We start from the raw sequence: 70912 nt of genomic DNA, 5'->3' as shown, positions 1-70912 counted from the left end.
TGGACCGCAGATAGCCTTGATTTGCTTTGATGGCCAAAAAAACGTTAATCTTTCGAAACGACACATTTTCATCACAAGGTTGGACGACAACGTACGATCCGAGAGGATCCAGGATTGGCTCAGAGGGCTGGCGAACACTGGTCGTTGTCGAGCGAGGGTCAGCATCATGGCGAGCGGGCACCGGAGTGGTCAAAGACGAGCGAGGGTCGGAACTGGGGGCGTTGGACGGGGACGAAGTCTGCTGTCCACCCACCGCGGTGGAAGTGTGCGTATCAACGGTCATGGCCTGGGGCGCGCGAGGGTCATCAGGTGAAGCGGCAGCAAAAGCGGGGCTGACGACGCTTCCGTCGTCTACGTCCAGAGCGTTGTCGAGGTCAGAGGCCGAGTTCGAGTCCGTGTCAGTATCATCCTTCTTACGTTTGGTTCGCTTCCCCATATTGGCGGAGCGAGAAGAGAACAACAAAAACTAAGCGAAGAGGTGTGTTTGGAGCTAGTGCGAACGGAAAAGTGACGAAATCGACGATGCGAAAAAGGACTCCTTGGGTTGAGCCGCAAAAGGAGCAAACCACTTGCCGATGTCGTGTCGGATGGGTATTCGGTCACCGAACCGACTGACGAAAGCCTCCTGCGTTTCGATGATTTCGCCGCTCACCTTCGTTAGGTATCTCCCAGTACGGTTCTGTCTGTCCACGCTCGCGATGCCGATGTTTGCTTTCGCGCGTTTTAGAATGCCGCTCCATACTGTACTCTGACGTTAACTATTTCGCTGACGTTCTGTAGTGTAGGAAACCTTGTCGCATTACGCAAAAAGGACAAAAATGCGATCACGCGAGTCCGGCGGGGAGTTTGCATAGAATGTACTGCCACCTCGCGGCAGCTAAGTGCCTTAGTGTTTGATGGTGGCGCCGCGCGTAGATGGATGACGAGCGGTTGGTCTCGCCCCCTTCGTTGCGTTTGAACATACTTGTCACGCACGTCCTGATCGCGAACGACACAACTCAACTTTCTGAAAGACGCTTCCACGTTGGGAAGACTCATAGCCGCGAACCCGCGGCGTGATGTTCCTGAATGGGTAAATGAGATACTGGCCATTCATGTCTCGAGCGGGCACACACCTAACCGGATGGAGGTTCGTTCTGATATGCGGCAACTTCCGCTGCAGCGTCGCAAGTGATCCGCATGTTCACATTGGGTAACCGTGCCTGCTCCTCCCCCCTCTTCCCCCACCCAACTGAGATCAATCGAGATGGAATGGGAAAAGGATAGTCAAGTTGGGTACTGGTAAGGGTGCATCAAGTGAGACGGTTACAAACATATAAGTAGGCATATTAGTATATCCCTCGCATAGGCAGATCCTGGGGGGGGGGGGGGCCACGGCCCCCCGGGCATGGTCCCCCAAAAACTCTGAGAGTATGTTTTGGCCCCCCAAAACCTTTTCAGAACTTCATAAAAGCTTCGCCTACTTACCGTCTGCTTTAGCTTCGATGGTGCGGTATCAAACATTTCTTTCCGTTCCGGAAAAAAACTTCATGAAGAAAAGTCGGCAGCGATTTGAATATCAAAACAAAACGTATGTTGACGCGGCTTAGTCATATTCGGTGCAAACATCGTGTTTGATAAGTGCACTGGACCTCGGAACCCACCCCAGCCAGCTGGCGACGGACGGTTGCCCCCCCCCCCCCCAAAAAAAGAACCCCAGGCTAGATCCGCCACTGATCACTTGTGGCATTAAAACATGTAAAAACTGCTGCATAGCAGGAAACGTAAATTACTCGCTTGCCATCTTCACAAACAAGTGCCCATCCAGCTCTGACCTCCCGCTGGGTCCGGGGATCCGTCTGCAAATATATGTGATGCGTAGGCATGCCGAGAAGAGTAATGACTGTCATGGAACAACACATACGCCAAGTTCATAAACCAACAAAAAACAAATCAAGTGTTTCGTTTATCCTATCAATCCAAAGCTGATATTGACGCCAGTTTCAGCACATCTCGTCGTGGTCCAAACGCCCGACACGGAGAAGAGGTCATGCTCCATGTGGCCGTTCAGAGGAAGGCAGATAAATTCGTGCGCGAGAAAGGCTAAGCGAGCGGGACGTGCGCCACCGTGAGGGAACCCGCCAAACATGCCTTACCCACTTATAGCAACACGTAATCGGCGAAGTGACGAGTTGGAAAGCGTTAGTGCCGGGCCAAGGCATAAGACGCCAGTACCGTTTTAACCTCCTGTCACGTTGCGTGTCAACAGGTAAGTCTACTGAAAACCCCTGCAGAAAATCCACTGCTTAAGTTGTTATTCAGAGGGAGTCGCAAAAATGAATCAGAGTGTTCCTGAATCTGCGGCCCATGATGCTTTTGGTGGTCCTATTTGCCACTCCACTCTGAATGCAAGTAGTTTGCTTTCAGAATGTAAGAGACGGCAATTCCTGTATCGCCCGTTTTAGCGAAGGTCGCTAGATAGCAGAGGGAAATGACCCAGTGTCTCCGTTCCAACACATAGCCAGTTCATTTCATTGGAGTCCCAACATGCGTCTACTCGGGCTCAACCACGAAAGTTATGGGATGAGACCGACTGACCTGGAGGGACCCGAGCCGGTACGCACTGATGGGATGTAGCCGTACTCCAACATCAGCCAGCGGGTAGGCTTACCCTGCGCGCTGCCGCTTCGTCTACATTTCTGCTCGGTATGATCCTGCGAACATGTCTTCCTGCGTCCACGCATATGTTAACTTTTCCTGTAGACAGATGTCCTTGAGCGGTCCTGGGTACACATTGTGCAGATGAGCGCGAATATCGGTCGCGCAACGGGTGAGTCCACGTGCGCCATATGGAACCCGGTGGGAAGTGGTCTGGGGCGGCGCAATACTATTCTGCTACGACTTCCATAGTCATATGTACCCTTGCATTTCGCTGCTAAAATGGAGTGTATAGTACCGGTCCGTTCAATTCATCTCACATAAATATATGCGTGCTTGTCCCCCTGTTCACGACTGTGTAGGACGTCAAAGGTCTTACGTTTATTTTATTCGCCCAGCTCCAATTCCTCATCACATCAACATCGTTATCTCCGTCATGATCATCCCACGCATCATTATCTTGCCACGCACCCCCGGCAATGACAGCTGTACGCTCCCACTAACGATGGTGAGGGGTGAGGTAGGTGTTGCGAGAGAGAGAGAGAGAGAGAGAGAGAGAGAGAGAGAGAGAGGAGAGAGAGAGAGAGAGAGAGAGAGAGAGAGAGAGAGAGAGAGAGAGAGAGAGAGAGAGAGAGAGAGAGAGAGAGAGAGAGAGATAGAGAGAGAGAGAGAGAGAGAGAGAGAGAGAGAGAGAGAGAGAGGAGAGAGAGAGAGAGAGAGAGAGAGAGAGAGAGAGAGAGAGAGAGAGAGAGAGAGAGAGAGAGAGAGAGAGGAGAGAGAGAGAGGAGAGAGAGAGAGGAGAGAGAGAGAGAGAGAGAGAGAGAGAGAGAGAGGAGAGAGAGAGAGAGAGAGAGAGAGAGAGAGAGAGAGAGAGAGAGAGAGAGAGAGAGAGAGAGAGAGAGAGAGAGAGAGAGAGAGAGAGAGAGAGAGAGAGAGAGAGAGAGAGAGAGAGAGAGAGAGAGAAGGAGAGGAGAGAGAGAGAGAGAGAGAGAGAGAGAGAGGAGAGAGAGAGAGAGAGAGAGAGAGAGAGAGAGAGAGAGAGAGAGAGGAGAGAGAGAGAGAGAGAGAGAGAGAGAGAGGAGAGAGAGAGAGAGAGAGAGAGAGAGAGAGAGAGAGAGAGAGAGAGAGAGAGAAGAGAGAGAGAGAGAGAGAGAGAGAGAGAGGAGAGAGAGAGGAGTAGATGAGAGAGAGAGAGAGAGAGAGAGAGAGAGAGAGAGAGAGAGAGAGAGAGAGAGAGAGAGAGAGAGAGAGAGAGAGAGAGAGAGAGAGAGAGAGAGAGAGAGAGAGAGAGAGAGAGAGAGAGAGAGAGAGAGAGAGAGAGAGAGAGAGAGAGAGAGAGAGAGAGAGAGAGAGAGAGAGAGAGAAGGAGAGAGAGAGAAGAGAGAGAGAGAGAGGGAGAGGAGAGAGAGAGAGAGAGAGAGAGAGAGAGAGAGAGGAGAGAGAGAGAGAGAGAGAGAGAGAGCGAGAGAGAGGAGAGAGAGAGAGAGAGAGAGAGAGAGAGAGAGAGAGAGAGAGAGAGAGAGAGAGAATCACAACGTGGATATCGTGCTTCCTGCATCCGATTCCTGTTTTGTAAACGCAACACCCTGCTGCTTGTAACAGTCAGGGCCATGATCCTCACTGTTTCCTTCGCGAATATTGATTCCTGGTTCTCACTGGTTAATTTACAAACACCAGAACCTAGCTCCTGGTTGCCATTGATCTTTCACAGACACCAGACCTTGGTTTTTTACGAGTTCTCATACAAACACCAGGCCCTGGTTCATTGTTCTTGCCTCCCGCTCATGAAGGGTTTTCCAACCTTCTTTCCCTGTCGACTTGTATCACTTTTGACTTCTATACTGAAAACAGGAAAGCCTATCGAGAGTTCTCAAAGCATATCGAGTGGTCGACCTTGCCTGCGCAGAGAGCCACACTTCACGAGAACTTCAGGGGGGTCTTCTTGTCTATTGTCGTTTCTTTTTTTCTAGGTTCTCGGCGTCGACGCAAATTGCCTCGCATAAGAATGCTTTATTATTTTCGTGACCGGTCAATTGGAACATGGAGACAAACGAGCATTCTCGAGCGAGATAACCTGCACTGATGCCGAGAACCGTGCAACACAAAAAACGCTCCCATACAAAACAGACCCCCGGATGGTCTCTGAGCACTCTCGAGTGTCTCACCTCCGTTTCAGCCATCGTGTTGATAAACTCGCAACTTGCGATCATGCAATATATTTCTGTTTGTGATCACAATCGTCTATATTTTTGCTTATGATCATATTCAGATCAACGTAACAACACATTATCAAGAAGTCAATACGCAGCCCAACAGAAGGGCGAATCTGCTCAAGAACAACCGGTCGACGTACCCCAGCAGCTTTTACTCATCCCACAGCAAGATGGCGCATCTCCATCGACATACGCCTGAGTCACGTCACAGCGCAAGTCGTGTCGTCGGAACACAGCATAGCAGAGCGACGCACCACATAACGGAATGACGCATCCCATAGCATAGCGACGTATCCTACAGCAGAGCAACGCATTCCATAGTAGACCGGCGCATCTCCATTTATATAGGCTGATGACAAAACCCAAAATTTCCAAATCAGTATTGCAAGTAACCTTGTGCAGTCATAACACAGCACAACAGCACGACGCATCGCAGTCAGAACGATGGGTTATATTCCACAGCAAAACGACACATTCCACAGCGGTACGGCGCGTCTCCATCGGCATACGCATGAGATCAGATTTCCAAATCAGCCACAATACAAACTCGCGTCAACTTTCAACGCTGGTTCAGCGCCGCACGCACTTACTGAACCTGCGTGTCACCACCACCGATCGGGAAACTCCTTTGTGCTTCCCTCCTTTATGTGCTGCCTTTTGGTAGGGCATGCCCAGCACGAACTGGGCACAACGCCGCAATCGCGCACCTGCAGCACGAAGTGTTGCAGGAAGAAGGGTAGTGGGTGGCGCTCGACCAATCCCAGTGGTTGAACAAAGACTGTGTATGACACCGAAGCGCCATGTCACTTCAGCGATGCATAAGGAATGCGGGTTTCACAGGCTTAACAACCAGGGGATACTAGGTATTCTGTACCGCCCGCAGGTAAAAATATCGAGCATTCCGGTGTGAAACACGAAGGAATACGCATCTTGTATATCCGCGAAGTTTTTCATTCGCATTTGTTTGGTCACCCCAGTCTCCAACCAAATAGTTCAAGGGAAGCACGCAGATTTGTTGTGGAAAAGACTCACATTCACTGCTATTCCCCAAATTATCACACAATGTTCCGCGCGTGTGAAAAATGCAAGTTAAATGCCGCGATACCGACTGGGTGCATGAGTGTGTTTATTGTTCAGGTTTACATCCGAAGGCCGTTAGAGTGTAAACATGATCCCCATTTCGATGAACAGTTCTGCCCCGCCACGCCGAAGCGGAACGACTTGTTTGCACTTAGTATTTTGTGCACACATAATCAGTTACATAGGTGTGTGCGTATTAGCGGCAACTGTACCTGGTTCGCACTCTAGCCTTGTCCCTATCGTTTGTATTTGTTCGATTACGGAAATATTCAACTGTTACTGCCGTTGCCTTATACAGATGTCTGCTCACTGGCAACGGATCTCGTTTTAGGTATTGTCTGACATAATGTGCACACTGAACTCCAGCTTCAGCGCAAAAAAAAGCACGCCGAACCACGTGGCCAGACTTGTGACTGGGATGCAGCACTTGGAGCACATCTCGCCAGCGCTACAAGCGCTTTGCTGGGCAAGGGTGGAAGAGATGGTGCGCCGCCACGACTTGGCGCAGGCGCAGAAAACCTTTTTTTCGGCCAGTGTCCCCCAGGAAGATCGAACATGCGTGTTCGTCGCGCCCACGTGTCGTTGCGCGATACTCCCGCCGCGGGGGCCGGGATGCTGCGGCTCCCTAGGTGTCGACCGGCCAAAACTCAGCGAAAGGTCGCATACAGAGCCGCATCATTCCGGAACGTCAGGTCTACGGGGCCGACGGCCAGGGACAGCAGCGCGTGATGTTGCTCCGCCGCACTGAGTTCGGTTTTGTTATTGTGTGTGTTCATGTGGAGCCTTTTACGTGGCACCTGCGTTTTTCTCTTCCTGTTTCATTTTATGGTGCTTTGTTTTGTGTTTTGCAGCGTTGTGTTTGTACTTCAACTGAATTCATAACAACCACCGCGTGGAAAATTCTAAGAAATGATCATGACTATGATATTTTTACATTTCTGGCAAGAGCCATCTGCAGTGCTAAATTGCCTTTTTGAATGCGGGTTTAAGCGGATACCCGCTCCACATGGGCCGTGCTGGCGTGGACCAATCTTAATCTCCGGGAATTCGTCTAGGGCATGTGGCGTGATGATCTCCGATCTCCGGGCATGTCAAGGGCGCAGATGACGTGGCCAGAGGCACAGGCAGTGTCACAGTAAGAAAGGGGCACCGCTGTTAACGAAGGGCCTGCTGGTGGAAAGGCACCGGGAATCCGTTCCCCACAATCACCCAAAAATGGTCCGCCGGGCTTTGTCAACTTTACTTTAAGATATCAGTTTTCATCCTTTTAGCTGTTCTAAGCAAAACTTCTTTGACTGAAAGAAAATTTACCAGTGACAGGGAATTTCGCAGTATTTTACAAAGATCGTGGATTTCCATTGGCACGTCCAGCCCTTGCTCGCGTTGGAAACCTATTCCTTTCTATGGAATCCACCGGCGAAGAAATACACTTAAGTTTTAAGCACGTGTGCTCGCAGTCCAGGGAGAAAAAACACCGACACCCGGCGTTGTAGAATGGAAGTATAATCTTGGGAAGCTGGATAGCCTTCTTTGCCGAATGTCATAGATGAGTCGAATAGACAAGATTGTGCACCAGTGAGAAACAGCTCTAGATGGATATCTAGCATAGTGGCCATAGCACTTGAATAAAGAGAGATAACAACCACCATTTTCACCTCCCCCCGCTTCCGGTCACCGGGATTGTCTTCCAGAAAATGTTCCTGAAGTACGCCGAACTTGGCCCCGCACTTGTTGAAACGTTCCTACGCCTATGTGTACAAGTCATTACATCTGCCGCAAAAATATTATATAGTCTTCACCTATACGTGACATTACTTCTACTGCAAATACTCATATACGACATCAGTGCAACAAAACAAAACTGATTACCGCAAAAACATATACCAGTCATTACTTCCACGGCAAAGACTTGGCCATAAGCCTCTGCTGTAGCACTGATGTTACGTATAAGTCTTTGCAGCAGAAGTAATGTCGTATATAGGTAATCACTGCTTATGTTTTGGTAGAAGTAATGACGAGCATCAATTTTTGATGCACAAGTTATGATGTTGCAATAATGTTGTGTAAGCATTGGTACTGGAAGGAATGTCGTTGCACTCCTGTCCGTAGGAGCTTTTGTTGTAGCACTAATGGCGTGAAGCACATGCGAACGTTCCATCACGCAATCAAACAGTGACGCGTTGAGGAGCATATATACCAAATAGTGAAGTTCTGTTGTCTGGAGCAGTCGTTTTCACTTATGTATAGATATATAATATAAGTATATGTATATATATATATATATATATATACATATATATGTAGTAAAATATAAGTGTAGTATGATATAAGTAAGTATGATATAGTATAAGTATCAAGATAGTGCTAATATATATATATATATATATATATATATATATATATATATATATATACATATACATATATATAATAAGCACCCCAGTGGTAGGTGAGCTTATTCTGTCATGTCTGATGCTTGCTTCGATATCTTTCAATGTGGAACAGTTCCTTCAAGGGAATGTCCCACCTTTGGGAATATTCCAAAACACGCACTCTAGTAAAACCTCAGAATCAGTTACGTTTAATAGTAGCGCTGGGTACTGCCACTGCGGCATCGTCAAGGCATAAGGATAATTATTTTAAATGTTTTCGAGTTCAAATTACGCTGTCAATTATTTGTAACAGCATTAGTACGCTTTTTGCCTGCAGTCGCAAACATTGTCGTCATGACAACCATTGTGCACACCTCTATGTGTGTTAATGAACTAACATTGTGATTGACCCAGCGGCCAAGGGCCTGTCACCGTGAAGTTGTTTCGTTGAAGTTTAAACCAGTGCGTCACATGGATTATGTGATACTCCCATTCCCAGTCAAAGTGCGCCTAAAAAAGTGACTTTGATAAACGTCATAGGGAGAAATCAAAGTCATAGTACAGCGTTTCGTTGAATTCGCGGGAAAATATGTTAACATTCGCATAATTGGCGTTGGTGGGGGCCTCTGATAATGAAAATAAACTTAATAACACATGATGAGTGTTCACAATGAGACAATGGAAGGGTCCTACGCTAGTCATGGTCTCTTGTGCCGAGCGGTGAACCCTCCAAACCATTTCTAGGATTGTCTCGTTAAGACAAACTGGAGTCTATGCGCCAATTATTGGACCACCTGCCGCGATCAGGGATGATGTTGAGTCAGTGAGAATCCCTGCGTCGATCCGGGGCCAACTGCAAGGGTCACAAGGCCTCCCACGTCAGGAAGGGATCCAACATGATATGACGTATCCCTCTAAGGGTCTCCGGATCGACCAGGGGATCACACCTCGTGTCGTTGAAATGGCAGCTGGAAGACAACACCCAGCAGTGGAACGGAACGGCCCTTCAGCTCCTGACGGGAACAATGATGTGCCCCATAATGTTCTACTGAAGAGGCCCCCTTGCCGGAAATAAGGGTTCTTACTAGTGTTGAAAAGAGGGCGTCGAAATGAGTTCCGTAATCGATTTTGCAAAAGAATGAACATTCAGAGGGAAGCATGGGATGGCCTCGTTTATTTTGGACTATTGCAAATAGTTCAAAAAGGAACGAGGCTTCTAACAAAATTATATTTAAAGCTTTGAGCCTGCGCGCCCGAAATCTCGGGAGCAAGGCAGCGATGGCTGGGCTGCAGTTTCTGTAAAACCAAACGTCGTTAGCCACTGCAAGTAACACGAGGTCCCTGCGCGAGAACGACAGTCGTAAAGTCATAGTTTCGAGTTCTCTCAATATTTATTCGGATCATTCAAACAGGACTCTGGGCCATCTTTTTGCAACTTTGATGCTCTCCTCTGGACAGATAGACAGTTACAGCAGCCCCCCCCCAAAAAAAGAGATTTTACTTTAATCCTTCCAGTTTCACCACCAGATTTCAGCCAGCACCACTTCGCGGTGCTGTAAATGCAAATCCGTTCTTAACATCAACCTGAAAATCGCATCGGTGAAATATACGCCCGGACTTCCTTCTAGATGTACCATTTGGTGTCCTGAAGTGTCCAAAGGTACTTCTTTCAGATGCGTCATCATTGTTGCCCATCTGTTAACCACAGTTTAATGCTAACCACGAGACCGCCGCTGCGCGGCCTTTGGAGTCTGCAGTGCCTTGTGTCGAGGATTTTGTTTCTAAGATTTGCGAGCGCGTATGCCCAAAACTACGTTCATAATTTGCATCACTGGAGGATTCTGGCTTAATGCTGAATATTCCCAGGCAAGCATGGCTTGGCCAAGTTACTACAACCTGTTGACCCATTTTGATCTGCAATCAACATTCGCGGGGTCCTTATATCTCTGTAGAATCCAGATACAAATTCCACCCAAGCCTCTGCGTTCTATCGGTTTATAAAGTGTCCACTGAACCATTGCAAAAGGGAAAGAGCACCGGCGATTTGTTTCATGCGGTCGTCAAGAGCATCATTTCTTCAGTTTGGTTACTCTAAAAGTCAGTCAGCCAGGATTCATTTCGCAGTGGCCTTTGGCTTCCTTTCCATTAAAAAAGCGGGAAATTAAAAAAAAACAAGAATGAAAAGTGTGCCCTTATTAACAAATTGGCCGTGTCTGGCGGCTTTTTTGGCTGAGGGGGAGGGAGGCTTTTCACTGTCAAGGGGCCCTTTTTCGACTATGCGCCCGCCCACCTCTTGCAGGGGCACAGCCAGAGCCTTGGCAAAGGGGCATAGAGTTGACAAAGTGCCCCGTGACAGTGAAAGGCCCCCCCCCCCAAAAAAAACACCTGATATGACCCATTTGTTACTGAGGACATGTTTTCTTATATATATATATATATATATATATATATATATATACATATAAATATATACCTATTACATATTTTTACCTTCTACAACTGGAGTAAAGGCAAGACGCTTTCGGGAGATCAATTTTGCCTCAAGTTTATAGTGAACTGAAAAAATCACGCGTTAAATGACTGCATGGAATAAATCGCCAACGCTCTTCATTTTTCAATGGTCTAAAAGACTCTTTTGAAACAATAGACCCCTGAAAATTTGCTGAATTAAAAAGAAGTAAGAATTTTTATCTTGGTCTTATAAAATAGCAAGGATTCCGTGAATGCAATTTGAAGATAAAATGGGTCAACTTTGTATTAACATGGCCAGCCATGTTTGCCTAGAAATGTTCAACATCAAGTCAGAATCGATAGCTGATGTAAATTATTAACGTGGTTTTTGACATGCGCGCTCGCAAATATTGGAACCAAAAGCCTCGACACAAGGCGCTGCAGTTCCCAAAGGCCGCGCAACGGCGGCCCTGTGGTTAACATTAAATTGAAGCCAACAGGTAGGCGAAAATGATGACGCATCTGAAACAAGCACCTTTGAACGCTTTTAGACACCAAATCTTGCATTTAGAGATATTCTGGGTGTATATTTCACCTGTGCGGTCTTTAGATTGATGACAACAAAGTAGTGGCCTTTACAGCACCACGAAGTATCGCCGGAATCTGGCGGTGCGACTGGAAGGGTAGGTTGGAATCTCCATTTTCCGTGTTGCTGTAACTCTTAATCTGTCCAGAGAACAACCCCAAAGTTGTAACAAAAGATTCGCCCTCCGTCATCTTTAAACCCCACGAATTGATTTTGAAAAGCATTCAAAAAACATTATTTTACGATGGCCATTGTTGCGCGCTCGACACCCGCCCCCGGCGCTACTTGCATTGGCCAACGCCGTTCAGCCTTGCGAAAACTGTGACCCAAGCTATTGTTACCCTTGCTGCCAGATATTACGGGCGTGTCATTGGGGCTTTGCGACGCACTCAGCTGCTGGGTCTATATGGCGCCGCCAGCCTCTCACCCTGGTGGTTATGGTAGGCACCGCGGGGAATCGAACCACGTACCTGTGGTTTCCCAGACGTGCAGTGGTTAACGCGGGCATGTTAACCGCTAGAATAGTGGCCCTCGGCACGCAGGCTCAAAACCTTTTGATGGTATTTGTTTCGCTGATCGATTCTGAAAAAAACTGAGCGTTCTCAAGGTAACATGGGATGGTCACATTCGTTTTCACTAATTTCGACTCACTCCATTCAACACTAATGAGGCCCCTTATTTCCGGTAAGCGGCCCCTTGAGTACAACACTACGGGGCACATTGCTGTTCCCAGTTAAGGGATGCAGGGCCATTCTGTCCCACCGAGGTGTGTTTTCCGGCCGTCATTCTGGCGACATGTGGCGGCATCCTCTGGCCGATCCAGAGACCCTTAGAGCGATACGTCACATCTCATTGGTCTGCTCCCTGACGCGGGAGGCCTTCTGACCCGCGCAGGTGGTCCCGGATCGACATACGAACCGTCATTAACGCAACAACATTCCTGCTCGCCGCAGGTGGTCAAATAACTGGCACACAGAATCTAGTTGGACTTAACGGACCCCACGCTGGAACAGGGATGGGGGCCCTACCGTTCGGTGCTGGGGGCCCTAACTGGCACAGCACTCTTGTGTTACATCAATGTGAGCGCTCATCATATGCTGTTATGTTTCCTTCCTTGTCAGAGAGCTCCGACCAACGCAAAAACCCTCTGCGATTCGGGCTCCCGTCCTCGCCCCTTTTGGGCAATCTTCCTCTGGCTGCATCAAGGACCCTTGCGGGAGCAGAATGCCCTGTTAGACACTGTAGGCCCCTGAACGATGCAGGAGCCCAACAACGTAAATCGCGGGACCGGCCTTGTCCTTGCTTGGAAAATGGGCCCCCAGAGCTCAGACCAACACGGGGCCGGCTGTTCGTTGTTTGTGATCTCTGGTCGAAGCAAGAGGAGCGCTCAGTCTCATCGGTCCCTGTCGGTGCAGGATATCATCTCACTGACATTTGAGATCGCGGACGTGTGGGTGGGGGTCCTTTATGATACATACAGTCAGCCCTTCGGACCCTACATTCATCCCATGATCTTTGGTCTCGATCCGGCCATTGATGTCTGGTGTCGAGAGACCCTTCAGCCAGCTCTTCGGGACCCCTCAAACACCGCTCCGATGCGTAGCCACTTGCCGCCACAGGATCCCTGTTCGGCACTGCGGCCCCTAACCTACACAGGAGCCCCTCATTGTGCCAGAGACCCGAACATTACAAAAAGCGGACCCCGGCCTTGTTTCTGCTTGGGTAATGGGTCTCAGAGGCTCAGAAGGACATGGAGCCGACTGCTAGCGAGCAAACGGGCCGTCGCTGCCGGCGCGGCGGCGGCGGCTCCGCCAGGGTGTGAGCGGCCCCTGCCGATTGGTTCCCACCATCTGGAGCCCATAAACCCACATGGGTTTACGGGGACACGCGGGCGGGGACGCACGGTCCGTGCCGAGCAGGCCACGTTCAGACTCCGCCGGCGCGGTTCGACGCGAGCCGCGACAGCGTTTACGATGACGACGACGACTTTGGAGTGTGCGACGCCGCCCTTCCACCCCCTCTCCCACCTTTGCCTTGCAACTCGTTGGCTAATAGAGACTCTTTCCTTTCAGCGTCTCAAGTCGATGGTCCTCCGGAAAACTGACGAACTCTTTCGCACGAACACCGACTGTTCGGTTTTCGTGGTCTCTAACCGACTTCGACACCCGCATTGTCTCAGGGGTTCCTCAAACGGTGCAAGAGAACCTCTGACAATTATTCCAGGTCACTATCCTACGGGCCACAATTATTTACGTGATGCACAGCCAGTCCTTCGGGTCGGTATGCTCTCCAACCGGGGCCTTCATCGCCGGTCCGGGTAGCCCGCTCGGTCCCCTCTTCAGGTCTCACCGAACACTTCTCTTGTTCGGCTCGGGACCCTTGCAAGCGCAGGGCTCTCTGTTAAGCGCTGTGGGTCACTGACAGATACAAGACCCCGACCGGTGTAAGTCATTGGCCCCGGCTTTATGGCTGATTGGGAAGTGGGTCTTCAGGCCCATACCGACACGGGGCCGACTATGTGGTACAGTGGTACCTGACCGACATATAGGCCCATATGGACTCAGGTGGTCCCCGATCGGCGCAAAGGGCCCTTTGAACGTTATTTGAGGGTCCGCCTTCGCAGGTCTGGGCCACTGAGTAAGACTCCGACCAGCCCTTCATGCCTTTAGATCCTCCGACCGGGCCCTTGATTGTCGGACCTGTTGGGCCCTCTAGGCTGTTCAGGTCTCCTCAAACACTGCCTCTGGCCGACACGGGGCCCCTTGACAACACAGGGCCCCAGTCAGGAGCTGGGCTGTCCCAAGCAATGCAAATCGCTGGCTCCGGCTTCATCCCTGCTTGGAAAATGGGCCCTTAGGCACATGCCGCCATGGAACCGACTGTGCGTTACTGGTGGTGTCTGACCAAAATATAGGCCCTTATCTATTCAGTGAGCCCCTGATCAGCTCACAGGGCCCCCTGACTGTCATTTGAGTGCCCCCCGATTGAGACCCCTGGTTGGCCTTTCGGGCCCTTCGGGCCCTCAAATGGGGCCTTTGATGGTAGGTTCCCAGGGATTCTTCGGGTCCCCCGGAACCTACCATTAAAGCCGTCTCGTAGACCCGATAAGGGCCTACGAGACGGCTATCCCGCCCGGGTGCCTAGGGTGCACAGAATGCCTCTGGGAGATGAGTTATCGTGGTGAATTAAGTGTTTGGATTTTTAGGACGTTTTACCATAATATATACCAATCTGCTGCTACTATAAGCTAATGTGCCATGGTTAACTGACTCGTGCAGGCTTCAAAGTGACGAATTAGCTGGGTTTTAATTTCAGCTTGTCTATCAGCCATGCCCGTATTTTAAGCCCAACTATCAACCGCTTATTCGTCGCTAGAGCGTCAGAAATGCGTCACATATTGTATCCAAAACACAGGACGCGCGAATTCGCACGAGTGTTCGGGCTTGCGAGGGGTGTTTGGGTGCGGACTTTCCTGAGCCCACACTGATGTAGTTGTTTTGCACATGGTCATTGCTGCATGCCCTTTTAATGTGTTGAATTTCGTCTTAAAAACTTGGTCATCCCCGTCTTTAGAAGTATTAGCCCAATCGTAGTGCAGCCGGTGGTACCTACCCCAACAGTACCATATGGGACATAATTTGCAGTTCTTTGGTGACCTGTGAGCTCCAAATGTAATATTCCCTGGCTCTAAGGGAATTTTAAAGTCTTTGGGGGAACAAGTTGTGCTCCTTTCCTGTTTCATTTCAATGAAGGGCATAAAGGTAAAGACAAACATGCATGTTGAGTAAGTAGCGGTTGTTCCATTTGCAAAACAGTGCTTGGTTGTATGCTTCTGGTCATATACGTTGAAAAGTTGGGCCATAGTGCACATTGTATAGCATTCAGATGCCCTCAATCATTGGCAGATATTGTGTGGTGGCTGCACTGAGGACATCAAAATTGGGAGCAATCAACAGTATTTGGTTTCAAGCTCTCATTTAAGGTCCTTTGGTTATCGTAAGTAATGAGTGAGTGCTGAAGACTACAGATGATGGTCACCGTTTGAGGTACAGTGCTATTGGAGGTGAAATGATAAAGCCAAGTGTTATATCCTGTGATTGTTTCCAATGGCATAGATGATTGACTGGCTTCTGGTGTTTCTGCCTGACAATTTTTCCATTTGTTTTAATTCTGTGTAACTACATCTAAAATGTTAACTTTTTCTGATCAAACAGTTCAACAAATCAATTTGACAAGCCAGGCATGCATCAGCATAAAAGCTGACGGGCAGTGCTAGTTGGTCCTGAGAAGTCTGCAGCAATGCTTGGCACGTAGCGATCCATATATCACTGCCTCCAACGCTTCTAAACCTTTGAGGTTTAGATGCACACTGCTTGGACTAGAGGGCTGGTCTCCAACCACCTTATTATCAAGATTGCTGGGCATAGAGTTTCTGCTTTCCATGCATAAATGGTGGCTGATTGGATCATCTTTTTTAATGCCCTCAAGCTACTGTTTCTGACATAGGGTATCCTTAGCAGTTAAGCTGCAGGATTTCTACTGTGTAGACTTTTTGGGTATTACCATTGGGGTGGCAGCTCAGCATCCATATTCTTTAAGGCATAGATGCATGCCATGGCCAGTTATGGTTAGCTCTGTCAGGAGGATAGGGCTTAGACACAGATAATTAGTTCCTAGCTAAAATCTTGGTCAGGGTGTACTTTCCTACCTAACGTTAGAAAAAATCATTGTATACCATTTGTCGTGTTTAAGGCAGGACATATTGTAAATAATCTCAAAACAGGTAGAATCATGCTCCTACCTTCGAATTTCAATAACTTCGATGGCGGGCTCCCGAGCGCCGCGCGCACCGCACCGCCTGGACTCCCTAGCGCCGTTTCTGCGTTGCCGTTGCGTAAATACAGTATTTCTGCTTACCAAGAACTCTACAAAATGTATGGGACGAAAGTAAACCATTCGTCGTGTTTAAGGCAGGACATATCGTAAATAATCACAAAACAGGTAGATTCATGATCTTACCTTCAATTTTTGTAATTACGATGGCGAGCTCCCGAGCGCCGCACACACACAGCACCTGCGACACCGGCGCTGTTACTGCGCGGGTCACAACATTACTGCGCATCAAGCAGCATCAAGAACCATAAAAATGTACCGGGCCAAGGTAATAAGAATCGTTAGGTTAGGCCAGTTTAGGATATGTTCTGGACTATTCTGACCTGTGTGTTTCATAAATGTACCTGAACTCGATAAGAAACGGTTTTGGTTGCTATATTATTGTTGCCTTGGTCCCGTACATGTTTTATGGTTCTTGATAAGCAGAAATATTGTTCTTTCGCAACAACGCAGAAACGGCGCTTGGGAGTCGAGGCGGTGCGGTGCGTTGCGTGCGGCGCTCGGGAGCTCGGTATCGTATTTATTAAAATTCGAGGGTAGGAGCATGATTCTATCTGTTTTGAAATTATTTACGATTTGTTCCGCCTTAAACACGACGAATGGTTTACCTTGGTCCCGTACATTTTGTAGAGGTCTTGGTAAGCAGAAATATTGTATTTACGCAACGGCAACGCAGAAACGGCGCTGGGGAGTCCAGGCGGTGCGGTGCGCGCGGCGCTCGGGAGCCCGCCATCGAAGTTATTGGAATTCGAAGGTAGGAGCATGATTCTACCTGTTTTCAGCTTATTTACGAGATGTGCCGGCTTAAACACGACGAATGGTGTGCAATGATTTTTTCTAACGTTAGGTAGGAAAGTACACCTACACCAAAATCTTAAACATTGGAGCAGCCCATGGTAGTATCTATTCAACATCCATGTATAGTATGGAATGAGAAATCATCCTGCTCACATCAACTTCCATTCCAAGCATGACCAATCTGCGTGGGATAAATTTGGTGCAACTGCATTAATTTTCCAGAAAATCACCACAATTCACTGTGGGGCCTCATATAAGTTGTTACTTATTAAGAACCCTGTTCCCTGACAGGCCTAGAGATTAGGAAGCTGTCAGGAATCTTGTGTCAGGGTACATTACAACAGGGAACAAGCTGTGCTTGGATCCTGCAGCTGTCTGTGCCAAGGCCTGACTGCATAACTCTTGTGCAAGGAGAGGTCATATATATATATATATATATATATATATATATATATATATATATATATATATATATATATATACACATACACATACTCACAGTACATACACATACATACACATACTCACAGTACACATACACATACTCACAGTACAGTAGGCCATCCAAATATATTGAGGAGTCTGGGATCAATAACATATATATATATATATATATATATATATATATATATATATATATATATATATATTATTGATACCAGATTTTTCATTATAATTAGATGGCCCTCTGTACTGTGAGGTGCAGCTGTGAGACTTTGGCAGGACAAATATGACAAGTGGTAGTTAGGTAGGTGGGCATGTAGGACAAGTGGTACCACCATATGTTCCTGTGTGCACAATGGCAGACCTTATGAAAAAGCCATTGGTAAGGAGACACCAAGAAATCTTAACATGCCTTAGGCCACCCTGTCAGCATCCTCTTGAAAATGTATCCTAGTCTCTGCTGGCATCAATCGACGCGTGCAAGTATACGCTGATGTCGAGCCAGCCGCGGGGCGGGCGGGCGGACACAGGCTCGCCGTTTTACCGACTAACTCCGGCTGTTCACTCTGCAACGGCTCGTCGCGGGCCCCAGAGTGTACCGAGCGCACGCTCCGCCCGCGCGTGGAGACGCGCTCGCAGCGAACGGACGCTGAGCCGTCCGCGTGCTCCACCGGTGCTCCACGTCAGGAGCACCGGTGCCGCGGGGAGCATGGCCGTTTGGCGGACGGCGTGCTGTGGCGGCGCAGCGAGCCAGCGGGCGTCGGCCCGTGTTGTTTACGGAGTGTTACGCAGTGCTGTGTGCGTGCAAGTCATGCTTGTTTGCACGTCGCGAGCTCAGTCGCGAAGCTGCTAAAGTACACATATTGAAGGCTGTCAGATATAGAGAGCTGGTTCTGAAGCATTGATGGTGCGTTCCTAATGCTAGGAGGCACGAATCGATATGTTGGTTTCAATTAATTTGATATTTCGCGCCCACCTTTTGTTTGCTATTTCTACCATTTTATGACAGGGCAACGCTGCTCACGATGCCGTTGCAAACAGGGATGTCTTGTGCCGTCTTATATGACGGTTCCAGTCCAAGGGCAATTTGATCGAGCCATTTATTGTTATTAGCCGAGCATTGTCTATGCCATTGTGAGGCATCACCGCGGCCCGTCATGACCATGTGGTGTCGAAACCACAGGCTGGTCTGAACTTGTGACGTTGCAACCCTGCCCGCTCTGACCGCGTTACCTTGACCCCCGTCCCGTGCCATGGGCATGTTCTGAGCGTGTGCCGGCGACCCCCAGCCTGCTCCGACCGTGTGCCGCGGCTGATCCCCGCCCTCTGCCGCGTCCGCAGCGTCACCGACGGCCGCCGAGCGTCGGCGGCGGGTCAGGCCGGGCGATACGCGCCTGGGGCGGCCGCGATAGCCGACGGCCGCTCGGCTCGGCTCGGCAGCCGCGGCCGACAGACGTGTGCCCGAGCCCGTCCGGCCTCCACGGCGTCGCACCATGGCGACCCGCGGCGGCGTGCTGGCGGCGCTGATGCGGCGCAAGGTCGTCTCGGAGGAGCACATGGGCGACACGGGCCTGGCGCGCGTGCTGGGCCTGGTCGACCTCTGCTGTCTGGCCATCGGCTCCACGCTCGGGCTGGGCATCTACGTGCTGGCCGGCGACGTGGCCAAGAAGGACGCCGGCCCGGCGGTGGTGATCTCGTTCCTGGTGGCCGCCGTCGCGTCGCTCTTCGCAGGTGGGTGCGGCGCCGCTCTGGCGAGACGCCTGGACTGGACGGCTGACGCTGGCCATCCGTCTGGGGGCGGTGGGGATGGGGTCATACTGCACGCGGGCGGGTCTGTTTCGCTGTTCCGGTCACCGGGTTGTTGAAGGGTCAGTCACCGCAGCGGGTGGCTGTACTCCACGCATCTCAATTCACTGCCGCGGTGTTCGGGCAGCAGTCGTCACTGGAACTCTTCGACACAATCAGTTCCTAAGGCTCCGTGACGTCGCCTGCACTCACCATGTCGGGAAGGGCGGGCACCGCGGGGAATCGAACCCCGTACTTTCGGTCTCCCAGACGCGCAGCCTAGCTATTACACTTCTGGTACCCGACTGGGGTTAGTGGAGAGTGTGCGCTTACTTGGTGGGTGGAGTGGTGGCGCGAATACGTGCTCAGATCACGTGTCTGGTGGCCCTCTTTTGACGCACCTCAAAGCTCATGTGGTGCCACAAATGGATTAAATATTTTAAAATGTAGGAGACGGAATACGGGGCTTGTCACCGTTTTGCTCCAGTGATGAGCGCGTGCTAAAAAGGTTCAACTGGGACAAAATTCGATGTCATTTGAAGGTGTCCACTATGCAGAGACGCGCTGAGGATATGTTCGACCACTGTCTGACCTGTACCAGTCATACTCGTCTTGTGTGTCAGTGTTTTTGATTGCCTCGCTGAAGACATTTGACACATCTGCGTGTACGAAACAGCGCCCTCCATAATCCGATCCGATTGATGCCGTAGCTGAAGTGTAACTGGCCCCGGTCGTTGCGCCACCTGGCACCTCCCGTTGCGCACACCTGTGAGTGCGGCCTGCAATGGCCTGCGGGAGACACTACACCTGCAGTGACCCGCGGGACACCTGCGGCGCCTGACGCGGTCCTGACCGTCGTCAGGCGCCGCAGGTGTCCCGGTCGCGGCGGCGTGGGGCCGGCCGGGCGCGCTCCCGGGCACGCTCCCGGGCACGCTCCCGAGCACGCTTCCGGGCACGCTCCCGGACGCGCTCCCGAGCACGCTCCCGGACGCGCTCCCGAGCACGCTCCCGGGCACGCTCCCGGACACGCTCCCGGGCACGCTCCCGGACACGCTTCCGGGCACGCTCCCGGACACGCTCCCGGGCACGCTCCCGGACGCGCTCCCGGGCACGCTCCCGGGCACGCTCCCGGACACGCTTCCGGGCACGCTCCCGGACACGCTCCCGGACCCGCTCCCGGACACGCTCCCGGACACGCTCCCGGACACGCTCCCGGACACGCTCCCGGACACGCTCCCGGGCACGCTCCCGGGTGCGCTCCCGGGCACGCCCCCGGGCACGCTCCCGGGCACGCTCCCGGACACGCTCCCGGACACGCTCCCGGACACGCTCCCGGCCACCAGGGCCGCTCTCCGCCGCGTGAGTCGGGCCCGCTGCGGACTGGGGGTGGGTCGAGGAGACGGCGATAGCGGGCCGGGCCGGGAGCAGCGGCGGTGATCCCGGCCTGCCCCGCTGCCGGGCCGATAGCGAGTCATCTGATGCCACCTCTGATACGGCCTGACGTCATCACCACTCAGTCAGCTGACCACGCCGGTCTCTGGGGTACCTGTCCCCCCCCCCCTCCTTCTCCCCCGTGCCTGCCCGTCTGCCGGTGACCTGACGGCGTACCGGTCCGCCTGCCCGGCTCTGAGGTACCTGTCCTGCACGTGTGACCGTCTGACTGCTCCCCCGGGCCTGCCCGTCTGCCGGTAACCTGACGGCGTGCCGGCCCGCCTGCCCGGCAGCGCTCTGTTACGCCGAGTTCGCGGCACGCGTGCCCAAGGCCGGCTCGGCCTACGTCTACAGCTACGTCTGCGTCGGGGAGCTGGTGGCGTTCGTTATCGGCTGGAACCTCATACTGGAGTACGTCATCGGTGAGTACGGCGGCCGCCGGCCGGGCGGGGGGCGCTGGCCCACGCTGGGAGACCGCGCGCTGGGAGACGTCGCCGCCGGGAGCCGCGTTAGCTGTCGGTGGCGCCCGCCGAGAGCGGCCTGGGAGCCGACCGGGAGATCCTTCCGACCCATGCGCCCGCGCCATCATCCCGGACAGCGCGGGCGTCAGCCACGGGACCCTCACCGCCGAGCGCCGTGTCTGCGGTGATGCTGGGAGGGCCGGCTCGCACCGTTCCTCCCCGGCACACAGCGTCACTAGCAGGGGCGGGACAGCCGGGCTGCCGCGCGCGCTGCCATTGCCCTCGCGACACTGGCCCTCGGCCTGTTTCAGTTATGCAACAGCCTGCGACTGTTGATCGCCTTTGTGCGTAATGCACGGACTGCACTGCGGTATCATTCGTGCGGATAACGGGCCGTCGTACTGGGCGGTACCTTTGCGGTGACGGGCCGTTTAATTGTGCGGTACCTGTGCGGTAACGGGCCGTCGCACTGTGCGGCACGTGTGCGGTAACTGGCCGTCGCACTGTGCGGTACCTGTGCGGTAACGGGCCGTCGTACTATGGCTTTAAGTGGTAGCGTAGACATGACCAGAGGGATGGAAACAATGCTCACAGCTGTGCTGAAAATACCTCGTGACTAGATGGTTGTGTGGTGGTCGTAAGATTCCTGTTCTGCGGTCTTGTTGAGTTGTTTGTGTGAAGGTTCTCGTCACCGTCTTCGCGCTTAACACCCCTTACATGATCGTCAGCCCGCGGAACTTATATAATGTAACAACCAGCTCAGGCCGCTTTTGTGATGGGGAAGTGTGGGAAGCACGGGGCTCTTCCGACATCTGTCGGCTACTAATGGCCGGAGGCCGTGAGGCTTATCCAGGTGTTTGCGTGTGGGAACAAGCCTACTGAACGAGGACGTCAGGCCTGGTGTAGGTGTACTTTCCTACCTAACGTTAGAAAAAATCATTGCACACCATTCGTCGCGTTTAAGGCGGCACATATCGTAAATAATCTCAAAACAGGTAGAATCATGCTCCTACCTTCAAATTTCAATAACTTCGATGGCGGGCTCCCGAGCGCCGCGCGCACCGCACCGCCTGGACTCCCTAGCGCCGTTTCTGCGTTGCCGTTGCGTAAATACAGTATTTCTGCTTACCAAGAACTCTACAAAATGTACGGGACCAAGGTAAACCATTCGTCGTGTTTAAGGCGGAACATATCGTAAATGATTTCAAAACAGATAGAATCATGCTCCTACCCTCGAATTTTAATAAATACGATAGCGAGCTCCCGAGCGCCGCACGCACCGCACCGCACCGCCTCGACTCCCAAGCGCCGTTTCTGCGTTGTTGCGAAAGCACAATATTTCTGCTTATCAATAACCATAAAACATGTGCGGGACCAAGGTAACAATAATAAAGCAACCAAAATCGTTTCTTATCGAGTTTCAGTACATTTATGAAACACACAGGCCAGAATAGTCCAGAACATATCCTAAACTAGCCTAACCTAACCTAACCTAACCTAACCTAACCTAACCTAACCTAACCTAACCTAACCTAACCTGACCTAACTAACCTAACCTAACTAACCTAACCTAACTAACCTAACCTAACCTAACCTAACCTAACCTAACCTAACCTAACCTAACCTAACCTAACCTAACCTAACCTAACCTAACCTAACCTAACCTATCCTCCCCACCCTATATCCCCTTCAACCCAGCATCCCATTGGCGTCCATGTTCCATGCCATATATAGGTGCCATATAGTGAGCTTTTATTTAGCTGCCATGTTCTCATTTTGCTTTACACTCCCCACTCAATCCCCCTGCAACCCATGGTCCCGTTGGCGTCGAGGATCAAATTTCATGGATTCTTGTTACCTTGGCCCGGTACATTTTTATGGTTCTTGATGCTGCTTGATGCGCAGTAATGTTGTGACCCGCGCAGTAATGGCGCCGGTGTCGCGGGTGCTGTATGTGTGCGGCGCTCGGGAGCTCGCCATCGTAATTATAAAAAATTGAAGATAAGATCATGAATCTACCTGTTTTGTGATTATTTACGATATGTCCTGCCTTAAACACGGCGGATGGTTTACCTTGGTCCCGTACATTTTGTAGAGTTCTTGGTAAGCAGAAATATTGTATTTACGCAACGGCAACGCAGAAACGGCGCTGGGGAGTCCAGGCGGTGCGGTGCGCGCGGCGCTCGGGAGCCCGCCATCGAAGTTATTGAAATTCGAAGGTAGGAGCATGATTCTACCTGTTTTGAGATTATTTACGATATGTCCTGCCTTAAGCACGACGAATGGTGTACAATGATTTTTCCTAACGTTAGGTAGGAAAGTACACCCTGACCCGTCAGGCCGATTCAGGTGTCTGCATGTGAAAATAAGCCAGCTGAACAACCAGCAAAGGCTTTCCCGTGCACTTGGAGCCTACGAAGCTGGTCAGCTCATTCCGAATGCTCGGCGTGCCTCGGGTGCTTCTCAGCGGTTGCTAAGCTTACAAAGCAAGAGTGCGTCGTTCGATTCCAGCACAGCAGCGTGCTGTCGCCGTTGATCACAAGTCACCGACAGAGGGCGCGATTTATCGTCTGCTTTTCTCACAAATCAAACACACAGCGGGACTGACACAGGCAATCAACGAGCCGCCACACCCTTAAACACAACAAAAGCGTAACACGGCGACTACCACGCTCCAATAAATAACCTCGGTCATCCCTCGATCGGTGCGGGTGACTACCGCGGTGTCTCCGGCGCCCTCCGCGCTGGGGTAGTGCGGCGCCTAGATAGCTGACCCAGCCCGCTGGCGAGGTCAGAACTGCTCCAGGCACACACGGCTGGCCGCGCTCCGCACGCCGTGGCCAGCGCAGGCTTGCACTGGACGCGGCGGCCTGGTCGGGCGGGCGGCTGTCTTGCAGCGCGGCGTGGACGTGGCCCAGGTGGACTCCGGAAGCCGCGGCTCGGTTCCGAGGCGCCGCCGGCGTCGGACGGCAGGGCGGCACGGCAGCCGCACAGTCCACCTCCTCAGACGCAGGTCGGTGCGCGAGTTTGCCCTGCTCTCTCCAGTCGCGCGCGGGGACAGACGCCGATCGCTGTCGGTCCCGGGACGTGACAACCGTCACAGGACCAGGTCGTCGGTCTCGGGCCGTGACGACCATTACGGACGAAGTCCCGGTGGTCGCGGCCTCGCGCCGCCGACGACTCACTCCTCGGCGAAGGTCCGGTCCGCGCCGGGGAAGAGCCACTCATCGTCGGGGAACGCGTCGGGCGGCGCCACGCAGACGGAGGGCCGCGACTCCTGGCAGTCGGCCGCCAGCCACGTGCCGTCGCCGGAGTCGAGCACGGCGCAGTCGCGCGCCGCCGTGTTGCCGGCCGTCTCCGGCGTGCCCCCGCGCCAGCGCGTGAACAGCAGCGCCGAGCGGTCCGCCCACTCGAAGCGGCCCTCGCGGCGCGCGTCGCGCAGGCCCAGGTAGACGGCGTCGGCGTCCTCGCCGACCAGCTGGGCGCGCGCCAGCAGCCAGCGCAGCGCCTCCTGCTCGGCGGCGCTGTTGATGGAGATGAGGTGGCCGCGGCCGCTGGAGATGGTGCGGCAGCGGCGGCGCGCGGCGCGGTACGAGCCGCCGTCCGCCGCCGTGACGTAGCGGTAGCAGAGGTTGTCCAGCCGCACGGACAGCTGGCCGGGCCGGCAGGCGCGGAACTCACAGGAGCTGGTGCCCGGCTGGCAGAAGTCGGTGGCGCACTGCTCGTCCCGCTCGCAGTCATGGCCGCGCTGGCGCACCGGCATGCAGACGGATGTCTGCCGGAATGTGCGGACACGGTCAGACACAGACGGATGTCTGCCGGGATGTGCGGACTCGGTCAAACGCAGACGGATGTCTGCCGGAATGTGCGGACACAGACACAGACAGATGTCTGCCAGAATGTGCGGACACAGTCAGACACAGACGGACGTCTGCCGGAATGTGCGGACACGGTCAGACACAGATAGACGTCTGCCTGGATGTGCGGACACGGTCAGACACAGACGGATGTCTGCCGGAGTGTGCGGACACGGTCAGACGCAGACGGATGTCTGCCGGAATGTGCGGACACAGTCAGACACAGACGGACGTCTGCCGGAATGTGCGGACACGGTCAGACACAGACGGACGTCTGCCGGAATGTGCGGACACGGTCAGACACAGACGGACGTCTGCCGGGATGTACGGACGCGGTCAGACACAGACGGATGTCTGCCGGAATGTGCGGACACAGACACAGACAGATGTCTGCCAGAATGTGCGGACACAGTCAGACACAGACGGACGTCCTGCCGGGAATGTGCGGACAACGGTCAGACACAGATATACGTCCTCCTGGATGTGCGGACAGGTCAGACACGACGGATGTCTTGCCGGAGTGTGCGGACAACGGTCAGACTCAGACTGATGTCTGCCGTAATGTGGCGGACACAGTCCAGGCACAGACGGACGTCTGCCGGAATGTGCGGACACGGTCAGACACAGACGGACGTCTGCCGGAATGTGCGGACACGGTCAGACACAGACGGATGTCTGCCTGTAGGTGCGGACACGGTCAGACACAGACGGACATCTGCCTGAATGTGCGAACACAGTCAGACACAGACGGACATCTGCCTGATTGAATGTGCGAACACAGTCAGACACGGACGGACATCTGCCTGAATGTGCGGGCACGGTCAGACACAGACGGACGTCTGCGGTACGCTGGCAGACGCGGTCGCACAGACGGACCTCCGCCGTCAGACGCAAACGCGCCGGCATCCGCAGACACGGCCGTACAGACACGTCTTTGGGCGTGCACCGGCACAGGGACGTACACAAGGACGTCTGCCAGCGAACGTGGTCCCGGATAAACGCGGACGTCCGCGTGCACATACCAACGTCTAAAACGGAAGTCTTCCATAGGAATCACTGCCAAAGTTGTTGTGCTGAAAGCAACCAACCTAGAATATACCAGAAAAATGCTGATTTATCGACGATGTCGGGGAATCACTGTGATCTACTTGTATTGTAATACTTGGTGTTCTTGGTAGTGCTCATGGTCAAGAGTGGCACAAGCTGCAACATAACTAGTTGTGAAGATGCACAGATGTTTTCCCATATGTTCTGGGTGGGAGTTAGGTTGAAGTGAATGCCTTTAGACATAGAAAGGTGTGCCATCACATGCTGTTGTGCATACCATTGGTCAAAGCATACGAAAATAAAGACTGTCGGAACAGAGACATGCTGAGATGTTGCATTTAAATTCATCACGTGTTGGAAACGTTGCACGCAAACTACAAAGACCCGTCTCCTATTGCAATGCAGCACGCCGCGAAATGCCCCCATGTCTGAATAGTGACATGCGCACTGACAGGCATCGAGGGCGGCGGTGCCGGCGCGGAGTCATCTACCGGCACTCCCATGCATTGGCAGCAAGTTTACATAACAGCCGGTCTGGCGCACCTACACGCATGGGCTCCGTTCAGAGATAGCGGCCGGCACGTCGGCGCGGGGTCCGCACTTCAGCTACACTCCCAAGTGGACCGTCGCGCACCCGAAGGACCCCCGCCGTGATCGCAGCCTGTCCGAGACGCTAGGCGAATGCGTGAGGGCCTGCTTCTTGTGTGGATTTGGGATGATTTGGCGAAATAGTTCAGTAACATTTTCACGTGTTGGCCGTTTGCGCGTGGTGACACTGGCGTGTGGCTCTGACACCGCGTGCGATGTTCCCCGGAGGAGTTTGGCTGGCATGGACGTACTCTGAGACTTGGGGATGGTTGGGGATGGGGATGGAAGGGGATGCTTTACCCAGACCTGAGCTGGACTTCGCACGGTCAAGTTGATTTCGACTCGCTCGACTCACAGGGCGTGAGGTTCGATTCTGATTCTGGCTGTCAGCCGCATCGCGCAATGCTAAGCGAATTCTTTTTAAGCGAATTCTCCCGAGAGAACGTAGCCAAATTCCAGAATCGATTCCGATGGGTTGGACTCTGTCGAGGACAGTATAGGCTATAACGCGCTATAGGCGCTCAATTTTAAAAGTCTTGATACGACATCTTTCGATAAAAATACAGCGGCACATGCAGTATTCCATACGTTACGCTTATCAGTAGCCAGGCTGAGAGCATCTGCTGTCACCTGAGCTTCTGTTTCAGTCGATCTGATGATGGCTCTAGCCAATATGATGGCCTGCAACGCCGAATGTTCTCAGAAATCGATAACAACAAAAATCGATTCCAACGTGATCCAGTGGAATTCGATTCCAATCTCACCGACATTCAAGCGCAAACCTTGATTCGAACCTCGCGCGGGCGTGATTCAGCCGCGGCCTGCGGACGAGGTGGCCACGGCGCCAGGCGGGCACACGTGCACGGGTCACGTGACGAGCACGGACCCACTTCAGACCGCTCTCCCGGGACGGCGCTCACCAGGCCGGGGTTGTCGGGCTGGTGGCACGTGGTGATGCCGCTGATACAGTCATCACCAGGTGACCGCGGCCTCGTTTGCTTTCTTGTCGGTGACGTTGATCGTGATTTGTGGGTGACGCGTGCTTTCAGTGGGATTGGCTTGGTAATCCATGCAGTGCTTCATTGTTTGAGGGAGCGTCTGCTGTGGTTTTTCCGATGGCCATGTGCATCTTCTGTTGTTTATTTTGTCGTCAGTCGCAGTCCTTAAATCCATAAGTGGAGAATGCCTATTTTTAACGTGATTTCAGGTTATGTTTACGTATCTACCCAAATGACAAAATTGTTACAGGGTTGGATAGGCTACTGGGTTATTGTTACCAAGGTAGTAGATACTGCATAGCGGCAGTTTCTCGTGGGAGGGCAAAATATTTTTTCGTGACATTGCTTCCAAGATTAAGTGTCCATTTCCAGTGGATTAAATTCTGAACAATCATTACCAGTGCGTCAACCAAAATGTCACCATTGACTGAACCATCCAGACATCTTCCTGAAAATGTTTTCGCTGACGTAAAGGACCGTCCAAGTGGGGTCTGTGGCCAGGATGACCTCTTGTTGTACTGTCTGCAGCGCGGCGGCCGGGTCGAAATTTCTGCACTGTTTTACCGGTGACAGACCAAAGTGGGCTGCCCCGCGATCTCTCGGCTCTCATGTTCGCCGATAAGCGTGCTCTATCGACGACGCGCTGAATCAACAGATGCTCCTTATCGTCGAGTGAGAATGGGCCGAAAACCGGCCCGATAACCAGGATTCGGTGTTCAGGCTGGCTGCTTCTAGATTGCGCCGGCACAGCGTCCCTCGCGCACGCGTGCGCACCGGACTGTCAATTTGCGACCGCGTTCGCCGGTTCGGTAACGCGAGACGGCGCGCCGCATCCTCCCGCGGGACACCCGCCTCACCGCCGCCGCCGCCGCCGCCGCCGACGCGTGACCCCACGTGACCCCATTGGGCGGGTCGCACCCGCCGGGACCCGTCGGTAACACGGCACTCGTGAGGCATCCATCCCGGTGGTGATTGGACTGGGGCGGCGCACGCCGAGCCCGCCGACGGGGGAGCGGTCCGGGCCGGGCGTCCAGACGGCCGGCGACCCGAGGGACGGCCGGCGACGCAGCCTGGGACGCGGGGTAAGCCGGAGGGCGCGGCTGCTGACCACGGTGGGGGCGGGCGGCAGGAGGCGGGGCTCACAACGCGCAGAGGTGTCCTGACGGGGGCTCACGACGCGCAGAGGTGGCCTGACGGGGGCTCGCGACGCGCAGAGATGGGCTGCGAGGACAGCCGTTGACCACGGCGGGGCGGGAGGTGGGATTCACAACACGCAGAGGTGGGTAGCAGCTGACCGCGGCGTGGGCGGCAGGGCTCACGGCGTCCGCCCACCACGAGGTGGACGATCGCGCCGCGCGGGACAGGGCGGCTGTCGACGATCATCGGGGCGTTTCAGAGATGTTAGTGTCGGGCCGCGGCGCGAGGGACGCAGGCTCGCTCACGCCCCAAATAAGGGTTTCGCAGGTCGTGGGTGAAGGAATCAGCGTGTTAACATGCCGATGCGGCGCTGACTATAGATCGTCAGTGTGCTGCGCGCAATGATGGGTCGATGTGCTTCTGACCGTGACGTGTCATTGGGCTCTTGACGGTGAGGTAAGTAATGATCTGACCGTGACATCAGTGAGCTACTAATGGTGACGTCACTGCTCAACCGACTGTGACGTCAATAGCCGTGCCACGTGGCTGGTGACGTGACGACATCACACGGACCGTGAGGCGCGCGGCCGCCCTGCTGACCGTGACCTCAGTTAGTCTCTGACCGTGACGTCAATAGCCGTGCCACGTGGCTGGTGACGTGACGACATCACACGGACCGTGAGGCACGCGGCCGCCCTGCTGACCGTGACCTCAGTTAGTCTCTGACCGTGACGTCAATAGCCGTGCCACGTGGCTGGTGACGTGACGACATCACACGGACCTTGAGGTGCGCGGCTTAGTACCGACCGTGACGTTGGTGAGTCACTGACCGTGACGTCAGTGAGCTACTGACCGTGACGTCATTGAGCCACTGACCGTGACGTCATTGAGCTACTAACCGTGACGTCTGTAAGCGTGTTGCGGCAGAGGGCGGTGACTCGCTGGCAGGCCAGGTTGGCCGGGCAGTCGGCCAGGTCGGCGCCGCAGGGTATGAGCGTGGCCAGGTCAATCAGGCCGCCGCCGGCCGGACACAGGCGCTCGCCGCCAATCAGCGATCCCCACAGCTGGTACAGTCGGTTGATGATGCGCGCCAGCAGCGTACGCTGGCCGACGACGGCCGGCGCCGACGCCGCCAGCAGCAGCACCTGCCGCGGAGAGATGGCGCTGTTAGTGAGCGGGCTGGGCAGGCGGTACAGGTGGAATGGAAGATAAGGATGACACATAGGGTCTACTGGGAGGCGGAAAGCGTTTAAGTTGGTTGCAATGCGATTTTGAGGCACTACACTTTGATATTCGTTACACCTCCGAAACGCTCCCGATTATTCGCTTATCGTGGTATCAAAATGCATGTAGAGCTGTGATAAGCACCGCAGCCACAACTGTGGACAATTTTTACGAAAGCATAGAAATGTTCATGCTGTGCTTGTTATTGGGCGTATTTTACTCGGAGGACGGCAACACCAAATAACAAGCACATTGCAATTTATTCTCGCGGGCTTTCTGGCTGTTATTCGTTTTTGGGCCCTTTGATTTCGATTTGTTGTTGATGAGTTAGTTGTGGTTTGTGTGACTTTGTTTGCTGTCATAATGCCAAATTTACCTAAATTTAAAGGAGAACTTTGCTTGAACAGAATTTGTGTCATCAGCTATAGTCATGAAGCAAGTGCCAACAATTTATATTTGCGGATTTATTGGATTGAAAGCTAAACTAGTGCCACTAATGTGAAAAGCATCTGATGAATACCGAGCCATAACTGATAGGCAGGACCGCATGAAATAAACAGCTGTAAATGCCGTGTTTGAACGAATGAAGCCTAGCAATGCCGTAGTCACGGACGTAACCTCTGCCGAGTTGAAGTCCCTGAAGTCGGTTGGTCACGTTCGCCTGGAAGAGCGAGCTATGGCGCCTCGCAGAGTGAATCGCCGCACGGCCGGGAGGAAATTAGAGCGGACTAAACAAACGAACGCACAACCCGAACAGCTTAAACCGGGACATTCCTCCTCTGGACATTCGACGGGACATGCTGTAGATAGGTGCATCTCGCGCGAAAAGGTCGCGGTGTTGTAATCAGTGGTCAGCCAGACTGTGTAGGTTTGACCAGGTTTGCTGTCAGGTCTTTCGGCTCTCGCATACCATTTAAGCTAGGTATGAAATCAAGGATAAAGGCAAGAGGTGGACTGACAGCACGAGCAGCCCGATGACGGGGCTACCCCAACGCACACCACCCGATGCATGGAATCCAGCCGGGGTTTCGCGGGTGCTTGGGACTGGCCGCCAGACAGGGCAGCCGTGCGACTGACACATGGCTGGTGGCCGCCGCGTGCGAGGCGAGCGAGGTGTTGCGAGGAGGCGTGGTGAATCGGTGAATGAAGGCAGGGGTGGGCGGGACAGCGCTGTCCGTAAGCCTTCAGAAATTTGGCTTCTGAGCAATATGGCTGGGAGATCGCAGAGGCAAAAGTAGGCTTGAAACCTTTTGCGGCATACTAATGAAGATAGCATCTGGTGCGTGGCGGTCGGAGAGCATAGGGTGAGACGGGTTGCTTGCGCCCGCCTGCAACGTGTAATTTGAAGGCGCTTGCCGTGACTGAGGTATCGGCACCGTGTCTTCGGGAGTACTATAATGAGTAGAAACTGCGAGCGTGTTTGCCATCTCGTAAGTTGCATGACACGCGCGGTGTCAGTGAATCAGCTTTCGTGGATCACGCGCCAAGAGAAGGAAACGTTCTCTACGAATAGCCGGCCTACACCAGCTATGGTGAAACTACGGCAGCCGCGCCGACACATCAACACGAACAATCCGCGACTTCTGGGGACGAACCGGAAGGCGACCGCTGGACTTCACACATCGCTCGATACGGCCGCCGGTCGCCATGTCCCAGCAGAGCTGGCGTTTGTGCTGTCGGATGCAGGACCGCACCGTGGCTGTCTACCTTCTGGTGAGCGTAAAATGTCTGTATCGTGAAATGTCTGCATATGCGAGTAATATTTAGGTATGGAGTTAGAGAATATGGCTATGAACAGCATGGAGGTGGTCGTGACGGTCAGAAGTTTCGTCCGTTGGCGTGTCCAAGTAAACGTGCTTGGCGTCAGCACCGACTCCGCAAGCATAGCAGATGTCTTGAATGCTTTCCCCGTAGATGTAAGGCGCCTGTGAGACTTCCTGGCGTGTGTCCTACAGACACTTATCGCCATGGCGGATAGTTTACTGTGATTTAAGTCGTCAGAAGTCCGGTTTTACCTGTAAGCAATTATCCAGTTGCGTCGATGACGAGTGGGTACTAGGGGAAGGGGAAACTGGGGCGAGAGGAAGCCTGAGACCCGCCCTACCAGGTCACCCGCTCACTACACCGACCGGCGCCTCGCCCGTCGCGCCGTCCAGTGCACAATCTTTCGCCCTATTCAGTCTTGACCCGTGGACCAGCGGCTGCGCCGGCCGGTGGTGCGCTGGGACCCTTCGGCTGCGAGTCGACCAGCGGCTGCGCCGGCCGGTGGTGCGCTGGGACCCCCCGGCTGTGAGTCGACCACCCGCCGCCCCGGCCGGTGGTGCGCTGGGACCCTTCGGCTGCGAGTCGATCACCCGCCGCCCCGATTGCTCAGCCCGGTGGGGGCGCTCGCGCGTCCACGCCGACAGCGCGGTGCCACTCCACTGCGGGGCAGGGCTCAGAGTGTGGGATGAGCAGGAGGGTTGCAGTGTCTCGCGGTTTGTGGCCTTGCTTTGTTCCGTGGCTGGGAAGGTGGCGTTCCCGCGTGAACAGTTCTAATCCAACCGAGCTCAACACGTATAAGGTGTTGGCTTCTCTTGTCACGGTTATGACGGACCCCAGCTGTGTTTTCGTTGCCGTTGAAAAATAAGATCAGTGTGTTTAATGTACGTTTACCTAGACCCTATCGTCTGCTCGACCTTGACCTCGCCTCAGCGTCAATGTGTCTCGTGAGATGCAGAACTCGCTCCAAGCGTGACCGACCAGACCTCAAACGCCGCAGAGGCACACCGGCGTCCGCGCACATAGGCTCGTATAGATCAGTGCATACAGCGGACACACAGAGCGTAGAACAGTCGGACCGCCCACGGCTGGTGGAAGCAGATGGGCCGTAGAGGCGGCGATGCTTGTTCAGTAATGCCATGCAGATTACTAATGCTGGCGCTGCTCTGAAAGCAACGAGCCAGTTGGAGCTGCTGTTTGGATAGCGCCAGTGATGAGGACGGATTTAAAGCGATTTTATTTGCATTTTGAGATATTCTGGGAATCCCATTTATGTGCCATGTGGCATGGTGAAGCAAAATAGGCATGACCGGCGGCGCTGCGATATGAGACACGTCGGCGACCGCAGCCAGAGCTGGCTACTGCCGTCACCCCGCAGTCTCGGTGACGGCACGCGGCACGTGGGCTGGGCTGGCACAGAAGAAGACGTGCATGTTTCGTATCTCACAGTTCGTCTCTCCATCGGGAAGGCACGAGTTTCGCAGGTAGCACCCTGGCCCCAGCACTACGGTAATCCCGCGTATTATCTAACCCAGCGCTCACTGCCGATACCGTGACGTCAGCGCGCACTGCCGATACCGTGACGTCCCGTGACGGGCCACTCCTCACGTGGACTCTGATCCCAGAGCCGTGCACCTTGCACTGGAGTAGCAAGCGGTGCGGTGAGCAGCGGTGAGCAAGCAGCAGCGGTGAGTAGTCCGGCGAGTGGGGCGCATGAAGGCCAGACCCGGGGCTTCACATTAATGTCGCATAGGGCTCTACGTCAAGGCTGCACACTGAGACTGGACCGGGGTGTTGACACGCGCTCGTCTGGATTATAGCCAGTGACGCAAGAACGGTGTCGTTTTGCTTCCGCGCTCGCATGCGTGGGACGTTCAGTGTTTGCGTAGCGATCGAGCCGGCTTAGGGTGATAAGGCTCCAGTGGCTGGTCTCTCGGATGAAGTATGTTTTGGTGTACGCTCAGCGGCGAAAATTGAAGTTTAGCAGTAATGGACGAGCTCGAGCCGCTCCGCAGCGATAGAAGATAGCCCTTCGCTCAAATTCCCTTGTTTGCTCAGTGTCTCATGCGAAACGAGAGGAGGAGGCAAAGCAAGATGGTGCCGTGTATGACGAAGACCGCCCGGATTTGCGTGGGCAACAACGGCAACGCTCTTTAGATGCTCTGGTGTTGTGACGTGTTCTCTCGGTTGTGTTTAACACACTCGTACGGGGGGACGGTCTACCAGGAACAGTGGCCACAAACGCTGCTTTTTGTGGGCACTGCTGAGATGAACGAAGCCTCACGTTCTGCTGCGCGTGACCGTTTTACTCGGCGGCTGCTGGACTCACCAGGGCGAGGTGTTTCACGAGGCGCGGGTCCATCTGTGTTGACGCTACCTGCCGGGACAATCTGGAGAGGCCGCGGCCGGCGGAGGTCTCTGAGCCGACGGCGCGGCGTCGGCGGCCCGGTTCCAGGGGGCGCGGCCCGGCTCTGCACCCGTGGCCGGGGACGGTCACCGCCTCAGCGGCTGGCGGCCGGCGTCCCGGGGTTCCTGCGTGCCTCCACTGGCGGTCCTCAGCGGGCTCGGTCGCTCGGTCCGGGCGGGCAGCCGACCGTCGCGTGACCTCGCGGGCTCGCGGTCGCGGCGCACCTGACCGACACACCCGCTCGTCCGACACGTAGCCGGCCGTCAGGGGCCGACTCACGGGCTGCCGTATGGTCGCCGGTGGCACCGCCACAACCAGTCGCGCGCGGTTTCGCTCGTGAGATGAGCCAGACAGGACGGAGCGACGTCGGACGAGCGGCTTGACTGCACAGCCGGGCCGGACCGACCTGTTCCCCAGCCCGCCGCGATGTTCCATTTATTTTACGCCCGGATCCGGGACGGTACCCGGCGATACCGGCTCGAAGGCTGGGTAATTTGCCGCTTTTAACGCGCGGGTCGCGGCGGTGCAGCATTGGCCGTGCCGCCGACTTTCTGGCGCGGGCGAAAGTGGCGCGGGTATGCGTGTGGCTTTGGTGGTGGATTGTGTGGATTGCAATAGTTAGCATAACTGGTGCGTTCAGGTTACACAGGAGCCGGTTTGCAGGTACAGATCCGTCTGATCTGGCGTGACCGCGTGCAGATGCACTGGATGGTTACGCCGATCACGCTGGGTGTGCGTCGATTATCGAGTGATATATCAGCGATTGGAGTGTGTCGTGACGTGTATCTGAGCCTAAACCAGTCCGCGTTTGACGCAAAGCGCACGGTCTAGTGTGTTCTGCTTGAGCGGAGCGTTAAGCACCAGATTACTGATCGGTAGCTCGGGCAGTGGATCTTTTTTCGGTCGCAGCTCGGCTGGCCTTGACGGCTGTCGCGCCTCTCAGCCTTGAGCATGACCGTACATTCAAGCACTGCGCGTCTCTCCAGACGCGACCGCTGAGATTCTTCGGCGCCATTTCCGTTTTGGGTCTGGTTATCATGCGCAGCTGCGCGGCTGTTGGGTATCTCCGTGGTTGTCTCCAGCCACTATCAGGCACGTCCACCGAACTGCCGTCCAACGCCACGTCTCTGCTTCAGGAACTGCCAGCGTGGCGAGAGGATACAGTACATACGTCGACTCGATATTCGACAAGAAGATGCAGGGCGCCTTCAGAGACTGCTGCGCCATCAACGTTGACTTCCTTTCCGGCTACCCGGACTTCTTCGCCTTCTCGCTGGTCTTCGTGCTCTCCGGTGAGTACCAATTTCGTTTTGTACGGGGGGGGGGGGGGGGCAGGGGGATGACTGCAGAGTACAGCGCTCAGTCTAAATGTGCTCCTGCGAAGGTTTGGGCTTACTGAACCAGGTTCCAACGTTGTTCCCTGTAGGAAGAGGAAAAATTGTAATTCTGAAATCTTGCCTCCCCTCCGAAAAACCTACGCAAAGCAGTGAAGACGTTGGCGCTTTTGCTGTATTGTGTTGGCCCACAACGCCGCAACACTGTCTAAAGCACCGCTGGAATCATGGCCGTAGTCAACGCTCTGCAGAACTATTGCAGCGTAAAGAACGGACGTGCGGCAACAAAGAAAGATGACATATGCATCAGGTGGAGATGTCGCGACTTCTGCATGGATCTCAAAAGTAATTTATCTGGCTGCCCAATGCCATCCAGCTGCTCATCGCTGGCACATGCATCGTTCGCAATGGCGTGCGCATGGTACACGTTCGGAGCGTCACCATTCCGCTGCCGGCTTCAGATAGTGCCTCTCGGTGGGAGGGTTACAAAGGAGCAGGTGGAGTGGACCTGTGCGAAGTCTCCCCACCCTCTGGCTGAGTGGATGGAATATACTCGTGTCAAGATATAGCCAACTCCTTCTGTCTGTGTTCCATTCCATCTTAGAGCCCTATGGTTGGCTGCAAGACGCATGCGGTCATGTAGTTTGCCGACGTGCCGGATGAGAAGCTAGTGCTGCAGCACAACCGGCCAACGCCGTCGTCGCCAGCGGGGTCTGAACCAGACCATTGCAGACGTCCGTCCGTCGGCGTCAGGGAGCGGCCGAGGCGACGGCCCCAGCCTATCGGTGGCCCGCAGGCCGCCCGGCGCGGCCGGTGGCGCCCGATAGCGCGCCCCACGGGTCATCGGCGGCCCCCTGACGTCAGCGGCCCCCTGCCAGCGGCCCCGTCGCTGTCGTGGGATGAACAGCGGCACACCGACACTGAGCCGAGGACGACGCTCGTACTGATGACGTCCCGCCGACGACACTGTCGATACTGTCCCGGCAGCGAGCGCACAGAGTCGCCAGCGCTCAGTACTCACGGGAAGAGCAGAGCAGTCGCCGTGCTCACGGGAAGAGCAGAGCAGTGGCCGTGGTCACGGGAAGAGCAGAGCAGTCACCGTGGTCACGGGAAGAGCAGAGCAGTGGTCGTGGTCACGGGAAGAGCAGAGCAGTCGCCGTGCTCACGGGAGGGGCAGAGCAGCCTGAGCAGCCTGCCGTGGCCGTGCGCCGGGTGCCGCTCGCGCGCGGCCATAGTGGCGATGTGCGTATTACGGCGCCAGACGCGTGTCAACATCACATCGAACGTGTGATTGTTGTCAGCATCACATCGAACGTGAGGGTGACGTCAGCATCACATCGAACTTAAGGCGTGACGGCGTGCGCCAGTCGCGGTTTTAGTACAGGTGGTTTCGCTATTCGGACTGTTGTCCTTGTCACTGGCGCTATCTTGCGCTCAATGTGTGGGGCGTCACCGACTGGTAGGTGGTGCTGAGAAACCAGTTCAGAACTAATGACGAAGATAATAACGGTAGTCCTCACGGAAGATCCGGAAGTGCGTTTACGCTGAGAACATGGTTAAGTTAGTTTAAAGAAGCTGTGTTGTCAATATTTGATATGTAGTTGCGAAGTTTTAGAGAAGACTATATTTTTGTTCTCCATTTGTTTGTTAGACACAACGAGATGCAGTTGGGATCCAGATAGAAGATTGCAGTTGGACGTTCAAGTTTTGTGACCGTTGTTGTCTAAATCAATTTGGTAAACAGTGTATCATAGTGCTTTAGGTACGGGGTAATGGCATGTAATAGCAACACATTCCAGTTCAGGCAGATCGCGAGGAGCGATTTTTCAATCATATGGCATGTCAAGTGAAATTATCATATTCCGATATCTACACGGGTTAATCCTAAGCAGCATCACACGCTATTTGTTTATGTCTTTGAACTTTTGTCACAAGAATACCAGCCAGACTGGGCCGAACTTTCCTCCATATCAACTGGCTGGGGCTGAGCTTCCCTCCATATCAGCTGACTGGGGCCGAGCTTCCCTCCATATCAACCGACTGGGGCCGAGCTTCCCTCCATATCAAATGGCTGGGGCCGAGCTTCCCTCCATATCAACTGCCTGAAATTTTGTTGCCTTCATTCAGACTTTTGAAACCCAGATCGGACCGACCAGCCCGCACTTTTGGCAAACTTGTGCCTCTGCAACCGGTTGCATGCAATGTTTTTGATCAGGAGCGCCTTCCTGCTCACCACCTTGTAGTATCACCAAGTTGTAACCTGCACCATTCGATCAACGCGGAGATGTGGCATTCTTGAAAGGGAAAAAGTTGCAGCGCACGAGTAAAGACCGGGCCCCGGCCGCGGCTGCCAGGTGTGGCAGCGATGCGGAGTACTGCCGGCCGACGGAGACGGGGGATTGGCATGAGACTGACGTCGTGGAGATGAAAAGCCCCAGTCACGGGGACCGGTGCCCTTGGTGTGAGTGGGAAAGGCGTTTGGCTCGTTTTTTGTTTTGCGTTGTGAGTTGCGAGGTCTTACTGTGACAATAACTGACTTTTGACATCCAGAAGATGCTGGTGAAACAGCGTTATCAAGCAAGCATTGGCTATCTTGACAAAACGAGGCGCATCACTCGTCACACGCGTGATGATGGGCACAGCCTGAGCAAGTTGTCGAACTTTGCCAATATTGCCAAGCTTCCTTGATAGCCTCGTTTAACCAGTGCGTCCTGACATATTAGGGGTTGATGTCATTGAATTAAGAACTCATTGTGACCAGTATCTTCCCAAAATACTTGCGCTTTGAAAGACACTTTTGTAGGCCTCCACTTCGATCTGCTTCTGCTCCTGCTTTGATAGGCCTGTGGCGACTAGAAAATGTGGAGATCGCACGATGCGGTACATAAACAAGACGCATTTGTATGGGTCCTTAAAGGCGTATGCTTGTATTCCGCACGGCTTTGGCATCACGTGGCCGATTGCTTTCTGCACGCACGTTGCCGTTGCTTGTCCCATGCCGGTCCACGAAACGCTGGACTGACTTAACGTTGTGCGGACAAACGGCGCCGTAAAATGTCCCAAGCCCAGGTTGGAAGCATTTTGACAAACCTCGAGCCGTCAACTCTCACCTCGCAGTTATCCCCAAGTCGGGGTAAGCCGTTCCGACAGGCCCGACCGTCGCGTTAACCACCAACTCGTCTTCACTGAAACCGATCATCCGCCGCCGGTTCTGCTGGCATGACGTTGAGCCTCACGGGTGCTGACAAGGCGAAACCTGTTTGTGTCCTTACCGACCGCTACAAACCAATGGTACGCGTGGCCGGCGACCAGACGGCGTTACGGCGAAACGGAAAACAACGCCTTGGTGTCGTTGACGGGATCGTGGTTGCCGTGTTTGCTATTGGTACTATGTAAGCTTCACAAACCGGCAACATTGTCATCCCAGCTCGACAAGGTCATCCCGAACACGGGTCACCCTGAACGCTAGGTCACCTTAGTGTGACAGGGTCACACTGAACAGTGCTGAGCTTGCCGCGGATCACAGACCGGTGACGTCACCGGCCGGCTGTCTGTTGCGCGCCGCTGAGGGCCGCGGCTAAGCGCTGCGGGTCGGGTCGGACAATGGACGGGCCGCGCGGATGGTCACGTGTGGTGTTCAAGGGGCGAGCGCCGACCGGACGTGGCGTACAGCTCCGACATTTTTTATGGAAGATTGTGTTCTCAGTCTGCAACCTCCCGCATATTTCACAGCTCAGCACTTTGCTTGCAGTAGGGTGCTTCGTGACGTTTTACTGCCCACGTGCCCTGCTCTGTGTGCCTATGGTTGGGGCCAATGCAACCGCCACCAGATCTCGTCCAGTGCACCTCGCCCATGGACGTTATGGAGGGCACCAGTATGCGCACGTGCTTTTTACTATGTTACGGAATAGTTACGAAGGGTGGTGCAAAACCTACATCGTTTTGTGGTTTTGCTTTCTTTTATAAATAATTTTTAACCCCATGATATTGGTGTTGATTACACTGCGGATGCCATTGAAGTACAGATCCGGTGATATTCCTGTCATTTAGCAAGACTTGACCTCGTCTGCTGTGTCAAGGGTGCTTGGATGCCACTTATATTTGGGAGTCACACCTGGGCATCGCGCATTCTAGATGCCATAGCTGGGAGTGCGTGAGTGTTCCGGTACCTTTAAGTCGTAACCCTGAACTTGGGCCACTGTGATCGCCAATACCGGTAAGTACGTCATTTTTCCCGATAGGCAACTGATAGGGCGACCCGTCCACGATTTGCAAGTGGTTTTCACGGATATCACGAATTTCGAATTTTGAAATCGCCGTTAGCGCGATCAGGAGCATGCTCGTCGTTTTTTGTCGAGGTTCGCGGAGTCCTGCACCGCGAATTCGTCCCTAGGCTCAGACTGCCAATGCCGAGTCCCACAGCACTGTTCTGGGGCGTCTTCAGGAGGATATTCGGCACAAAGGACTTGGAATGCGGCGCAACGGCAACTATCGGTTGCTCCAACATGGTGACGCGCCCACTCAAAGTGGGTGGAAAACGTGTGAGTGTTTAGGCCGTCCGCCATCGTCGCTTCTCACCAGCGTTAGTCTCACCAGCTCACCAGCTCACCAGCGTTAGTCTCCGGATCGGCTCGTCGTGACCATTACGTCTCTCCCAAGGCCAGGTGCCAGCCGGAGGGCGTCTGCTTTAACGCCGCGGCAGGAATCCAGCATTAGTAGCAGGTGACGCTTGCCATGCTGGAGGATTGGAGACTTTCAGGGATCGTCTGGAAGTGGCGTAGCGTGGTGCAGCGCGACTGCTCTGGACGAATGTTGGCTATATTAAAGCCCGGTGCGCCTTGCGCTTGTTCTAGCCGAAGTCTCGGAACCCTTCGCCTTCTTCGCCTCGTAGAAGGCTGAAGGGTTCGCCTTCTACGAGGCGCCTCGTACGCCTTCCGCGAACGGGACTTCCGAGAGACATTTTTCTCCATCGTGGCCCATTCGTAAAGCCTAGTCAACACAAACGTTGGAGTTCTTATCGTAAGATATCTCTGCGATACGTGGCTGCGTGTCGCCGACTCGTGACTGCAAGCTTTCTCGATACTGGCTTTTTCAGTTGTATTTATTACTCGCTCCAGGCGTTGAGTGGCTGCGGACAAGGCGCCGTGGCTTTCGCCCGCGTGGCCGCCCATTTGACATCAGGTGGCTATCCCTGGCAGCAATTAACCAGACGTCGCAAACCGGACCCAGAGCGTATAATCGCTTCGGAACACAGCACTTTCGTCACTGAAGAGTGAATTGAGCTCTCGCTAAAATAACCGGTATCGCGGTGAAAATCTCCGTGCGGCGTGTCAACCACGTGCACCAAGCCGCAACCAAAAGCATACAAATGCGAGTCGCCTGGTGTAAAAGGCTTGTGTTCGGTGTTTCGGTGTTGCGCTGGTCACGATATTTTGAGCCGGGAGATCTTGCTCTGGCAGAAGTCGGCCTTTGTACCAGGAGATACTGGTTAAACGACGTTATCAAGGACACAGTGGCTGTATTGATAGGGCTCGACGTTTCAAGCTGTGTTCATGGCCACGACTTATGGACTCGAAGCCTGGTGCACCTGTATGCTCAGGCATTGCACGCTCGCGCCAGCCTGGCCGTCACGTGCTGTAGAAGATGGTTTGTTTACGGCCAGTGATCACAGCTGCGTGCAGTTTGTAGGAAATCGAAACGCGGTTCCTTGAACGCTGCCCCGTGTGAATGCCAGGCGTTTGCAGACAAGCTTTACGATCAGGTGCGTTTTTGCGACATCGCAATGTGAGCGAACTCAGGTCTCCCGTTCTGATCAGCACAGGAGGCGAAACACACGCCAAATATGCAAAATATAGTACAACGCTTGTGGAGGCCAGGCTCGGATGGCGGTAGCGGATCCTGGCAGCGACATGCCACCAGCACTGCGTAACACAGGAGACAACGGTCGATGTATTGGCAGAAGTGTGTGTCGATGTGTATTTGATCGCGCACACCCGAGCGCGTGATCACCCTAGAGCCTACCACTCTAGGTGTGTTCATTAAGGATTGATATCAGGTCTTAAATCTGTTGAGTATTCGCTCTAATACTGCTCCGCCACGTTTCTTATCACCGTGCTACGTATAGGGACATACCGGCACGCGTATTTTGTCTGTCAGGCGCTCATGTATAATGCTATGTCCGTCTGTTCATCTGCAGCAGGCACAGCTGCTTCTATTCAGCATAGATACCTGTCGCACTTATTTATCGCTCTGTAAACGCCAAACGGACATTAGCTGTTGGCCGTATGGCGGACATCTGACCAGTCTGCAGTCCCTGTGGAAAACATCTGACAAATCTGTGTGCCCCGCGATAGATATCTGACTGGGCCTTGTGGTGGACGCTGGGCACCGCTGTCGGTCCTGCGGCAGGTGGTGGTCGCACCTGTCGATCCTACAGTGGGCAGTGCGCGCAGTTGTCGGCACGTGTCGAACGCTGGGTTCGGCCGTCGTGTCGAACGCTGGGTTCGGCTGTCGTGTCGAACGGTGGGTTCGGCCGTCGTGTCGAACGGTGGGTTCGGCTGTCGTGTCGAACGGTGGGTTCGGCTGTCGTGTCGGACGGTGGGTTCGGCTGTCGTGTCGGACGGTGGGTTCGGCTGTCGTGTCGGACGGTGGGTTCGGCTGTCGTGTCGGACGGTGGGTTCGGCTGTCGGCCGGCCGCTGGTGGCCGTGACCTCGGCCTGCCGCAGACGTGATAAGACGCCCTGTTGAAAGGGTGTTGAGAGCGGACTGTTATCGCCGCTCCCGCAGCTGTTCTCCCCCCCCCCCCCCCACCCATCCCTCCCACCCTTCGTCTCCACTCAGGGATCGGCTTACAGGGCGGGGTCGTGATGTATCTGTGCAATCTTGCGATGTGAGGCGCTGTGTACGAGCCCGATGTACCCCAGAGTCTCAGCACACCGTGCTGCGGTACGCCGCAGCTCTCTGGTCTGCTCCCTTCACGGAGTACGACACCGGAGAAGCCTCCAAGCTGAGGGGGCCGTGCTCTTGGCCACTCGTGCCTGGGGATGGGGGGGGGGGATATGGGGAGGGTCCTGGGGGACAGCGCGCGGAGTCTAGTGGCGCCGCGGTGAACCGGCCGGCTCACAGCGTCGGTGGTGCGGCACGGTGTCGCCTTGACGGGGCTGCCGGCCGGTCAGCAACTCAGCAAAGAGCCCCCCCCCCCCCCCCCCCCACCTGACCCCGACTTCCGGCTGGAGCCGCAGCTACGTGCGGTACGGCTCCGTCCCGACCGCAGATTGGCATAAGCACTCATCGGCACCATTGTCCCGGCGTCGCCCTCCGCCAGCGGCATTCTCTCGACATATCGCAAATAACTGCACTGACAGGCACGTCGTGTTCCTCATCCTGCGGTTGTCCGTGCGCGGCTTAACGAGGAAGACCGGCATGGGTTGGGCGACGGGCAGCCAATGTGTTCACCGCATACTACGGCCTTTCACTTCTGCGTACTTGACGCCCCCTCCCCCCCGTGACCTGAAACACGGTGAGCCGGCGGCGCCGCCTGCGAAAGTGGACTGCGCCGGCCGGCCGGCTGTCCTGACCTGGCCTGGCCTGGCCTGTCCTGGCCGCCCCAGGCTGGCGCTGACTTGTTCTCGGACGGCTGCTCGACCGGCACCAGGCCGCGCCGACGCTTGGCAGGGGCCATGGCTTTATGAGGATTAAGTTACAGTTCCACAGGTCTTGTCGGCCGGTTGGGATTGGTTAGGATTGAAGGACGGAGGTAGTGAGGGAATGAGTCGCGTCGATCAAGTTCTAAATTAAGTTCAGGCGGAACTCGGAGTCCTTTTCTGACCTTAATGAGGCTCAGTGGGGTCAGTCGCCAAGACTGTCCGTGAAATACTGGAGAAACAAATGTGAAGGATATGTGAGTTAGGGGCCACATCGGTGACGACTGTGTGCAGGGTGGTGAGACTCGGTTGGATCATGTTACTGCCGTAGCAATGCTCAAAATGGGTGCAAGTATTTGAGGAGCGCTCTGTGTCGCTTTCAGCTAAAGGGACTGTTCCACATTTAAGTGGGACTTTGAACTGAAATAGCCATTTTGAAAATCACTCAGTGCAGTTCTCAGCCCTGCCTTTCGTAAGACCCCAAACCCTCAAGTTTCTGAGCTACACGCCCGCAAAGATGCGCAGACTATTTCGTGCAGACTATTTCAAGGTCATTCAGATCTGTACGACGTCATTGCAACGCCATTCAAATCCTGTCACCCAGTTGGCCATGCGGCGTTCAATATCAAGAATAATACTGTTCTCGAGTCGTTCTAATCTGGCGTCCGTGAGCACGATTTCCGAATATAGCGGACCTCAGTCGGCTCTAAGTGAACATTGAGGGAGCTGTGCCGGTCCCAATCCCAAATGACGTTTTTACTTAATTTAAGAAGTTCAACATTTTTTAAAATTGTTACGAAAATAAGACTCGTAATCAAACAACTTATGAACGGCACCATAATTGAATATATGAGCACAAGTGAACATCTTAAACTCCCGGATTAATATGCAACAGCACTTCGAAGAGGGCCAAAACACGGGCACATCACGATATTTGGCTCAGCGAACTTTTCCACCATCAACATTGCCATTTCGTGGCGAGTTATGGGCTACAAGTGAGTACTATGGTGGCAGTTTGGCACGACCAGTTTGGTAACTTCTCGGCGTCATGCAGGCGTTCCATGATGCAGTCAAACAATGATATATTGAGGAGCAATTTTCTCAATAGAAACTTTTGTTTTCTACAGTAGTCTTGTCCACCTAAAGTGTACCAACAGTTAGAAGCGCGATTGTTTCATCAAGTCTGATTTCCTTCCACCCTTCAACTCTGATTCCCCCATTCCCTTTAACGTAATGTCAAGAGCAGGACATCACGGGAGCATCTCCGTCAAGCCGGGGCTGTGACCATTTCATTATAATCCGATTACGTGCCATTTGGTGAGAGTGATTCCCAAGTAGTGCTGAACATGTAAAGAAGAAAGTGCTGTGGCTCATGTAGATAACTAAAACGGACGAGAGGTGCGTCGTGTACCCTGTCATGAATCGAATGGGTATTATATTTATGGGGCTTACTTTCAACGGATTAGCCGCATGAGATCGCACGTGTGCTGATGTATGTCCAATTCAGCCCAACGGCGGTATTCATATTTTGCTGTAACGGATAGACAAGTTTACACTTCCCAGCTGGAGAAGTCTGCTGGCGAACAGCGAAGAATCACAGAGGTGAACAGCTCAGGAACGGGAGTAGCAGTTAAAAAAGAGAGAACCACAGTCATTAAAACTTTTGGAAGCTCATTAGTCCTAACACACGTTGTGGCAGTGAACATGGAGAGAACCGTTCGTTAACAACTTCGCACACATCGCTGGTGAATTGGAGCGTCCTGCTGATCACAATTTTGGCTCGCGTCCAAATGTGCGTGTGCGTGTGACGTCTGTACGTGTGTCAAACCAGTCTATGCTACCGGCACATTGGCACAGCCAGCGATATGTGTTACCGGCACAGTGTTACCGCCGGCACGCGTTTGTTGTCGGCACTGTTTTACCACCGGCACGTGTGTGTTACCGGCACAGTGCTACCGCCGGCACGCGTGCGTTATCGGCACTGTTGCCGCCGGAACGCGTGTGTTACCGGCGCTGTTTTACCGCCGGCACGTGTGTGTTACCGGCACAGTGCTACCGCCAGCACGCGTGTGTTACCGGCGCTGTGTTACCGCCGACACGCGTGTGTTACCGGCGCTGTTTTACCACCGGCACGTGTGTGTTACCGGCGCTGTTTTACCACCGGCACGTGTGTGTTACCGGCGCAGTGCTACCGCCGGCACGCGTGTGTTACCGGCGCTGTGTTACCGCCGGCACGCGTGTGTTACCGGCGCTGTTTACCACCGGCACGTGTGTGTTACCGGCGCTGTTTTACCACCGGCACGTGTGTGTTACCGGCGCAGTGCTACCGCCGGCACGCGTGTGTTACCGGCGCTGTTTTACCACCGGCACGTGTGTGTTACCGGCGCAGTGCTACCGCTGGCACGCGTGTGTTATCGGCACTGTGTTACCGCCGGCACGCGTGTGTCACCGGCGCTGTTTTACCGCCGGCACGTGTGTTCACCGGCACAGGGTTACCGCCGGCACGCACACATCACCCGCCCGCCAGGAGACTAGTGGGGCCCCTGTGGGCGGCGAGAGGCCCCTCCTCGACGCGCTGGTCCTAACCACATGACCACAGCACGCGGAGCCGCTCGCCGTCCCGGCTCTCAAGGGCCGCAGAGGAGGCCAGCGGTCTCGCGGAAGAAAGGCATTGCAGTGGTGCGTGCTGTTTTCTTGTAATCTTGCGTCCCCGCGACGCCGCCAGATTTTTCACGTTGACATCTAACATCGGTTTTTGCGTAAATTAAAAACCAGCGTGAAAGTGGTTTTCGACCTCAAGAGAAACTGCTGAGACTTGGCGACGTCGGTAAAGCGGTGATGTGCAATGACGTAGAGAGGAACTGGTTCTTGCGGTGCGACGACAAGCGCTGGGCATGCGAGAAACCTCAGTGCATGACTGCGCGAACATGAGTGAAGAGTCGTGTTAGTAGGACAAATCTCAGCGCGATCCTTTAATCCTTTCCTTTTCCTTTAATCCTCATGGGTTTCCTAGGTTTTCTTTAGTCCTCATGTTTCCTTTTTTGTGAACTGATCAGGTTATGATGCAAATGACAAAAATGGTGATCATGTGACGCAGGATTTCAAAAGACAAATTCAAAATTTGGGTGTAAACTTTGTTTTTATTTCGTAAATTTACACACATTGGCCACAGAACCACACACTGTTTTACTCTTTTAAGACTAGTTTTGAGTCGTTAGGCCCACAGCGATGATGAGACAAGCCATTTTCTCTGCAGTCGTGTTGATTCATGATGAAACTAGCGCACTTACATCGCCTTTTGTTGCCTGGATGGGCCGCTATCACCTGAATATGATTTACATATTCCCCAAAGCATTTCGTGAATGCGTGCTTGAAGCGAATTAAGTTTTTGCCTTGAGTTATGCAGTTTGTTTCACATTAACTGCCACCCAGAAAAATATCGATCATTTTTTACCAGCTTCATGAACCCTCAACGAAGCAGTCATTAAATACTTGGCGTCCGAAATGTGTAATCAGAAATAAATGAAATTAATCCAATTGTTTAAAAGCCACAGTCGGGAACACCGGGATGGCTCCTGGAGCTTTGACGCAGGATGAGCCGTCGGGCATTGAAGGCATCGGCTACAAGCTGTCAGGCATCGTGACAACGCGGCCGTGCGACTTAGCCCCACTCGGGTGGCACAACCGAGGGACACACCCCATTGTCGTGCCTCGAGAATTAGGCCTGAGCCCTCTGGCAGTGTGACACAGAAGGACACTAACCTCAATGCCCTTCCTCAACAGTACTGCTCGCTATCGGTGTTAAGGAGTCTACTCGTTTCAACAACGTCTTCACCGTCTGCAATCTGGTCGTCGTGGTGTACGTCATCATATGTGGCATCTTCAAAAGTGAGTTTTCGCCTCGGGTCATGTCCTTACCCAAGGATGGGATGTTGTGGCTGCAGTGGCGTTCAAGTCGTTGTTTGCCACATGTTCGCCTCTGTTTTGGAGTGTGTGACAGTCTTTGAGCGTACATGTCAGAACAGCAAGAAACATACATGTACTTATAGCGCGTTAATGCTGTAACCTTCCTTTTGCAACTGCGTTGCCCGTTTAGAGCCCGGCAGTATACCTGTGAAGATCCGTGCTGTTCACTCGGCATTATGAGTTGAAGATTCTTACGTTGAGCCAACGACGTTCAATATGCCAGAGTTAAATGACGTAACGCTAGACAACGATTATCTTTTCGGTAATCAATATGATCGTCATTTAGCATTACAACGTCTTTAACAAGTGCCCCTAGTCTATTGAACGTCGTGAACTCAACGTAAGGTCTTTTGGCTCACAATGCCGAAAAACCAGGAGCTGAGGACCTCTCTGTCTTATATCATTTTCCTCTCCTCCCCTTTCTGGAGCAACTCGCTGTTATTCAGACTGTCTGGTTCCATTCAGTGCATGGCTGGAGGGCATTCTTAAACGTTGCCCAACCAGCGTTGTTTCACCCGCCGAAGCGGTCAAAAGCCACAGTGAAAACGGCATTTAAAAGCCCTCGTCAGACAGTGTTAGAAAGACATGACTGAACAATGGTGAATGTAGCATTTCACTTGTATAATTACGTTGTAAGGATGAAGCTAGCACTTCGTACACCCCATCTGCTATCTCATGACTTACGTGCTATAACATTGCGGAAATTGGAGCTGAGTAGCTGTTAGAAGACTATCAGAGGATTTCTGGTGGCCGTCGACAGGTATGGCCTGTGATATGTCATGTCAGGTCAGAGGGATGAGGCTTGTAGCATTGACCCGTCCGGCTATATACAAAATGAAACAAGCCGCCTCAATTTGGAGAACGGCGTAAGAAAGGTCTTCGAAAACTGTGGGGCGTGTGCCATTAGTGTCAAAATAAAATGAACCTCAAAAGGTCAAATGTGGTCACTAAGGATAAGGTGTGACGAAGCTTGGCCTTGCGTGACCTGACATTGCAAAGCGGCCAGAACGGTTGTAATGCGCTGTAGTCATAAAGTTACAAAATATAACGAGAAAACAACGTTAAAGCTCGCTCCGTGGGAGAAATAAGCGCTGTTGGTAACTTGATGAAATGTCACCGACATGACCGCGAGAAAGAGGTCATAGATCACAAACTGTCATGGTAGAAATAATTAAAATCCATTTTGCCAAACTTTCCACCAGTTCCCAACACCGTTTAAAGCTATGTTCTTCGGAAGTCTTAAAGCGGGTCCCGGAAGCACCCCCGACGGGCAAGGGTTGATACATCATTCGCGTGCAGCACGCTCCGTTGGCTTGATGACATCTTGTCAGAACCAATTAATCCAGGCGATTTGTCTCAGCCTGATAGTAAGATGGAGTTTCCAGTTTATCCTGGTAGCCAGCTGCTCCTAGGATCCACAATAAGTTTCCCAGACGTGATTTTGAACCATTTTACGATGCATTGACAGTTACGGTCATTTGTACCTCCAACCTGTCACACTGCTTTCTTGGAAGTGGCTCGAACCAATCATCGAGGCGTCATCATCCCCGGAAACAATCCTTCATCGGGCGGTGGTGCCTGAGTACAGCTCAGCATACGCATTACATATCTGTCCGTATGCGTAATACCTGCGAAATGACGCGTTCCGCTTTGGGTGATTTGAGCTAATACTTATGCATGTAGGACGGCATTTGTTTTTGTTTCTCATGCATGCGTGCGTCAGCGGATTCGTTCTGCCACCATGTTAGAGTGGCTGAACTGCTAATTGTGCGTGCTCTTCCACGAGGCTTTTAGCCCACCTTTTGGGACATGGCAAGACGTCTTCTTCTTCATGTGTTCCGATTTCTTATCCTTGTCAGTTGTCGACCTTCACGATGCCAGGAGTTACTGGTCAACACTAGCACCTCCCAGTTGACCAGTACCTCCTGCTGTACTGATGGTCAATATCTCTCAGCATACAAACTCGGGCCTTATCGCCCCCCCCCCCCCCCCAAGAAAAAAACAGGAGCTCAAGGCCTTTCTTATTTATGTCGTCGTCTGCTTTTGTCGAGCAACCGCTGACAAGGGACATCAAGTCCACTGAGATCGCCGCCGTCCGCGGCTGGCCTGACGCCGTCGTCAGTTGGCTGAGGACGCCGTCGTCAGTTGGCTGAGGATGCCGCTGTCCGCGGCTGGCCTGACGCCGTCGTCAGTTGGTTGGGGACACCGCCGTCCGCGGCTGGCCTGACGCCGTCGTCAGTTGGCTGAGGACGCCGTCGCCAGGACGCCGCTGTCCGCGGCTGGCCTGACGCCATCGTCAGTTGGTTGGGGACACCGCCGTCCGCGGCCGGCCTGACGCCATTGTCAGTTGGTTGGGGACACCGCCGTCCGCGGCTGGCCTGACGCCGTCGTCAGTTGGTTGGGGACACCGCCGTCCGCGGCTGGCCTGACGCCATCGTCAGTTGGTTGGGGACACCGCCGTCCGCGGCTGGCCTGACGCCGTCGTCAGTTGGTTGGGGACACCGCCGTCCGCGGCTGGCCTGACGCCATCTTCAGTTGCAGGAGCGATCGGGACGTCCCTTCAGACCGGGCTCAGCCGCCTCTCACCGACCCCCTTCCCCTCCCCCGCCACCAGGTGACGTGGACAACTGGAAGATCGACCCGAGCACCGTGCCCAACCCAGGCGGGAAGCTGGACCTGGGCAGCGGCGGCTTCTTCCCATTCGGCTTCAGCGGCGTGATGGCCGGCGCCGCCCGCTGCTTCTACGGCTTCGTCGGCTTCGACGCCGTCGCCACCACCGGTACGGTCGCCGCCGGCGCGCCGGTGTGCGGGCCAGGTGCTCGAACGGCGTCGCCATGTCGTCGGCCACGCTCAGAGGACAGCTCTTCGTGCGGTTCTGGGCCAGGGTTGGCGGGGGGAGGGCTCTTGGTAAGCTGGAGCCTTACGGGCTGATATTGTTTATTTCCTTTGTGCTGAAATAAGAGTGGTTGCCACCGGGTGGTCTGTTTGTAAAGTAAGTAATGATGGCATTACAGATAACTAATTAGGCGGATGTATGAGTTTGTTTTTGTCTAAGTGAGCTATGAATAATGATTCATTAACTAAACATATAAGCTCTTCTGGGTATGACTCAGCAAGTCGTGGCACAGCAAGAGCAGATCTGCCTGATTCATATACTAAATCTTATATAGCCTAATCAATAGAAATTGGCGCTGAAATAAATAATCCTACCATTGAACTGGGCGGATTTTTGGCAATCTAAAATCGCGCATAAACTCAACGCTGTTGTTTGATATTGGCTGTGAATAGACGATTTGTCTCTTCTAAAAGAGACCAAAATCATCACCGAATCATTGAAAGTGAGATGAATCAGTGAGTTAATTTACACGATGCGGTATGACTTCAATCAGAACTTCATTATTGAACCGAAATGTGAATAGGCAATCACCATTTTCCCACACTACCAAATTTTTAGCTGAAGGACGTCTGAATCGCTTAACGAGGGTCGTAAATTGATTGTGAATGGATTCTCAAGAATCTCAATCGAGCAATTGTCTATCATCCGCACGTGCCGCGTCTGGTCTGCTGCGGTCGGTTGGCGGTCGCTTCGCGGACGCCTTTATTGCCGCTTTGCAGTCCGTGCTTTGCAGAGCGGCTGAGTTTTTCATCGTGTCGGCGCCTATGACGGCCGCTTGCGGTTTTTACCTCGGACCTGTCCCACGCGGCGTGTGGAAGGCGCGTGTCCGGCGCGGGGGAGCAGCTGTGGGTCCGGACGAGCCTCTGGAGCCAGCTGGCCAGCGTCTGTTGGCATCGGCGGGCCTGGGCAGGCGAGCCGTGCGCTAGCGAGCGGTGTCCGCGCGGCCCGCGCCCCGCACCGGCCGGGGCCGTGCTCTCTTCAGCGTGTGCCGCCGTCCGCAGGCGAGGAGGCCAAGAACCCGCAGCGCGCCATCCCGCTATCGATCGTCATCGGCCTGGCCGTCATCTTCGCCTGCTACTTCGGCGTCTCGGCCGTGATGACGCTGATGTGGCCCTACTACCTGCAGGTGAGGGCGCTCGGCGGCTGGGCGCCGGGCAGCGAGGTTTCTAGCATCCCATTCCCATTTATGGGTTGGTAGGGGTTCTGACGGCCTCCGGACCGAGTACGTTAAACGGCAGTGATGCTGCTTTGCGGAAGACGGTAACGTGGTGCCGTGCTAGGTCTCACTCACTTATAATATGCTTGATAATGCGCATTTTTACGGACATTTGGGAGGCGCCGATGTATTTGGACTGCAGTGGTAAAGGTAAAAACAGATTTAGCAACACTTGTAAGTCGCGGGAGATAACGGTAGCGTAACAAAAATCTGCTTCAGAAACCAATTTGTAATTTTGGTGCAGGAAATCGACATTGTCAGTTGCGTTAACGGTAGCAATCTTGTAAATAATCAACATGCACTTGTGCACAACATTTAAACCGACAGTCCTTGGCATCCATACCATCGTTGTCCGTCCGATTCCGTAATGTGACAGCAGCCCGCGGCGCTGTGAGGCGCTGAGTGCCGCAGGACCCGGAACGGTACCGCGCCCCGTGTGGGAGCCCCTCGTCCCCGATCCCCCGTCCCCTTAGACAGGGTTCTGTTCCCGCTCCGCCGCGTTCTCACCACCCGTCCCCGTGTGGCCGACGGGGTCCAGTCCTTGGACAGAGCCCTGCCCCCGCTCCGCCGCCGTTTCACCGCCCGACCCCGTGTGACTGGCGGGGTCCACCCCTTAGACAGAGCCCTGCCCCGCCCCGCCCTGCCGCGGTCTCACCGCCCGCCCCTGTGTGACCGGTGGGGTCCAGCCCTTAGACAGGGTTTTGCTCCCGCTCCGCCGCGATCTCACCACCCGCCCCCGTATGGCCGGCGGGGTCCAGCCCTTAGACGGGGCCCTGCCCCCGCTCCGCCGCGTTCTCACCGCCCGGTTGGCCGGCAGGACGACGACGCTCCGCTGCCGTACGTGTTCGACCACCTGCACTGGGAGACGGCGCGCTGGATCGTCACCGTCGGCGCCCTCTTCGGCCTCTCCTCCAGGTGGGCGGGCCGCGCCGGCGGCCGTCACACTGTGGACTATAGAGGCTAGCGTTCGGAGCCGGCGGCCGTCACACTGTGGGCTATAGAGGCTGGCGTTCGGAGCCGGCGGCCGTCACACTGTGGACCATAGAGGCTAGCGTTCGGAGCCGGCGGCCGTCACACTGTGGACCATAGAGGCTAGCGTTCGGAGCCGGTGGTCGTCACATTGTAGACTATAGAGGCTAGCGTTCGGAGCCGGCGGTCGTCACACTGTGGACTATAGAGGCTAGCGTTCGGAGCCGGCGGTCGTCACACTGTGGACTATAGAGGCTAACGTTCGGAGCCGGCGGTCGTCACACTGTGGACTATAGAGGCTAGCGTTCGGAGCCGGTGGCCGTCACACTGTAGACTATAGAGGCTAGCGTTTGGAGCCGGCGGTCATCACACTGTGGACTATAGAGGCTAGCGTTCGGAGCCGGCGGCCGTCACACTGTGGGCTATAGAGGCTAGCGTTCGGAGCCGACGGTCATCACATTGTAGACTATAGAGGCTAATGTTCGGAGCCGGCGGCCGTCACACTGTGGGCTATAGAGGCTAGCGTTCGGAGCCGGTGGCCGTTACATTGTAGACTATAGAGGCTAGCGTTCGGAGCCGGCGGCCGTCACACTGTGGGCTATAGAGGCTAGCGTTCGGAGCCGGCGGTCGTCACACTGTGGACTATAGAGGCTGGCGTTCGGAGCCGGCGGCCGTCACATTGTGGACTATAGAGACTAGCGTTCGGAGCTGGCGGTCGTCACACTGTGGGCTATAGAGGCTAGCGTTCGGAGCCGGCGGTCGTCACACTGTGGACTATAGAGGCTGGCGTTCGGAGCCGGCGGCCGTCACATTGTGGACTATAGAGACTAGCGTTCGGAGCTGGCGGTCGTCACACTGTGGACTATAGAGGCTGGCGTTCGGAGCCGGTGGTCGTCACATTGTGGACTATAGAGGCTAGCGTTCGGAGCCGGCGGCCGTCACACTGTGGGCTATAGAGGCTAGCGTTCGGAGCCGGCGGTCGTCACACTGTGGACTATAGAGACTAGCGTTCGGAGCCGGCGGTCGTCACACTGTGGGCTATAGAGGCTAGCGTTCGGAGCCGGCGGCCGTCACACTGTGGGCTGTAGAGGCTAGCGTTCGGAGCCGGTGGCCGTCACATTGTAGACTATAGAGGCTAGCGTTCGGAGCCGGCGGTTGTCACACTGTGGACTATAGAGACTAGCGTTCGGAGCCGGCGGTCGTCACACTGTGGACTATAGAGGCTAGCGTTCGGAGCCGGCGGCCGTCACACTGTGGACTATAGAGGCTAGCGTTCGGAGCCGGTGGTCGTCACACTGTGGGCTATAGAGACTAGCGTTCGGAGCCGGTGGCCGTCACATTGTGGACTATGGAGACTAGCGTTCGGAGCCGACGGTCGTCACACTGTGGACTATAGAGACTAGCGTTCGGAGCCGGCGGTCGTCACACTGTGGACTATAGAGGCTAGCGTTCGGAGCCGGTGGCCGTCACACTGTGGACTATGGAGGCTAGCGTTCAGAGCCGGCGGCCATCACACTACGGACTATAGAGGCTAGCGTTCGGAGCCGGCGGCCGTCACACTACGGACTATAGAGGCTAGCGTTCGGAGCCGGCGGCCGTCACACTGTGGACTATAGAGGCTAGCGTTTGGAGCCGGTGGTGTCTGGTGCCGCCCAACACGGCTGGCTCGGCAGCCGGCACGGGCTGTTTGGCTGACCAGTGTTTACTGCCGGCCGACAGGGTCTGGCAAGGGCTTAGTGTCCGCTAGCCCAGCGTCTGACGTTGGTAACGCTGACCGAGTAGTGGGTAGAGCTGACGCAGTGTCTGCCAGAATTCGCCCTGTGTCTGGTGTCATTTGACCCATAACCCTGTGTCATCTGTCGCAGTGTCCGGCATTACGCCACCCAGTGTCCAGCGTGATCTGACTCATTGTTCGGTGTTATCTAACCCAATGTCTGGTGTTATTCATCCCAGTGTCCGGTATCATCTGCCCTAGTGTCCGGTGTCATTTGGCCCAGTGTCTGGTGTAATCTGACCCAGTGTCCGGTATCATCTGACCGAGTATCTAGTGTCATCTTACCCAGTGTTCGGTGTCATCTGACCCAGTGTATGGCGTTATCCCACCCAGTGTCCGGTATTATCTGACCCAGTGTCCGGTGTCATCTGGTTCAGTGTCCGGCGTTATCCCACCCAGTGTCCGGTATCATCTGATTCAGTGTCTGATGTCATCTGACCCAGTGTCCAGTGCCATCTGACCCGGTGTCCGGTTTCATCTGACCCAGTGTCGGGTATCGTCTGACCCATTGTCTGGTATGGTTTGACCCAGTGTCAGTACCATCTAACCCGTCGTCAGTACTACCTGACCCAGTGCCCGGCGTCATTTCACCCTGTATTTGGTATCGTCTGACCCTGTGACGTTTGCCGACAGTCTGCTGGGAGCGCTCTTTCCCCTGCCACGCATTCTGTACGCCATGGCCAACGACGGCCTCATCTTCCGTAGCCTGAGCAGCATCCACCCGCGCTTCCACACGCCGTTCTGGTCCACGCTGCTGTCGGGACTGTTCGCCGGTAAGCGGACGCCGTCACGCGGCGCCGACACGCTCGCCTCGTCCGCTCAGGGCTCCTCTGAAGCGGTGCTTCCGCCGGAAGTGTGGGCGCACGAGTCACACAATGGGATTGAAGATCCGACGTCGACACGGCGATGCTCTAACGGCGTTTTTGTTCGGTTGATAATAGCCACGCCGGTGAAAGTGGCGTTTCATGTTTTAATCAGACGTGTCAGCGATGATGGTGGAAGGGTGTTCGCGTCGGCTGTTCCACCCGGGGGCTATGTTCGCGCAATGAATGGTCTTTTTGCTGTCCCGCGGGTCGTCTGACCTTTCCTCAAAGTAGGAAGTATGCCGGAAGAACGCGGTGCACGCGTTGTAGTGCTGCCAATGCGACACGCGCTGCGGACGTTTACCATTCGGCGTCAATTAGCCGGTGTATTTACGCCGCGGTCCGGCGGCCGCGGCGGCGGCGGTGCTGCACGGCTGTGCGACACTCCGTACCGACCCCCTGCCTGTGTCGGCCAGCGCTGATGGCGGCCCTGTTCGACCTGGGCCAGCTGGTGGACATGATGTCAATTGGAACGCTGCTCGCCTACACCCTGGTGGCCGTCTGCGTGCTCGTGCTCCGGTGAGAGGCCCCGCCCCCGCCGGCCCGCCCCGGAGCCGCCCGCGCCGCAGAGGTGGCCATGCTTCGGTAGGAGGCCTCGCCCCGCTGGCCCGCTCCGGGGTCGCGCCGCAGTAGTGGCCGTGCTTCGGTAGGAGGCCTCGCCCCGCCGGCCCGCCCCGGGGTCGCGCCGCAGAGGTGGCCGTGCTTCGGTAGGACGCCTCGCCCCGCTGGCCCGCTCCGGGGTCGCGCCGCAGTAGTGGCCGTGCTTCGGTAGGAGGCCTCGCCCCGCTGGCCCGCTCCGGGACCGCGCCGCAGTAGTGGCCGTGTTCAGTGGCGGCCGCTCCCTCCGTTACCGTGCCGTGCTGTCAGTCGGTGTCCTGTTGTGCCGTCAGCTTGGCTTGCAGTTGGTGTTATTTCCGGGCGGGGGCGAATGCGCTGGGAATTATCAGGGCCTATTCGAGTTAGGCTTCCGGGCGGTATTTACTGGCACCAGGCTGTGATTTATTTTCGGAAAAAGCACACAGAGCTCCAGTCCGCAGCCTGGGTTGTCATTCAGTGTGGTGCTTACCCACTGCGGCCCAGTGGGCTTCGGTGCAGAATGAACAGAATCGTTAGACGGGTCCTCGCGAACGGCAGCGAGAGACCGGCTCATGAACTCTCAGCGCCACCATTACACTACCTGGCTTTCGGACGGTACCATAGGCTGGTTATTGAAGGCGCTACACATTCGGTCGGCGCGCATCACAAACTGACCCCTAGTTTGTGTTGCCACTTCACTTACGCAGCCAGTTGGGCAGGTACGAGGCGGTAAAAAACAAACCCGCACGTGTTAAAGAAGCGGTGGTTAGCTTTAGATTGCACACGGTTATATGCGGCATTCAATGTGAGGTTTCCGTGTGTTCAGCCTGCGACGAAACAACACGAGTCAAAAGTGAAAATGGTAAGCTTGGTCAAGAACGGGTCCGGTGCAGCGTGGTTTGTAGTCGGTCGCGATGTGATTGGGAAAAGCTTTAGCATTTCTGGCGTAGTTCGGAACAGATGATGATCGATGTCGTGCGGTAAATCAGGATGAGGTGATGAACAAAAGGATATTTGAAAGTTTCACATCGGCAGATACTTGACGTTTCACTCTTTGACGATTAATGATAACAAACTGCAGCAGAACGTTCGTCTGAAAATGAATGTCCGCAAATACCGATTAGGAAATGGTGTCCGATGTCCGCAGTCTGTCCAAAACACAATCCGCCGATATGAACAGCCGAAAACAAATTTCTAGACAGGTTGGAAGTAGAATAAAATCGGGCAAATGGTGTGATGTTAATGTGCCGGGAGTACCGCGGCGATGTTATCGCATTCATATGCGGATTACGAGATCACGAGATCACAAGGGTCCGAAAATCTAAAATCTTCTGTCATGCGTGGTGTCGCACGTGGCCTTTTGGTGTTCGAGCCTGGTGTCGTTTGACCCGCTGCTGTCCTCACGTGTTACCAGTAGAGAACATATGGCCGCTGTATCAGCCCAGAGCACCGTCTGGCGCTTCTGTGACGTTCCCGCGCTCGCTGCCGGTGTTCCAGTGCTCTGTGTACTGTGCACGTGCGCGCCTGAGTGTGCCTGTCTGCACTGGTGTTGCGAGGACGCACGCGGGATCCAGTCGCGACGCCAGCGCGGGGATGGCGTTTGTGGACCCACCGACGGGGGTCCCCGGTCTGCCCGGTGACGCCGGCCGCGCGGCGTCGACGCACGGCACAGGGGACACCTTTGGAGCGGTACCGAGCCGTGGGCCGCGGGAGATTCGCTGATCGTCCGCAGTGTTGCAGGTCTGACCGTCCCCAGTGTCGCAGGCCTGACCGTCCCCAGCATCGCAGGTCTGACCGTCCCCAGTGTTGCAGGTTCGCGCCGTCGCCGGCGGAGGCCAACCGTCACCGGCTCCTGCAGCAGCTGTAAGGACTCGCCGGTCGGCTGCGCCGCCGGCCTCGGTGGCGGGCGCCTGCTAACTTCCGCTCGCACCTCCCCTAGGTGACGGTGGCGGCGCCCGGCGCGCGCCGATGGCACGTCAGGCACGCCCGGGCGGCCGCGGGCGCGGACACAGGTGACGGCCGCGTGTGGTGCCATGACTAACGCGGGGGACGGCGGAGGGCGCGCGCGCGCTGACTAGCCCCCGGTGACGGCGCCGGCTGGCGCCCCGCCGCCGGCGTAGGCCGCGGCAGCAGCAGCCAGGGCTGGCTAGTAGGCACGATGTGTTGGTGGCAGACGAGAGCACGGGCCGTCTGTGGGGACTAGGATCGACTAGAATCACTGCACGCCGCTGACTGCCGCCCTCTTCCACGCCGGACAGTCAGACACCGGGACGCCAGCGGCGGGTGGGCTCCGGGAGTGGCGCGCTCGAGATCCCGGGGAGACCGTGTCGAGTCGGGCAGGCGGCGGGCCCCTCCGAAGGTCGCCGCGCATGCGCGCCGAGCGCCGGCCGTCCCCGGCGAGTCGTGACATGCGCTGGAAGAACGGGCCGGACCCCCGCGTCCTTCGTCCATACCTGCGGGTCGTCACGACCTCCGCAGTCCCCTACGGCAGGCTATGTGCCGGAGGTTCTCTGCGTGTTCATAAATACGCCTTATGTGAAACGGTCTGTATTTTTTTTCCTGTTCGGCTTTCCATGGGAGCATTGCGCGGAGCTTAAAACCCAGACACGTTGATTGTGTGGTTTTGCAGCTGCCTCGGTTTTGGGCTCAGCAAAATTAGTGTCCAGCGATGTCGAATCGTTGATGCCATTGGTGGAGACACGTCGGTGGCGGCACCGAATCCCCAGCATCGTTACTATCGGCGCTCAGGTTGGAAGCTGTTAAGTGTATGTACCAAGTATGCAAACTACCAAAAATATGCAAGAAACCCGCGTTGACAAACCACTTTCAGTCAGGTTGGCAGATCAACGACCCGACGAGGAGTCAGTTGCTTTGTTGGCGCTACGATGTGCCTAACACGGTGGGGGCTCCAGTGAATGGTTCTCACGTGGTAAACTTCCAAATCCAGTTGTTATCTCCTGTTTTTATCTTCTGAAGTAAAGTATGCCATCGCTGATAGTTAAAAAAGGAGCTGTTTGAGGACGCTAAACAGGCAATTTCGTGAGTTAGAGATCACATTTTTGTTGAGGCTAATCAGAGATACATTCACCGATGCTTCATGCCGTTGCATCACATCAGCCTCATATTTGCAGTTGGAGTGGTTTGTCCGAGAAAGCTGCATTGTAATGTTAACAGTAAGAACATGCCTCGGCCAAATCATTAAAAGTACAGACGACGAAACCGGTCTTGTTAAGCTGCGCGGCAGCTAGGCTGCAGCGCCGTCGTCGCGTTGTACGTGCGCCTCGAAGGATGGCAGATGGCGGGAACAATATTCATATATTATATATAAATTGAACGCGCCTGTGCAAATGCGTCTACTTCTGTCGCGGTTTGGACCAGCTAGGTCTGCCAGGGATGAGGCGTATTTACTCCTAGAAAATGACAGCACTCAGGCGGACGCGGCCTTTGCAAAATGCGTGCTGCGTATGCAGCATTCCCTTGTTGCCAATAGTCACCGGAGATCCAAGCGATGGCTACCAGCAAATTCGCCTCGTTCCCAAACTGCAGAGCAGCGCATGACATTTTGCCAACGCTGCATGCAGTGGCAAGGCACATGCACCTCGATTGCATCCCCGCCTACGGATTGAGAGTGACTTGATAATCAGCAGCGCGTAGGAAAATGTCCCGGGTAGGAATAAAGGCTCGGCTATTGCGTTTCGGCGCCGTGCATGTCGGCGAGTCAGCACCGTCGCGTGTCAGCCGCCCACCGCGGCCTGCGGCAGTTGGAGGTCGGTGCCGCGAGGCAAGCTCCGCAGCGATCCCGCCTCCGAGCACTGCCGCCCGCCGGAGCGCACCCGGCGCCCGCACTAGCCCCGCCTGCTGCCTGCCTGTCGTCACCGGCTCCCCGCTAACCGCACCGGCCGCCGGAGCAGCCCCGCACGCCGCCCCGGTCCGGGCACTAATCTCACCAGCCCGCCGGAGCAGCCCCGCACGTCGCCCTGGTCTGGGCACCAACCGCACCTGCCGCCGGAGCAGCCCCGCACGCCGCCCCGGTCCGGGCACTAACCGCATCTGCCGCCGGAGCAGCCCCGCACATCGCCCTGATCTGGGCACTAACCGCACCTGCCGCCGGAGCAGCCCCGCACGTCGCCCCGGTCTGGGCACTACCGCACGCCGCCTGCCGGCCCGTCGGCGTAGTGGCCGGTTCTGACTTGGAGCACGGACTGTGTCGCACTGCATGGACGACGTGCGGTGGGGGCGCGGACGTGTGGTCGGAGACGGGCCGAAAGCACAGAGTGCGGCCCTCCGAACCTGGCAGGCAGCGGCTCTCGCGTGGCTCCTCACTACAGCGGCTGCGGCTTCACCGAGCCGTTGTCTACACGACTGGTTGTATGGATGTCAACGTTTCGAACGTCGCCGCACGCTGTCCGGCAACGAGTGCCGCCGGACACCGCGGCGCCTGTTGTCCTCCCTCCCGCGTGGCGGGGCGACCCTCCCGCGCCGCCGGTCGGCGCCGTGACGCCGCGCGCCCCGCCGCAGGTACCGGGACGAGAGCCTGGGCCTGGTGGACCACGACGCGGACGGGCCGGGCGGCCTGGCCATCGGCGCCAGCACCGACCGGCTGCTGCCGCCCCGGCCGTCGGAGCGCGGCCTGCTGGCGCTGGTGCTGAACCGGCCGCGCCTCAGTCAGCCCTCGCACCGCTCTGCCAAGCTCGTCAACCACGTGGCCGTCGCGTACGGTGCGTGGCGCTGTGGTGGTGATCACCGTGGTAGTGCTGACGCTGGGGCGTTTGAGGAGTGTGGTCCGATTTGTTAGCTCTGCGTGCCCTTCAGATGTACTGTATGTTTCTCCAGTGTCCTGGTGAAGTGATGTGTTTCCTGGTATGATCACACGGTGTCTTCTGTGACGGTTTGATGTCTAATTTCCCACCATTTCCGTTATTTTCTTCTAACTGTGGTCACATGGCATATGCCAGCAGTATCTGCATACAGAGTGTTCTTCGGTGTCAGGCCGCTGTATGTCTATGTTTGCTACGTCCGATACAAGCCGCGAAGTTACGTGGGTTTTATCTACGGTGCCCCGTCGCGTTTCAAGGGATGTGGCGAAGATCGCAATGCCGGTGTCCCTGACCTGTGCCGGTGTCCCTAACCTGTGCCGGTGCTCCTGACCGGTGCCACACCTGTGCCGGTGTCCCTAACCTGTGCCGGTGCTCCTGACCGGTGCCACACCTGTGCCGGTGTCCCTAACCTGTACACGGTGTCCCTGACCTGTGCCGGTGCTCCTGACCTGTGCTGGTGTCCCTGACCTGTGCCGGTGCCCCTGACCGGTGCCAGTGCCCCTGACCTGTGCCGGTGCCCCTGACCTGTGCCGGCGCCCCTGACCTGTGCCGGCGCCCCTGACCGGTGCCACACCCGTGCCGGTGTCCCTGACGATGCACCGGTGTCACGCAGGTGTGGTGACAGTGGCGTTCTGTCTCGTGATCGTGTACGGGGCGGACGCCCTGATGGCCGTCGAGGCGTGGGCTGTCATTCTGGCCGCCATATTGGGCGCCGCCATGCTCGCCTGCTTCGGCGTGGTGCTGCTGCAGCCGCAGTCCAAGGCGCACCTCTTCTTCCGGGTGAGTGTGCCGCCTCCGTCTGAGGCAGACCTGTGTGCGGCGCTGTCGGCCGCCGGACCCCCCCGACCGCGGTCCTGCACGAACTCGTGGACTGCGCGCCGCCAAGGCCGTACGGTGTTCGCATTTAAATGTACACCTGGCTTTAGTTCCTTTCGCCTCTTTCTTTGTACTTTCAGTGCATGCTGGCCGCTCGCTGTTGGATGTGTGGGAGGACCGAAACTATTTCATGTTCACTGTGATGTTCGCTGTCCAGGGTAACAAGTAAACCATACGTTCACGACTACCAATTCGAATGTGAACGAACAGGCGGTCATGTGACGAAAAACAAAACATTTAACGGGATATGACGTCACTGAGGCCCATCGCGCAAATTTTGAGCACGATGTCGTCTTCGGCTGGTGCCTGCCGTCGCCATGTCGCCGACGTAGTGCCCCCGCGCGAGGCCCCACCTGAAGTTGATGTGCGATGGGTCGGCAGGTGCCACTGGTGCCGCTGCTGCCCATGGTGAGCGTCTTCGTCAACGTGTACCTCATGATGAAGCTGAGCTCGGCCACCTGGGTCCGCTTCGGCGTCTGGATGGCGCTCGGTAAGAGGGCGGCTCGCCTGCGGACGGCATGGCATCACGCATGCGTTTGTTCCCTTCTCAGTTACTCGGCTGAAGTGCATTTTCCTTCCGCACTCTTTGGGGCCGTCGGCTCCCGCACTACCTGCGACTTGCTCTGCTAACGGCATGCCACTAACACCGGCACCTATAACTGCACTGGCACCGGCGCCTCTAACACTGTCCACCGCATGCCGCCCGCTCTGCACGTCCGGGGCCGCGCGCCGAGGCCGAGCCGCGCCTCTGACCTCCCCGCTCCCCCATAGGCTTCGTCATGTACTTCGGCTACGGCTTGTGGCACAGCGTGGCGCGGCGCGGGACGCGCACGGGGCCGACGCGACCGGCGAACCTCGACCTTGAGATGGACGGCGGTCTCAAGGTGCCGGTCATCACCATCGAGCCGGCGACCCCGGCGCCGAGCTCCGTCAACGCCTCGCCGTCGCTGGCGGGCCGTGCGCCGGCCGCCGGGCCGGACGCCGAGCCGACCGAGCTGGTGGTGGAGACGGCGCCGCCCGACGACGCCAACGCCGTGGACCTCGAGCACCTGTACTCGGCCGTCGCGCCGCCGGACGAGCTCCGCACGCACTGGCACGAGGGCCGGCCCGACGCGCACGGGCAGGAGTCGACCGCCGAGGCGGTGGCCGAGGACGCGGAGGCGTTCTACGGCACTCCGTTCGCGAACGAGCTGGAGTGCGAGTCCGGCGATGGACACGAGCTGCCCTCCTCTCCTCCCGCGGACGAGGACGAGCGTCCAGCGGCCGCTGCAGACGAGCCCACGCGGACGGTCGCGCTCGACACGGACGAGCAGGAGCGCTCGGTGCTGCTGGCCAGCCGGCTGGCGCAGCAGCAGCGCGGCCTGCACAGTGTCATCGCGGCCACGCTGCGCTCCGACTGGCGCGATTCGGGCCGTGGCCGCCAGCTGGGCATGGCGCAGCGCCAGGTGGACGAGGGCCGGGCGCAGGTGGGCTACCGGGCGCCGCCGCCGGCCGCCGACGACCACGGCGAGCCGGCGCGCCACTGGGCGGAGCGCGACGCGCAGAGCCACGTGGCCATTTGTCGCTGCCTGGGTGCGCCGACTGACGGCGCCGCCCGGCCCATCCGGGTGAGCGCCGAGGTGCACTCGGAGGCGCCGCCGGCCGAGCCGGAGTCGAGCGTGCACGCGCTGCTGGCTGACACCGCAACGGACCCGCAGCTCGGCCAGCAGGCTCCGGACGAGCACGCGGAGCCCTACAGCAGCCCCGGCGCTGGCCCGGCGGTGCTGCCGTCGGAGGAGGCGCTGGCCGCCGACGATCCGCAGCTGGCCTCAACGCTCGCTCCGACAGAGCGCCTGCACGAGGGCGTGCTCGCTCAGCTCGGGCCCGGTGGAGACGCGCCGGAGGCTCCGGAGGAGTCCGGTGAGGTGGCGCCCCCTGCCAAACCGCCGCCCGCCGGGAGTAGTGGCCTAACGGCGGAGGAGATGGCGGCGGCGGAGGAGGTCGTGGTGGCGCTGCACGGTGCCGTCTGCGATTGCTTCACACGCGGCTGGACCGACCTGGGCAGGGGCGCCGCGCTGGCTGACGAGCAGCGCGCGCGCGATGGCAGCCGACCGGCGCCGCCGCCTCCGCCGCCCGCCGAAGCGCAGCCGCAGCGGCCGCTGACGCCTGAGGAGCAGCAGGGGGCTCTGGAGACGGTGATGGCGCTGCACGCCGCCGTCAGCGGCAGCCTGAGCAGTAGCCGCACGCCGCCCAACACGCCGACCGGTGGCCGGCGCGAGCGTCCGCCGCTGGCACCGCTAGCGCTGCCGCGGCGCACCTCGCCGACGCGGCACGTCCTGCAGCGCCTCAAGTCCGACTCCAGCTTCACCAACATCCCGCCGAAGTCGCCCGACAGTCCGCTGGCCAGGCGCATCGGCGCCAAGTTCGTCATCATCCCGGTGAACGACGACGGCACCGACTCGGAGCGCGAGGACGAGCCGGCCGCGCCCGACGACGAGGTGAGCCGCGCCTTGCGCGCCGTCCAGGACGAGGTGCTCACCGTGCTGGCGCGCGTGGACGACGGGCCGGCCGACGAGGCCAGCGCCGACGAGCGGCAGCCGTCCACCAGCTCGCACGAGCCGACCGAGGAGGCGAGCGAGCACTCGGACGAGCCGGACGAGAGCTCCAGCCCGCGCAGCGAGCGGTCGGCCGGCCCGGCCGAGCCGCTGGGCGAGCCGCCGGTCGGGGTGCGCCGAGCCATGAACACGGTGCTGGACGAGATCCGCGCCGCGCAGTCGGGACCCGGCGGCGACGACTCGCCGTCCGACGAAGGATCGGACGAGCAGCCCCTGGCTGCTGGTCCGGCCGCGGCCGAGACGAGCTCCTCGTCGGCGGAGCCACCTATCGGCGCTAAGCCGAAGGTGCATTTGGTCCGGGCGCCGCAGGAGCCGAGCATGAAGGACACGCTGGACCAGATCATCAAGCAGGCGGTCGAGAAGGCGACGCGCCGCGTCACAGATGGTTCCGGCGAGGATGACGAGGGCTCCGGCGACGAGACGACCGCCTCGGAGGAGCCGGCGGAGCCGCCGGTGGCGCCAGCCCGCCGTCAGGCCGAGCGCCAGCAACCGAGTTCGGCCGGCGAGCCGGCGGCCGGCGCAGACGGCGCGTCGCCGCCGTCGCCGCCGGCCGTGGACCACCTCGGGGACGGGATGCACCGCGTGCGCAGCCGCAAGAAGCCAGCCGCCACGTCCGACGTGGCCGAGTTTGATGGCGCGCTTCGATAAGAAATGAAGGATGGCGGCGCGCGTCGAGGGCAAGTGGTGACGATGCGGTGGGCGGTGGCGGATTCTGGCGGCCTGAGGGCGGCGGCGGTGGTGGAGGCTTAGACTCGGTTGGGTCAGCGCATGGCATGATAAGATGTCCTTGGGCGCTGCTTCTCTCACCGCATGGAATGCACTACTGCATGCGTCTATCGGTATATTCAACCGCAGTTACGTTTTTGTGACGTGCAAGTTTTCTTGCGTGCGGTTGGCAATGCTGCATTCGGTAACGAGATTATCCACTGGGCGATCATGCAATAATTTATGTGAGCGACATCGTGTAAGACATGGCTGGCTATCTGGCCTGTTCCCGATAGTGTTGACTTCGGTTTTATGTTGATTGATTAGCACGTCTGACGAGTCCCTGTCGCATCGTTGGGGTGATCACCGCGCGTTCATGGACACTCCGCGCGTGTCCAAGCGACAAGTTCAGCATGTTTGCGCCACTCAGGTCCAGGCATCCCATGTCAAGCATCCCGTGCAGTAATTTACAACGTGTTTATTACAAATCTGGAGAGGTGGCAGAGGACCCATCCATGCGCATGTGTTTGCCCGGCATCCAAATACTCCAGTTCCTGCGAAGCACCGCTGTAAATGTTGGCGGTGGCGGCCGACACGGCCTGCAGCGACGGGCGGCGCTCGTGCCTGTCGCGCTGCCCGGTCCGGCTCGCGCAGCTGCCGTGCTGGCCGATATGGGCACTGCAAGTGCCGCGCTGAAACAGTGACGGAGAACGCCCGTCAGTTCATTCGGGGAGATTCCTTGCAGTGCCACTCGTGAGACGTGAGACGAAATACACAGGACGAACGCTGGCGGTGTCTTGCTTGCTGGCTGTGTAGTGGGCATAAGTTCCGAACTGAGCGAGTCTTTCACTCACGATTGCCGTCCACTTGCTTTCAATGGAAACGGGAGCAGTCAAATTGGATTCCTGTCCGGTGCCAGGCGAAACTCGCGACTTAAGGACCGTTCGTCGGCCACCTTTTTGGATCACGCCTGCGTGTGGTTCATTTTCCTCCTTGTCGCGCGTTAGCTGTACATATGTCGTGCCATGAGGCCCAGACCACCATCATTTAGCTGTGTCTTCCATCATGAACTATTGCTTATCTCGGAGACCATTTTTCGACTTCCGGCGCGGGCACAAACAAGGTGAGTTTTGATTTTTTTATTAGAGACAACGCTGCGAAGTGAACAGTCCAGGATCTATCACATTGTTTATTTCCGTGTTGTGTTACCCGTTTTGAATATTGGGCATGGATCAATGCAACTGCGTTGTCGCTATTGAATGACGCCATTTACAGCGTGACGAAAACATCGACCTTCGAAGACCACACGCTGTGGCTGTATGTCGACAACCCTGCCGCGTTGTTGGGCGATATTTTGCGGGACATAGGTTGGCGACGGCGATCAGTCGCCTTCAGCCCGCGGTGCTCAGCGTCTGCTGGAGGGAGCGCCGTATCCACCTCACCGTGCCGGTCTGCCGGCAGGGTTCTGCTTGTACTTCGGCTACGGCTACCACCACTCCGAGGCGGGCCTGCAGTCGCTGGAGGAGGCCACGCCGCTAGAACCGCTCCACTCGGACGACGGCTCTGAGTACTCGGATCACTCCGAGCGGCGCAAGCTGGTGGACTGATCGGTACCTCCCGCACCGGAGACCGATTGGTACCCGCAGCACCGGAGGCTGATCGGTGCCCACAGCACCGGAGGCTGGTCGGTACCTCTAGTACTGGAGGCTGGTCTGTACCTCTGGTACCGGAGGTGGGTCTGGTACCTCTAGTACTGGAAGCTGGACGGTACCTCTCGTACCGGAGGCTGGACAGTACCTCTAGTACTGAGGCTGGGACGTACTCCGGTGACCAGCCGCGGGTCCTGAGAAACGGTTGCTGTAACCAGCCGGCTCGCCCGGCGCCGGCGGCCGGCTCGCCCACTGCCGCGCCGGCAGAGCGTGCCGTCTGTGCTGCCTGTGCCGTCTGTGCCGCCCTGTGCCGTCTGTTCCGCCTGTGCCGCTCTGCGTCGGTCGATGGTTGTGACCTGTGCTGTGTAGCTGTCAGGCGCGGGCTGTCGCGCGTGGTCGCACGGCCTGCTGGTAGCGCCTGTCGTGTCCAGAAGGCGCCTCCGCGGCGGCCGGGACCCCCGGTAGGCAGAGAGCATTCACGCGTCTCTGACCATAGACGCAACAAAACGTGGGGAAGTTAGTTTACAGCTCGGCCCCAGGTGGCTGATGGATGGGGTACACGTCTTCCTGACCATTTGCATTTGTTTCGAAAGGGCCAGCGCGGTTGTTCCGACATTTGGTCGGTCCGCACATTCCAGAATCATGACTGCCTGGCGTTCCCTAACGTTTGAAGGGTCGGGCAGCGTCATATACCGCAGGTCTAGCAGATCCTGCAATCAAGCGTGTGCTACGAACGTTAGACTTCCTGGAGATGTCATGTATTTTTCCAACAGATAGCTAATGGCACGACACGACACCAGGTCATTGCGCGACACATCATAACTTATGCTGGTGGCTTGACCATTCGAGGTCTTGGTGGCTGGTTTACGCCGCATCATTGTATACTATTATGGGGTCGTACCTATGTGCAAAGGGTTGACGGCTTGCATTGCCATGTTGGTCCGCGTACGTAAGATGAATTTTACATGAAACTATTACATGTTGCCTGCGGTAGATTTGGCAGAATGCCGTAAACGCCCAAAAACACTGTTTGGTTTCTTTCCAGGAACGCTTATCTTATGAACCCCAAAATGGGACGCAATGGACAGGCGCCACGACCTACCACTTCCCGCGTTGCCGCAGATGTTCTCAGCAACCGTACTGCCCAGTCTGTAGGAGGGGCAGAGGGCAAACATTCTCCTGGTTCGACATCGACGACTGTCGAAGGGCGCGGATCATCTGTCGACAGCTGTAGTGGACGTGTGACCCGCAGGATGTTTCGCGTCACCGGGCCTGCGGGATGTCTCGCGTCACCGGGCCTGCAGGATGTTTCGCGTCACCGGGCCTGCAGGATGTGTCGCGTCACCGGACCTGCAGGATGTTTCGCGTCACTGGGCCTGCAGGATGTTTCGCGTCACCGCGCCTGCAGGATGTGTCGCGTCACCGGACCTGCAGGATGTCTCGCGTCACCGGTCTGAGCTCCACGGACGGCTGCGCCCTGCACGCACGTGATGCACGTGGTAAAGCGGAGGGCACAACTTCAGTGGGACCAAATATGTGTCTAGTTCGGGAAAGCACTGCCCGGACTTTTGTAATTATTTCAGAATAATCTCAGATTTTTTTGTCCTCACGTAGTGAGATGTTAGATTTACGTGTCCCATGTCGTTGCCATGGGTGCAGACTGATGAGAAAAGTTGTTGTGGCAAAACTGCTGGAACGAGCATATTGCAAAAGCAAAATGTTGAAATTGGGTTAATTTCCTCAGAAGTTTGTGCGGTGGCTTCTGCACCTGCCATGCCGTCTTCGCCACTGGAGATCCTTTTCAGAAGGATTTTGTTAAAATTCGCACTCAATTTAGGCATGGTTTTTAGTAGGGACTCCCTACATCATGTAGCTAGATCCATCACAAGTGATGTGTTTTTGGCTTAATCGATTCGTTCTCCGTCCTTGTTGCTACGTTAATGGCGCCGTGACGCGCCGCGTCTGACGCCGTCCCCATCAAGGACGGGCGGAGCCCCAGGTTCTGCGCAGCTCTGAGCTATGTGGCTATGGCTGGCATTGTAGGGTTCCCGCCGCGGCGGCGCTGTTCTTTTATTGTGCTCTGGGGCCTGCGCGGCGTCTTGTCCCCACCCCCCCCCCCCCACCCGGCCCCATGTCTTCGTTTGATGGTGTGCTGTTCCCCGGGGCCGGTCATACAGCATATCGTAAAACTGGGGCGTTGAATTGTCAGCTGTTTCCCCTCAGGTACGTGTCATTTTCCGCCGGCGGCGGTGATGCTGCGCTGGTGGCGCTGATCGCTGGTCTAGCCACCTGTAACTAAAGTAAAGGTGCTTCCCTTCTCCCTCCCCCTTCCCTTTCCATTCCAGTATTAGCCAGCGCACTGCTGGCCATTTTTTGAAGGTAGCCATGGTCACGGCTTAGCTTAGAACGGACATTGCATCCAGGGAAACAGCCTGTCCCATTGCCAGTTTGCCGGAAGAAGTTTTGTCTTCAAATGGGCACGGCTGTGATATTCTGTTTCTGTGCTTGCATTCCATTTGTATTTATGCGTTAAGTTATTTAGTTTGTGATGCATTTGTTGTTTTATTCATGCGGGTATTTAGCGCATTTTCTTGCACGCATGCACTGAAGGTAATACATTCCGCCACAGGGACGTTAATTCACGTCCAGCACTCCCAAACATCCGCCACCACCCGTTTTCCTAGGGATTGACTGGACGTGCTCTCGTGTGTTTCATCATTGTGGTGTAGTTTTGTTGCAGAAAGCTGCTATATGCGAACCACCATTTGATTTTATATTTATCATTGGCATGCATATTTTTAACGCACATGGGTTGTCATATATCCATATCAACGTCAGACTGCACTTCTGCGCAGTGTATCAATGTGACTTCTTTCATTGATGGAACGGAAAAAAGCAACGGCTGGCGTTTGTTCTTGCCCGCCTTTGCATTGTTTTATGGGTCCACGTTGCGAGTTTCTTCTCAGGAAGCCAAAGTACCAACGGTAGACTCCTGAACGGCAGACTGTCTTTGTATTCGGTTAAAAGTTTTACGTGGTTGGCCGTGGTACTACGGTCATTGCCATGCATAGCTAGTTCCAAGATCCCAGACACCATAGCCGCAGTGTAGGAATTCATGTTCAATGAACAAATTTTTCCAAGCATTTTGACCTGCCACGCTGTGCAGTCGCCACACAGTCCCCCCTGTTCCAGCTCAGTCCTCGCGGCCAGCTGCCGATGGCCGTCGGTGACGATCTAGACGGGTGCGATCTTGATGGCGACCCCACATGCTTGCAATAGACTGGGGTAGTGGCCCACGCTATACCAGGTTGAGCAATTGGGGGAGGTGCAGGGACGTTGGACGAGGTTTCTTCCGTAGGCGAATTGAAACCCTTCTGCCCGACCATGAAGAAGTGGATGTTTGCTCTCACTGACGATGGTTGAACTAAGTCTTATGACGCAGCTGTTTCTCAAATGGGTAATTTTTGGTGTAAGATTGCTGTTAAAACACTTGGAGACGGGTGGAATTTGTGATTTGCTGGAACGACATTGCGTTGGCTTGGCTTATCTCTTGTTGAATAACGTTAGCAAATTATATTTTTGACATGTAGATAAGTGCGCAGGAATGGGATCAAACGGGTGCCTGCTGGAGCGGCTCTGCTTACATCTCCAACATACGTTATTGGGTAGCATTCACAAAACACGTACTTTTGCAAACAGTTGGGGAGCTAGAACTAGGCCTGTGAACGCACTTCTGGGTCGATGGAACGTCCAGCGCCGGCAGGTCCGCGTGAGGTGCGAGTTCAAACACGGCTCGTTGGCGGGGCGGGGTCCGTTTCCGAAGCGTGTCCGTCCCAGCGGGCCTGTTAGACCGTGGCTCGCAGTCCTCCGGGTGGCGGGCGGTCGTGCGCGCACCCGTAGGCTATCTCTCGCTGCCGCTGAGGGCCGCTCGCCGGGCTGGCCTGGCCGCGCGCGGGCCGCGGCCGAGCGGCGAGGCCGTCCCGGTGCCCGTTGCCCGCTGGGCCGGGCCTCCACGAGGCCGGGGCTCTGCTGTCGGCCCGGACGTGACTGGACTGCGCGCGTGGGATCTGCTGTTACGGGTGTGTCGTGGTGCTTCGCGCTGGCTGTCTTGTGTGCTGGGTGTTCGTGACAGTGATGTGACAATATATATTGATGTGAGCGTGCTGGTGCGTTTGGAAGGAGCAGTTCACGGAAGAAACAGCCCGAGTGGCGTTCCCTTTTGCAGCGTCGGCTATGTGCGGGCGGCTTTGCGTCGTCTGGCAGTTGTTCAGATGAATGCTTTACGCAATGAATCTACGATATTTATACGTCCTTGTGTGTACGGCGAATAAGACTGTCATCAAGATCAATCCCCGCTCCTTATGACAGAATGCGTTCCGTCATCTACTGTAAATGCACGCATGGCATGGATCGGACTCAGCGACAGGTTTCATCTGCGTATTCTATTATTTCAAATGGAGCGTTTCTTCAGACTTTTTCAGTATGGTACACATTATATCGAGCAAATCTAGCCCAACAGATTTTTGGTGGTATTATGCGGTGTTTTGGGCGATATCAATATCTATGGGGGCCAGACCACGGAGGACCGAACCATCCTTAGACAAAAGAATTACGGTAGGACGCCGGTTGGCTACGAACCTCCCGTTCTCCGAGAGCACTCTTGAGCGATGATAACAACCAGAGGTTTATCAAACCAATCTATTATTGGACGGCAACAAAACCACCCCAGCGCAAACCGTGCATTAGCCAGTAGTAAATCAACCTGCTTACCTGCACAACCAAGGAGGCCGGCAGGTCTGAGGTGCAGATCAGTGGTCACAGGAGGCCAGTCTGGGGCGGAAGCCAATCCTCATCAGACCAGTAT

At 55.8% G+C, this 70912-nt stretch overlaps 1 protein-coding gene and 1 long non-coding RNA gene across 2 annotated transcripts; both read left to right on the top strand.

The window, feature by feature from the left end:
• Nucleotides 1-14743: 14743 nt before the first annotated feature.
• LOC119098432 (uncharacterized) lies at nt 14744-18868 on the top strand. The gene is made up of 3 exons (XR_005094227.1): nt 14744-14799; nt 15245-15385; nt 18816-18868. It is a non-coding gene; the product is annotated as an uncharacterized LOC119098432 (long non-coding RNA).
• Nucleotides 18869-18941: 73 nt separating this feature from the next.
• Nucleotides 18942-66094, top strand: LOC119098430 (high affinity cationic amino acid transporter 1). Its single transcript, XM_037221347.1, has 14 exons — nt 18942-19205; nt 20984-21112; nt 35307-35462; nt 46931-47035; nt 49728-49892; nt 51011-51135; nt 52043-52140; nt 54602-54741; nt 55248-55350; nt 57220-57270; nt 59926-60125; nt 60838-61004; nt 61482-61590; nt 65861-66094. The coding sequence occupies exons 1-14, from the start codon at nt 18968-18970 to the stop codon at nt 66004-66006; spliced, it is 1932 nt and encodes a 643-aa protein (XP_037077242.1). The 5' UTR covers nt 18942-18967; the 3' UTR covers nt 66007-66094.
• Nucleotides 66095-70912: the final 4818 nt, after the last annotated feature.

This window comes from Pollicipes pollicipes, unplaced genomic scaffold (assembly GCF_011947565.3).
Source record: "Pollicipes pollicipes isolate AB1234 unplaced genomic scaffold, Ppol_2.1 Scaffold_4740;HRSCAF=5597_pilon_pilon_pilon, whole genome shotgun sequence".
Taxonomy (NCBI): domain Eukaryota; kingdom Metazoa; phylum Arthropoda; class Thecostraca; order Pollicipedomorpha; family Pollicipedidae; genus Pollicipes; species Pollicipes pollicipes.
Note: the sequence above shows the minus strand (reverse complement) of the source record. Positions and strands in the feature narration are given on the sequence as shown.

What these genes read in the sequence shown, in the direction of transcription:
- LOC119098430 (XM_037221347.1), top strand. Translation starts at nt 18,968, where the DNA reads ATGGCGACCCGCGGCGGCGTGCTGGCGGCGCTGATGCGGCGCAAGGTC. An exon ending in GCTGGTCTTCGTGCTCTCCG is followed by an intron (nt 35,463 to 46,930) that starts GTGAGTACCAAT and finishes CTTCCTCAACAG; the next exon opens with TACTGCTCGCTATCGGTGTT. An exon ending in GTCTGCGTGCTCGTGCTCCG is followed by an intron (nt 55,351 to 57,219) that starts GTGAGAGGCCCC and finishes CCAGTGTTGCAG; the next exon opens with GTTCGCGCCGTCGCCGGCGG.